The sequence below is a fragment of the Anomaloglossus baeobatrachus genome, chromosome 5 (genome assembly GCF_048569485.1).
Source record: "Anomaloglossus baeobatrachus isolate aAnoBae1 chromosome 5, aAnoBae1.hap1, whole genome shotgun sequence".
Classification (NCBI taxonomy): Eukaryota; Metazoa; Chordata; class Amphibia; order Anura; family Aromobatidae; genus Anomaloglossus; species Anomaloglossus baeobatrachus.
In genome coordinates, this window is record NC_134357.1 from 570,277,189 (window position 1) to 570,349,277 (window position 72,089).

A 72,089-nucleotide genomic window follows, 5' to 3' on the forward strand; every position below is an offset into this window, starting at 1 on the left:
AATGTGGTTCCTTAAAAGAAACATGAGTAGAGCATATTTAGGATTATTGTACATATGTGTGGTCATAAGTGTACAGTATAGAACAACGGTACCTTGGAGCAGTCTAGATTATTAACCACCACTTGTTGCAGGGAGTAATTGGCCAACCGAAGCTTGCTATAATCTAAGAGAAGTAGTATGAGTCAGGATTGAAAGCAAGTACCAGGTCATATAGTAGAGCTGCTCAGCATAGTGTGCGTTACCTGTGTTATCCTTATATGAGAGGTATATATAGGAGAGTGTTTGGTGTCCCTCTATGAGATAAATGGGTAAAATTAGTAGATTGTACAAAAGATGTTCCCAGGTGGAGGGGTGTAAGATCGCATCATACCTTTTGGACGCCGTCTTCCCAGACTGTGGCTGCTGCAATGAGGAACTGCGTTCACCGGCTATTTACCTCCGAAAACCGGAAGTCACGTCAGACGCCGGCGCATGCGCAGTAGCGCTATGCGTTCGTATTAGTGTGAATAAGGTACCGTTAGGTATGTAATAGAGGCACCGGCGCCTGCGCAGTTAGTGAATTTCAATACTTAGTAGAATAACCGTACTGGGAAGACGCTTTCCTAGTATGTAGATGTTTGTATCAGTAAAAGAGGAGGATAGATGATAAAGGCTGAGAATAGGGAATCAGTAATTACGCAGAATAGTATGTAAGTATCACACTGTAGATGGCATATATACAGTATATAGTAGGGCGACATGAATATATATATAAAGATTATGAACAGGGACATAATTTAACCCTATTATAGCATGAGTAGTGTATCACAATGTTTTAATGCCACATATACGTAATTCGTATGACCTGAAGAGGAAAAGTTATTAATGCATATAATATAAGGGTCCCAATATACTACAAAGTGCGTAAACAGTACAGTGTACATAATACTATGTGGTGGTGCCAATATATACTTTACCATCTAACAGTGGGTGCGTAGTGGAAGCAGAAATGGTGGTAGAGGTTTTTCTTAATTTTTCTGTAAAGAATTACAAGAGGATTAGTACTTAGATATCCTACAACTTAAAGGAATAGATAAACACTCGAAAAGCTATTTTTATAATATTTAAGTAGGCCAATCAATTTCTCTGTTAAGTCCTTTAGGTGTTAGGGTTTGGAGTTTATATATCCAAAAGCTTTCCCGTTTTTTCAGGAGTTCTATGTGGTTACCACCACGTCGAGGTCTGTGTACTCTGTCTATCACTTGAAACCGCAATTGTGCCACACTATGTCTGGCTTCATGGAAATGGTGAGGAATAGGAAGCCATAGTTTCCCACATCTAATGGTCGATTAGTGACTAGCAATTCTGTCACCCACATGTTGGATCGTTTCCCCTACATACAGTAAACCGCAAGGACACTTAATTATATATACCACGAAATTGCTTTCGCAGGTAAAATGTTCCTTAATATGAAAACTTTTTCCAGACCTGGGGTGCACAAAATGGTCACCCTTTATCACATTCGAGCAGGAAGCGCAACTGAGGCATGGAAAGGTGCCAGTTCGTTTAGGCGCTAGCAATGTTTGAGCACTGGATTTATCACTTCCCACATCGGCCTTGACCAGGGAATCTTTTATATTTTGTGGTCTCCTTTTACACATTATTGGGGGAAGAGTAAATGATCCTACATCTGGGTAAGCTTTTTGGAGAAGTGGCCAGTGACGATGAATAATATTGTATATTTTGGGCATAGAGGGGTGGTGTGTATGCACAAACGGAATTCTGTCATATTTGATAGTCTCATTTTCCGTAGGGATAGAAAGAAGCGCCCTTTCCTTTTCTGCTCTTAGTAAAGTCTCAGGGTAGTTCCGTACGAGGAACCTCTCAGTCATCTCCTCCAGTCTCTGTTTCCTGACGGTGTCATCTGAAACTATACGAGTAATCCTTTTAAACTGTGACCTTGGTAGGCTGTTCTTAGTGGATTTTGGGTGACAGCTGTTGTATAAAAGCATGCAATTGCGGTCGGTAGGTTTGCGGTAGAGATCAGATGATAAAAGGCCAGTTACATCCTTTTTAATACACGTATCAAGGAAATTGATTTCCCTTGAGTGATGGTTGAGTGTAAATTTCAACTCTGGCCATATACTATTAATGTGATTATCAAAGGTAAAAAGACTTGTAATATCACCCTGCCATATGCAAAAAATATCATCGATGTAACGGACCCATACCAGGGCCAGTTCATCAAATGATGGGTAGGAGTAGATATACCGATTCTCAAAAAAATCCATGAAAAGGTTTGCATACGCGGGGGCTACATTTGATCCCATTGCGGTCCCGTGGCACTGGATATAGAAGTCATCTTTAAATAGGAAGTAGTTCTCATTGAGGACTATTTCTAGAAGAGCCATGATAAAATCAATTGAGTCTTGTTCCAAATTAGTGTCATCTAGTGCTAGTTTAGTGGCTTTGATACCTTTTGTATGTGAAATAGAGGTATACAGGCTGGATACGTCCCATGTACAAAGGAGATTGTTGGGGGATACTGAACCTATACTTTTAATTTTTTGGAGAAAACTATTGGTATCTAATATATAGGACCTGGTCTTTTTGGTAAGGGGGGTAAGGATCTTCTCGAGGTAGATGGATAGGGGTGAGAGAATGGACTCGGTAGAAGCTACAATAGGTCGACCGGGGGGGTTTGTGAGTGATTTATGTATTTTGGGTAGTATATAGAAAACGGGAATTATAGGGTGTGTTTTCGTTAGAAAGGAGCGGGTAGAGGAATCAATAGTACCTTTGTCTTGATAAGTGGTCAATAGATTCTGGATTTTTTGTTGGATTCTGAATACTGGATCAAATGATATTTTTTGGTAAGTGGTAGTATCGTCGAGTTGGCGTCTTATTTCTTTTATGTAGTCATGTGTGTTCAGAATCACGATTGCCCCTCCTTTATCTGCCGGCTTGAGAGTTATCGTTTTATTGTTCCTTAATGCGGTTATAGCTAGTTTTTCAGATCTGCTAATATTACTATGTGTCGGGTAGAACACACCCGACACGGATAAGAAAAGACAGAAATTTCAGAGAGATACTGACGACTATCTACAAAATAGAGTCTACAGATGGAAAGATTGGCAAACAAACAACACACGTCAATGGAGAAGACCACCGAACTATCATTCAGCCTCATCTGGAAGCGAATCCAGTGGCAGCCACACAAGTGCAGCACCTTTTTTAGGACTTGGAAAAAGAAAACCAAACCAACGAGGAGGTCGAGGAGGGGGAGGAGGAGATTGGGCGATGACCTTGAGATCACAGGTAAGGGTCCCAATTTAGTTATTAATATATCCGATTACACCCTGGCACCAGACGAATTAGCGGTATTGAACAAAGGGCTCACCTTCTGCCCTACACCTAAGTGGGATTCTTTTACTTTGGAAAGTGATATCCAGAGGTTCTATAGATCCGTTAGGTTAAAAACTCACTTTGGCACTAATCCCCCACAGGTTAGGGACCCACAGACACCCCCCAATGAAACTAATATTAAGACACTCGGCTTATACAACCCTAGTTCTTTTATGCCGCCCAAAACCTACCATGCAGTAGAAACTTTTATATCACTGGTTGACCGTGACATCAAGGATAATATCCACGAACATAAATTGGGGTTCTACCCGACACATAGTAATATTAGCAGATCTGAAAAACTAGCTATAACCGCATTAAGGAACAATAAAACGATAACTCTCAAGCCGGCAGATAAAGGAGGGGCAATCGTGATTCTGAACACACATGACTACATAAAAGAAATAAGACGCCAACTCGACGATACTACCACTTACCAAAAAATATCATTTGATCCAGTATTCAGAATCCAACAAAAAATCCAGAATCTATTGACCACTTATCAAAACAAAGGTACTATTGATTCCTCTACCCGCTCCTTTCTAACGAAAACACACCCTATAACTCCCGTTTTCTATATACTACCCAAAATACATAAATCACTCACAAACCCCCCGGTCGACCTATTGTAGCTTCTACCGAGTCCATTCTCTCACCCCTATCCATCTACCTCGAGAAGATCCTTACCCCCCTTACCAAAAAGACCAGGTCCTATATATTAGATACCAATAGTTTTCTCCAAAAAATTAAAAGTATAGGTTCAGTATCCCCCAACAATCTCCTTTGTACATGGGACGTATCCAGCCTGTATACCTCTATTTCACATACAAAAGGTATCAAAGCCACTAAACTAGCACTAGACGACACTAATTTGGAACAAGACTCAATTGATTTTATCATGGCTCTTCTAGAAATAGTCCTCAATGAGAACTACTTCCTATTTAAAGATGACTTCTATATCCAGTGCCACGGGACCGCAATGGGATCAAATGTAGCCCCCGCGTATGCAAACCTTTTCATGGATTTTTTTGAGAATCGGTATATCTACTCCTACCCATCATTTGATGAACTGGCCCTGGTATGGGTCCGTTACATCGATGATATTTTTTGCATATGGCAGGGTGATATTACAAGTCTTTTTACCTTTGATAATCACATTAATAGTATATGGCCAGAGTTGAAATTTACACTCAACCATCACTCAAGGGAAATCAATTTCCTTGATACGTGTATTAAAAAGGATGTAACTGGCCTTTTATCATCTGATCTCTACCGCAAACCTACCGACCGCAATTGCATGCTTTTATACAACAGCTGTCACCCAAAATCCACTAAGAACAGCCTACCAAGGTCACAGTTTAAAAGGATTACTCGTATAGTTTCAGATGACACCGTCAGGAAACAGAGACTGGAGGAGATGACTGAGAGGTTCCTCGTACGGAACTACCCTGAGACTTTACTAAGAGCAGAAAAGGAAAGGGCGCTTCTTTCTATCCCTACGGAAAATGAGACTATCAAATATGACAGAATTCCGTTTGTGCATACACACCACCCCTCTATGCCCAAAATATACAATATTATTCATCGTCACTGGCCACTTCTCCAAAAAGCTTACCCAGATGTAGGATCATTTACTCTTCCCCCAATAATGTGTAAAAGGAGACCACAAAATATAAAAGATTCCCTGGTCAAGGCCGATGTGGGAAGTGATAAATCCAGTGCTCAAACATTGCTAGCGCCTAAACGAACTGGCACCTTTCCATGCCTCAGTTGCGCCTCCTGCTCGAATGTGATAAAGGGTGACCATTTTGTGCACCCCAGGTCTGGAAAAAGTTTTCATATTAAGGAACATTTTACCTGCGAAAGCAATTTCGTGGTATATATAATTAAGTGTCCTTGCGGTTTACTGTATGTAGGGGAAACGATCCAACATGTGGGTGACAGAATTGCTAGTCACAAATCGACCATTAGATGTGGGAAACTATGGCTTCCTATTCCTCACCATTTCCATGAAGCCAGACATAGTGTGGCACAATTGCGGTTTCAAGTGATAGACAGAGTACACAGACCTCGACGTGGTGGTAACCACATAGAACTCCTGAAAAAACGGGAAAGCTTTTGGATATATAAACTCCAAACCCTAACACCTAAAGGACTTAACAGAGAAATTGATTGGCCTACTTAAATATTATAAAAATAGCTTTTCGAGTGTTTATCTATTCCTTTAAGTTGTAGGATATCTAAGTACTAATCCTCTTGTAATTCTTTACAGAAAAATTAAGAAAAACCTCTACCACCATTTCTGCTTCCACTACGCACCCACTGTTAGATGGTAAAGTATATATTGGCACCACCACATAGTATTATGTACACTGTACTGTTTACGCACTTTGTAGTATATTGGGACCCTTATATTATATGCATTAATAACTTTTCCTCTTCAGGTCATACGAATTACGTATATGTGGCATTAAAACATTGTGATACACTACTCATGCTATAATAGGGTTAAATTATGTCCCTGTTCATAATCTTTATATATATATTCATGTCGCCCTACTATATACTGTATATATGCCATCTACAGTGTGATACTTACATACTATTCTGCGTAATTACTGATTCCCTATTCTCAGCCTTTATCATCTATCCTCCTCTTTTACTGATACAAACATCTACATACTAGGAAAGCGTCTTCCCAGTACGGTTATTCTACTAAGTATTGAAATTCACTAACTGCGCAGGCGCCGGTGCCTCTATTACATACCTAACGGTACCTTATTCACACTAATACGAACGCATAGCGCTACTGCGCATGCGCCGGCGTCTGACGTGACTTCCGGTTTTCGGAGGTAAATAGCCGGTGAACGCAGTTCCTCATTGCAGCAGCCACAGTCTGGGAAGACGGCGTCCAAAAGGTATGATGCGATCTTACACCCCTCCACCTGGGAACATCTTTTGTACAATCTACTAATTTTACCCATTTATCTCATAGAGGGACACCAAACACTCTCCTATATATACCTCTCATATAAGGATAACACAGGTAACGCACACTATGCTGAGCAGCTCTACTATATGACCTGGTACTTGCTTTCAATCCTGACTCATACTACTTCTCTTAGATTATAGCAAGCTTCGGTTGGCCAATTACTCCCTGCAACAAGTGGTGGTTAATAATCTAGACTGCTCCAAGGTACCGTTGTTCTATACTGTACACTTATGACCACACATATGTACAATAATCCTAAATATGCTCTACTCATGTTTCTTTTAAGGAACCACATTTTGTAAGGATTACCACAGGACATCCAAATAACTATAACCTATATGTGGAATCTAAAAAGGTATTTCTGCTGCTACATAACTCTCACTATAGCTCCAATGATTGGCTGACCATCCACGTCTCTTGTTCTATAGGACAAACAGCGTGACATTGTAACCAAGAATATCACATCCAGAACAGGTTTCTGCATTACGCTTATTGTTATTGGAATAAAGATATACTGTACTACCAGGTAGCTGGTTTATCCACTACATATCCTATAGATACCTATTGTAAACCTTTTCTGGTCAAATCCATCACGACTCTTTATTCTATACTACAGGGACCACAATCCCAAATGTTCTACGGACACACCCATTAGACCTCTCCAGAGCAGACGCACCCTGAGATACCTTTCCCACCAGGTAATCCAATCCATATATACTCCATATATACACTTTCGCCATAGGTTCCTCTACTTTATATGTTGGTCTACCACCTATTCAACTCTTTACCTTTATTTACAGGAATTGCTTTCTGTGACCAATAGAGAAAAAACAATACCCAGAGTGTTCCCTCTTCTCTATTCCTTCTTTGCATTCACTCCTTGCACCTTTGGAAACTAGTTCCCTCACTTCTATGGAGGTAGGTGTTACATTCCTCATCCTCACTACTGACGCTTTTGATCTACGGTAACTTACTATATAATGTTGCAATTCATATGTCCAAGGATTCAATGTTGACATGGAAAAAATTCCTTCCCTGAGATAGAAAGTTTTTCCTTTTTTCTAATGATGTATAAATGTAAATATATGTAAATAATTCCTTTTATCTATGTATGTTGATTCTATCTTATTTTGCCCTCTTTACAGTGTAATACGGCGTGAAGAAGGCCGATGTTAAGGCCGAAACGTCCCACCATATGTATTATTGTTACTACTTTTTCATCTACCTATAGCATTGAAAAATCACTGAAAAAATAAAAATACAAAAAAAAAAAAAAAAAATTTTTTTGAAAAACAAGTTTGTTGGTCTTTATATATACCTCATTTCGAGTAGAGAGTGCAGTGTCTATATTGTATATGATAGTCTGGACCTTGATCCACTCACTAGCACCTCTAAATCCATTTATAGCTGAGTGCACACCATATAATTCTATGCTGGTTCTACAAAGACTGAGAGAGAATCGTCTGTACGCCAAGTACGAGAAGTGTGTCTTTGAGCAGTCTTCTCTCCCCTTCCTGGGTTACATCATCTCCGATACCGGACTGCAGATGGATCCAAAGAAGGTCTCCTCCATTCTCAACTGGCCTCCTCCTTCTGGACTGAAGGCAATCCAACGCTTTCTGGGATTCGCCAACTACTACCGCCAGTTCATCCCTCACTTCTCTGCTCTGACCGCTCCTCTCTCCGCCTTGACCAAGAAGGAGGCTAATCCAAAGGACTGGTCACCTGCGGCCGACGCCGCGTTTGGCTCTCTGAAGCGGGCATTTGCCTCCTCTCCTGTGCTCCATCGTCCGGAGTTAAACCGCCAGTTCACCTTGGAGGTGGATGCCTCCTCCTCGGGAGCCGGAGCAGTGCTCATGCAGAAGTCCTCCTCCGGGAAGATGGTGACTTGCGGTTTCTTCTCCAAGAGCTTCTCAGCGCCTGAACGCAACTACACCATCGGTGACCGAGAGCTATTGGCAGTAAAACTGGCTCTGGAGGAATGGCGCTACCTTCTGGAATGAGCAGTGTACCCCGTAATCATTTACACGGACCACAAGAACCTGGAATACCTGCGGTTCGCTCAGCGACTGAACCCACGGCAAGCCAGGTGGTCCTTGTTCTTTGCCAGGTTCGATTTCCAGCTCCATTTCCGACCCGCGGACAAGAATGTACGCGCTGATGCCTTGTCCAGGTCTTTCATGCCCATGGAGCAGGAGGAGGAGACATCCCAACCCATCATTTGTCCTAGTAAAATCATTCCGGTGGCCCCTGTCACCCTGGCCCAGATACCGCCCGGGAGGACCTTTGTCTCTGAGACTGATAGGCAAAAAGTGTTACACTGGGGCCATGCCTCGAAAACAGCCGGTCATGCTGGTCAAAAGAGAACATGGAGTGCGATTGTATGTCATTACTGGTGGCCATCCCTTCGCACGCTTTTGTCTCTGCCTGCTCCTCTTGTGCCAGGAACAAGACGCCCAAACACCTGCCATATGGCCGTCTTCTGCCTCTGCCTATACCCTCAGTTCCGTGGCAACACATTGCAATGGACTTTATTACGGACTTGCCATTGTCCTCCGGACACACAGTCATATGGGTCGTGGTGGACCGGTTCTCTAAAATGGCTCATTTCGTCCCTATGGCTGGACTGCCCTCTGCTCAGGAACTCGCGGACGCCTATATACATCACATCTTCCGCTTGCATGGCTTTCCATCACACATCGTGTCCGACAGAGGAACTCAGTTCACCTCCCGCTTCTGGCGGGCTCTCTGCAAACATCTGGGAGTGACTCTGGACTTTTCTTCTGCCTACCATCCTCAGTCTAATGGCCAAGTGGAAAGGGTCAATCAAATCTTGACCTCCTTCTTACGACACTACGTCAACGCCCATCACAACGACTGGTCCACGCTTCTTCCTTGGGCTGAGTTCTCCCATAACCACCACGTCAGTGAGTCCTCCTCCAGCTCTCCCTTTCATGTCGTTTACGGACTTCAGCCCTCCGTTCCATTGCCTGTATCTCCTTCTTCGGATGTCCCTGCTGCTGATGCTGTAGCCCGTGACTTTGCAACCATTTGGGACTCTGTCAAGGCGTCCCTTGGGCGTGCTACCCTGCGGATGAAGAGACATGCAGACAAGAGACGTCTGGACCCTCCGTGTTTCTCTCCTGGTGATCTAGTCTGGCTTGCTTCCAAGTACGTCCGATTGAAGATACCATCCTACAAGCTGGGTCCTCGCTACATCAGGCCGTTTAAAGTCCTCAGCAAAATCAATGAGGTCTCCTACAAGCTACAGCTCCCGGCCACGATGAGGATCCCCAACTCCTTCCACGTCTCCCTGCTCAAGCCGGTTGTCCTTGGTCCCTTCTCCGCTGCTGCCAGTTCGGCTCCTCCTCCTATAGCCGATGACGACATCTATGCGGTAAGGGATATCGTGGCCATGAAGACCGTACGGGGTCGACAGTTCTTCCTGGTGGACTGGGCAGGGTATGGTCCTGAGGATAGGTCCTGGGAGCCCCGGGAGAATGTGGGTACTCCGCTGATCCGTGCCTTCCTGTCCCGGTTGCGGGGAGGGGGGCGTGGGGGGGGGTACTGTCACGCTCCCCGGGTCCCTTGCGCTGCTCCCCGGCTCACCTGTCACGCTCCCCGGCTCCCCTGCCTCGCTCCCCGGTTCTTCTGTCCGGTCTCCACCGCTCCCCGCGCTCCAGCATCCATTGCCGGCGCTTCCCAGGCGTCCTGGTCCCCGCTCCCGGCGCCCGTCGGCGTCTCAGCCCCAGCCCGGCTCTGCTGCTTCCTCCTCTCAGCTTCCTGCTCTGGCTTCTGGCACCCGGGCCGCGCGCATGCGCATTAGGGCGCGCGCGCGGTCATTGACCCTTTCTTAAAGGGCCAGCGTCCATTGACAGGAAATGAAGCACACAGGTACAGGGTATAAAGGGGTTTATTGTCCAAGTGGGCGGGGCCTGATCTTCGTGTTTCCCAAGCTAGGAGTCAGGTCTCCTTGTGTCTCTCTGCCATACTTACGTATCTCTCTTCTAGAGCCGATCCTGCCTCGCCATCCGGTCCTGCCGCATCCCGCACCCCGAACGCTGCTTATCTGCCATCCTGACAGTCCGTACCATCTCGGATCCCTGTGGTGACCCGTCATCTCGCTCCAACGGTGCCGGACTCCGCCTGACATCATCTCGGCTTCTGAACCTGAGCTCCGTCACCCGGACTGCCATCAGTGACTCCGTGGTCCCAGGGACTTCTCCATTCTACTCTTGTGCACGGACTGTCCTGCTACCTGTAGTGCTCCAGCTACCGGACCCCTTACCATCATCAAGGAGTTCGGCCCAGTGGATCCACCTCCTGGGTCTGCCCGTCCACCTGGCCCTAACAAATATATATGCAACCCCCACCAAATCAAGGACAATAGTTACTGCTGAAGCCTGATTGCAATATGATACAGGCTGGGGGGGTATAATGTTACAACCAAGGAGAGACAGACTATTAAAACATGAGGACAGGCAGAGGAGGGACACGCTGTTACAATCCCTTCCCCTCTCAATTTGTGTACGGACTAGTGACCTCAACAGGTCGCTTGTCAAGTACACGTAAACATGGCGGACCTGACTCAGGGCTCCTCTTGCCTGGACAATCCGTCTGCATTTTGGTGTTGGCTGCCCCTTCTATATTGTATTGTAAAGTTATAGGGTTGAAGAGCCAGGCTCCATCATAGTAAGCGTCCATTGTCCCCAGAGACTCTGTTCAGCCAGGTGAGGGGATTGTGATCAGTAACCACGGTGAATTCTCGTCCATACAGATACGGCCTTAGTTTCCTAAGGGCCCATACTACAGTCAGGCATTCCTTCTCAACAGTTGCATAGGCCACTTCTCGGTCCAGCAGCTTCCTGCTGAGGTAGGCAATGGGGTGCTCCTCCCCGGCTGCATTCACCTGGCTGAGTACAGCTCCCAGTCCATAAGAGGAGGCATCTGTCTGCACAATAAATCTCCGCTTGTAGTCTGGAGCAGCCAGAACAGGGTCGCAGACCAAGGCGTCCTTCAGCCGGTTAAAAGCCTCATCACATGGGCATCATGGGCACTCCATAGGACGCACGGTCCAGCTTCCCAGCACCTCTGATACCCGCCGGTAGTCGCCCGGACTCCCTTCACCTCCCTGGATCCTCTCTTATGCCTAAACCACTGGAGCCATAGGCTACTACCTGGGTCAGGTCCTGCCTTGTTCTACATACCCCTTGACCACATTTGTTCTCCAGCTCCTGCTCTAGAACTATCACTGGAGCTACAGCCGCCTTGGAATAACAGGATTCCTGAGCACCTAAGAGTATTGACAGTATACATAGAACATGGAAGCATAATTATCTTTGTACATTAAAGCGTGCTGGAAGCTTGCCTCAACACAGGTCTCTGGTCATGTTTGACTAAGCTTGGTGACCCCCTACATTTATTTTCTGGTAGTCACACTATGGCCACCAGAGGAACACTATATTCATTTTTTCCCTACTGACAAGAGAGTGACCCACTACTCTCATTAGAACTACATAGATTTTCCTGTGTATAACAGCGTTCACCCCGCTGTTCAAAGATACAGTCTAGTATATCTACATCTACTTTCACTTCTACTGCTTCATCTCCTGCTGCTCTCCAGTTTTGTCCGACCTGAGGAAGGCCTATTGGCCGAAACGTCGGCGGACTTATGTACAGCACTTTCTTCACTATCTCACAAGCAAAATAAAAGAAAAAAGATTTTTTCAATTTACTATGTCTCCTTGATTCTTATGGGAAATTAGTAGTGTGCCGGAGTTACCCCATTTTTTACTGACTGATTTTCTCCAGAGCACCTACACGAGGAGAGGCGAGGTCTTTTTTCTTACAAAAGCCTCATCACAGGCTGGAGTCCAGATCACCAGCCGGGGCATCGTCTTCTTCATGAGGTCTGTAAGGAGCTTGGCCACAGAGCTGAAATGAGAAACAAATTTTCAGTAATAACTGGCAGTTCCCAAAAAAGCCATCACTTGTTTCTTGGTTTGGGGTACAGGCCAGTCTCTAATAGCCTGGATTTTGGCAGGTTCAGGACGTAACTTCCCTCCTCCTACTCGATGCCCTGGGTATTGGACTTCACCCATTCCCAATTTTACATTTATCAGGTCGAATAGTTAGGCCTGCTGCGAGAATCCGGTCAAGAACAACAGCTACTTGATTCAGATGTTCCTCCCATGTGTGGCTGAAGATGGCGATATCATCCAGGTAGGCACAAGCGAAGTCGCCACATCCCCGGAGGATCTGGTCCACCATTCTCTGAAAGGTTGCAGGGGCGTTTTTCATTCCGAAAGGCATGTTTAGAAATTCATACAGACCAAAGGGGGTTATAAAAGCCGACTTTTCTCTACCTTCCTCCGTCAGGGGAATTTGCCAGTATCCCTTACTGAGATCCAAGGTGGTGACGTATCGTGCCCCAGCTAGTCGGTCTAGAAGTTCATCAATGCGGGGCATTGGGTAAGCATCACTGATGGTATGGTCATTTAGTCGTCTGTAGTCCACACAAAATCGAGTACTCCCATCTTTCTTGGGTACTAACACAACAGGAGAGGCTCAAGGACTATGGGAGGCCTGAATCACCCCCAGCTGTAACATCACCTCCAGCGCATGCTGCATGGTGTTTCTAACTGATTCTGGTACCCGGTAGGGAGCCTGTTGTATGGGACAGAAGCCCTGAGTGTCCACGTGATGTTGGGTTACTGTGGTTCGACCTGGTCGGGATGAGAAAGCAGCCTGTCTCTGATGGAGCACTCCCTGCATTTGTTTTTTCTGTAAGGAATCTAAGTGATCTCTCAGAGGAACCTGTTCCACAGTGGATGGGGCTCTGGCTGCTTCAACAAGATCAGGTAATGGGTCCTCATCCTCCTGACCATCTTCTGAAGCCAGCCGACAGCTTGCTATCATAGGTAATGTCCGGTCATGGTATTCCTTAATCATATTCACATGGACAGTCCTTTGTCTTAGACCCTGATCATCTAGAGCAAGAAGGTAATTAGTGTCGTTTAGTTTTCTGAGAACCCGGAAGGGACCCTCACATGTTGTTTGGAGTTTTTTTTGCCAATGGGGAACAATGATTAAGACTTGTTGTCCCTCTACAAATTCTCGATAGCGTGCTTTGCGGTCATACCATGTCTTCTGTCTGGTTTGAGCCATCCGCACATGATTCTGAGCCAAACTAGCAAGTTGAGCCAGGGTTTCCCGAAGCTTGAGCACATATGGAACAACAGGGTTCCTGTATCTTCAACTTGCCCCTCCCAATATTCCTTTAGCAGAGTTAAGGGTCCTCTGACCTTTCTTCCATAGAGTAGTTCAAAGGGGGAAAACCCAGTGGACTCCTGGGGAACTTTCCGATAGGCAAACAGGAGATGGGGTAGGTACTTCTCCCAGTTGGAATCCCTGTCAGTGAAGGCCCTTAGCATATTTTTCAGTGTTTGATTAAACCGTTCACAAAGTCCATTGGTTTGAGGATGGTATGCTGTAGTTCGAATTGCTCGTACACCACAGGTGCGCCACAGACACTGCACCAACTCTGACATGAACTGGGAGCCTTGGTCCGATAAGATCTCACTTGGGAATCCTACTCGGGTGAAAATGGCAACAAAGGCCTCGGCCACCTTGGCTGCAGAAATACTTGACAAGGCCACGGCTTCTGCATATCGGGTGGCGTAGTCCACAACAGTGAGAATGTACTGCTTTCCAGACTTACTTGGTTTAGCCAGAGGTCCAATGATATCGACAGCTACTCTTTGAAAGGGTTCTTCTATTATAGGGAGTGGTTGCAAGGGTGCCTTTGGGTGATCTCCAGGTCGCCCTCTACGCTGACATATGTCGCAGGTTTGGCAGAAATGTGCCACTGCTTGAGAAATTCCAGGCCAATAGAAAGTTTGAGTCAATAGTCTCTCGATGCGGGTTTTCCCTTGATGGCCAGCAGTAGGAATGTCATGAGCAAGGTGTAATAGGGAAACTCTGTATTTCTGAGGAACAATCAGCTGTTTGCTATAAGTCCAGGGTTTATCTAAGGAGTCAGCATTGGTAACCCGATATAGAAGTCCATTTTCTCTGATAATTTTTTCCCCATTTTCTCCTAACTGCCCTACTTCAGCCCGAGCTCTAAGGCTATGTGCGCACTAGAGATGTGAAGTTTCTCAATAAACTTTCTCGAGAAACTTCTGGGAGTGAAAGATTTCCGGACCTCCGGAAAAAATCCGCGGCAAATCCGCATGCGGATTTGACGCGGATTTGCAGCGGATTAGCCGCGGAATTGCCGCGGAATTGCCGCGATTTTCCCGCGGGTGGTTCCCTGCGGATTTTTGCAGGCTGTACTGCAGAAATCCACAGGGTACCCGTGGAAATAATGGACATGTTCATTTTCTCGAGAAAGTTTCTCGAGAAAATCCGCATGCGGAATTTTCTCGAGAAAAATCCGCACCAGTGCGCACAGCTTTTTTTTTTTGCCATAGAAATTGCTGGGAAATGTCTGCACAAAGATTGCAGACATTTCTCAAGAAATTTCCGCGGCAAATCCGAGGGCAAATCCGCAGGTAAAAAGCTCTAGTGCAGTACAGCCTGCAAAAATCCGCAGGGAACCACCCGCGGGAAAATCGCGGCAATTCCGCGGCTAATCCGCGGCAAATCCGCGGCAAATCCGCATGCGGATTTGACGCGGATTTTTTCCGGAGGTCCGTAAATCTTTCACTCCCAGAAGTTTCTCGAGAAAGTTTCTTGAGAAACTTCACATCTCTAGTGTGCACATAGCCTTAAGCTAGCCAGGGTGGGGTCAATCTCTACCTCTTGTCTAAACTGAACTTTATCCCAAGTGACATTCATATGAGACCCACAAGAAGAATCACTCACCGGCTGTGACGGTAGTTCGGGTGGCCTCATTTCCATTGATGGGTTGAACACGTCCACATCTGATGCTCTCTTGTCTTGACTTCTGGTTATCTCACCGACAAAGTGGCATTGAAGATTCCCCACATCATTCCCTAGAAGAATGTCTGCAGGAAGGCCGCTCATCACACCAATCAAGCATTGTTTTGCCCCAAAGCCATAATCCAGGGTTACACTCACTCTTGGAATGTATCTTTGAGTACCTGCAGCCAATTCAATGGCAATTCCTGGTCCCTTTTGCATTACTTCTGGTTGAATTGCTCGGGGATCCGCTATGGTGAGAAAAGCCCCAGTGTCACGAAAGCCAACAACTTTTTGGCCATCCAGCACGACTTCCTGTAGATGTTTATGCTGAAGATCAGAAGGGGCGGCTGTGGCTCTCACCCCATAGACTCCTGGTAGGGAAGTCAACATATCAGAATCACTTGGCAAATCATCAGGGAATGAATCCAGCTCTTCTCCTGTTGAGGGTGTCTGTAGATAATGGACAGGCAAAGGGGGTCTGTAACTGTTTTGCCTTCGAACACCTGGACAGTGAGCTTGCAGATGACCAGGCTGCCCACATCCATAACATCTGCGTTCTGTGATTCTTTCTCCACGTCGTACTCCCAAAGAGGAGGCAGGACTAATAGGAGGCACATTCACACGGGGTCCGCCATGTGTTGGTAGTCTATTGGGACGGTGAACATTGGAGGCAAAAGGACAAGGGACCATTGGTGTTGGGGGGCTGGTAGTTTTTTTCTCACTGATTAGTAGCCTTTTCCATTGAGGCTTGATGGTGAGAAGCTCATCAGCTAGAGCAGCAGCTTGTTCTACTGTCTCTGGTCTCCTCTCACGCACCCATTCCCGGATCTCAGTAGGGCACCTGGCATAGAACTGCTCTTTCAGGATGACCTGGAGGAAGGTCTCCCAAGTTAAGGCCCCCTCTCCCTCCAGCCAGCGATGGCATACTTGTTTCAGTCTGTGGGCATACATCTTGAAAGACACTTCTCCATCACAGGCTAACGAACGGAACTGAGTCCTATAAGTATCTGGGGTCATGGCATAATGTTCTAGAATTGTCTGTTTTATCTCACCATACTCACAATTCCACTCAGGGTCCATAGCTCTATAGGCGTCGGCAGCTCCACCCTCCAAGAGGCCCACCAGGTGTCTGACTCGCTCTCTTTCTGGGACTTCCATTAATCGGCACTGATGCTCAAAGTCCTGGAAGAAGCCCTCAATGTCGCCTGCAGCTTCATTAAATGGCTTAAAGTCCTTGCGGGACACTCTGGAGAATTCCCTCATAGTGGGTGCTGTGGATACAGTTTGTCTGGAGCCTCTAGCTGTTTCCACAGCAAATCTCCTCTCCAGCAATGCCCTCTCTTGAGCTCTGCGAATGGCATCCATCTTATATTCAATGGTGACCTCATCTCCAAGCAATGCCATCTCCTCCTCATACCACACAACCCATTGACTTTTTTTGGGTATTTACCTCCAGCTCCCGTCTTTGCTCCCCTTGCTGTGGAAATTGTTCCTCGGTGCCATCTTGCAAGCAAGTGTTTTGCAAAGCCTCAATTAGTTGCTCCTTAGAGAGTCCTTTGTAGCTGACTCCTAATTCACGGGCCTTTGTTTGTAGGCTCACCACAGTCCAGTTCCTGTATCCTGAGGTTCTGGTTTCAGACGTTGATTGGCCGTTGTCCTCCATTTCTTCTGCTCTGATTCCGCTGCTGCCACCAGTTTGTGATGGGGTATGCGACAGAGCAGTAAGGGACACCAGACCGATGAACAATCCAAGAAGATTTAATGAGGCAGGGAGCATAAAACATCCAATAATAAAATGGTTCTTTAGAGTCCACACAAAGGAAATAGGTCCGGGGGCGCCACCCGGCAATCCGACGCCAAGGAGAATGCAAAGGTCCTCAGATGAGTTCCCTAAATCCAGCAGCGTGGCAGCTGATCCTCAATGTCCAATCGTCCATGTACAAGCAACAGGAGCTGGCCTCAGCACAGGTCCTCGCTCTTCACCCAACAAAGCATAACTAAAACTAAAAACATGTGGCTGAATCTCCCACCTCTCCTTAGATCCACCCCCTTAACATTTCTACTTGTAGCTCCTAGTTATAAAGATGTTCCTAGACAGTCTCCAGAGATTGTGTACTAGGGAAGCCCCCTGCAGAGGAGAACAATATATATGCAACTCCCACCAAATCAAGGACAATAGTTACTGCTGAAGCCTGATTGCAATATGATACAGGCTGGGGGGATATAATGTTACAACCAAGGCGAGACAGACTATTAAAACATGAGCACAGGCGGAGGAGGGACACGCTGTTACAATCATGTGTTAATAAAAATTGTATGGATAGGAACAAAAACTCAATCTTATTATACACACTGGGCTCTACTCCGCACACATTGTAAACACACGGCTCAACTCTGTACATGTCGTACACACACGGCTCCGCTCTGTACACCTCTTACAGACAAGGTTTCTGTACATTTGTATACACAACTCTGCTCCGTACACCTCGTACACACACGGCTCCGCTCCGTACACCTCATACACATACAGCTCCGCTCCGTACACCTCGTACACACACGGCTCTGGTGCTCCGTACACCTCGTACACACACGGCTCTGCTCCGTACACCTCGTACACACACGGCTCCGCTCCGTACACCTCATACACACGTGGCTCCGCTCCGTACACCTCGTACACACGCGGCTCAGCTCCGTACACACACGGCTCCGCTCCGTACACCTCGTACACACGCGGCTCCGCTCCGTACACCTCGTACACACACGGCTCCGCTCCGTACACCTCGTACACACACGGCTACGCTCTGTAAATCTCGTACACACACGGCTCTGCTCCGTACACCTCGTACACACACGGCTCTGATCCGTACACCTCGTACACACGCGGCTCTGCTACATCCGCACTGTAAACCCCTCCTGACCGCACACATAACCTTCCCCTCATCCAGCCCCATGACAACCAGCACAGCAGAGTCCTGCATACACTGAGGAGCTGATCATGTGACCCCTGACTCCTCCCCTCCATGTGACATCATCACAGGTCCTGGAAGCACAGAGCAGCCATATATCTAGTGTGCGGCTCTGCAGGAGGAGGTAGGTGCAGGGTATTATATATCTAGTGTGCGGCTCTGCAGGTGGAGGTAGGTGCAGGGTATTATATATCTAGTGTGCGGCTCTGCAGGTGGAGGTAGGTGCAGGGTATTATATATCTAGTGTGCGGCTCTGCAGGTGGAGGTAGGTGCAGGGTATTATATATCTAGTGTGCGGCTCTGCAGGTGGAGGTAGGTGCAGGGTATTATATATCTAGTGTGCGGCTCTGCAGGTGGAGGTAGGTGCAGGGTATTATATATCTAGTGTGCGGCTCTGCAGGTGGAGGTAGGTGCAGGGTATTATATATCTAGTGTGCGGCTCTGCAGGTGGAGGTAGGTGCAGGGTATTATATATCTAGTGTGCGGCTCTGCAGGTGGAGGTAGGTGCAGGGTATTATATATCTAGTGTGCGGCTCTGCAGGAGGAGGTAGGTGCAGGGTATTATATATCTAGTGTGCGGCTCTGCAGGAGGAGGTAGGTGCAGGGTATTATATATCTAGTGTGCGGCTCTGCAGGTGGAGGTAGGTGCAGGGTATTATATATCTAGTGTGCGGCTCTGCAGGTGGAGGTAGGTGCAGGGTATTATATATCTAGTGTGCGGCTCTGCAGGTGGAGGTAGGTGCAGGGTATTATATATCTAGTGTGCGGCTCTGCAGGTGGAGGTAGGTGCAGGGTATTATATATCTAGTGTGCGGCTCTGCAGGTGGAGGTAGGTGCAGGGTATTATATATCTAGTGTGCGGCTCTGCAGGTGGAGGTAGGGGCAGGGTATTATATATCTAGTGTGCGGCTCTGCAGGAGGAGGTAGGTGCAGGGTATTATATATCTAGTGTGCGGCTCTGCAGGTGGAGGTAGGTGCAGGGTATTATATCTAGTGTGTGGCTCTGCAGGTGGAGGTAGGTGCAGGGTATTATATATCTAGTGTGCGGCTCTGCAGGTGGAGGTAGGTGCAGGGTATTATATATCTAGTGTGCGGCTCTGCAGGAGGAGGTAGGTGCAGGGTATTATATATCTAGTGTGCGGCTCTGCAGGAGGAGGTAGGTGCAGGGTATTATATATCTAGTGTGCGGCTCTGCAGGTGGAGGTAGGGGCAGGGTATTATATATCTAGTGTGCGGCTCTGCAGGAGGAGGTAGGTGCAGGGTATTATATATCTAGTGTGCGGCTCTGCAGGAGGAGGTAGGTGCAGGGTATTATATATCTAGTGTGCGGCTCTGCAGGTGGAGGTAGGTGCAGGGTATTATATATCTAGTGTGCGGCTCTGCAGGAGGAGGTAGGTGCAGGGTATTATATATCTAGTGTGCGGCTCTGCAGGTGGAGGTAGGTGCAGGGTATTATATATCTAGTGTGCGGCTCTGCAGGTGGAGGTAGGTGCAGGGTATTATATATCTAGTGTGCGGCTCTGCAGGTGGAGGTAGGTGCAGGTTATTATATATCTAGTGTGCGGCTCTGCAGGTGGAGGTAGGTGCAGGGTATTATATATCTAGTGTGCGGCTCTGCAGGTGGAGGTAGGTGCAGGGTATTATATATCTAGTGTGCGGCTCTGCAGGTGGAGGTAGGTGCAGGGTATTATATATCTAGTGTGCGGCTCTGCAGGTGGAGGTAGGTGCAGGGTATTATATATCTAGTGTGCGGCTCTGCAGGAGGAGGTAGGTGCAGGGTATTATATATCTAGTGTGCGGCTCTGCAGGTGGAGGTAGGTGCAGGGTATTATATATCTAGTGTGCGTCTCTGCAGGTGGAGGTAGGTGCAGGGTATTATATATCTAGTGTGCGGCTCTGCAGGTGGAGGTAGGTGCAGGGTATTATATATCTAGTGTGCGGCTCTGCAGGTGGAGGTAGGTGCAGGGTCTCTATTATTATCTGTCAGATTAGGCATTATTCACATGCGTGTCCATTTTGGCTTAGCAAAAAATTTTGATCCCTCATCATTTAATTATTGTTTTTCATATATTTTTTGTATGTTTAATCTCAAGAGTCACTTGCAAAAATCTCCCCGCTCTCTCAAAATGAATCTCCCCGCTCTCTCCCCTGAATCCCCCTCTGCTCTCTACCCTGAATCCCCCTGCTCTCTCCCTTGAATCCCCCCTGCTCTCTCCCTTGAATCCCCCCTGCTCTCTCCCCTGAATCGCCCCCCTGCTGTCTCCCCTGAATCGCCCCCCTGCTGTCTCCCCTGAATCCCCCCCCTGCTCTCTCCCCTGAATCCCCCCCCTGCTCTCTCCCTTGAATCCCCCCCTGCTCTCTCCCTTGAATCCCCCCTCCCCTGCTCTATCCCTTGAATCCCCCCCCTGCTCTCTCCCCTGAATCCCCCCCTGCTCTCTCCCTTGAATCCCCCCTGCTCTCTCCCTTGAATCCCCCCCCTGCTCTCTCCCCTGAATCCCCTCGCTCTCCCCCCTGAATCACCCCGCACTCTCCCTCCTCTTCTGGCCGCTGGTTCTGGCCTCTGCCATCGTGTCCTGCATGTATAGGAGGTTTGGGCTTGGCCTCTGCTCCCTCATTATCTATGGGAGCACAGAAAATAGCCGAGCGCTGCCGGACTCTCTTGGGCCAGATGATTAAAGAGAAACAAGCAACAGAATTTTCCTATATAACTTAAAGCCGGTGTCACTAGGATAATGAATCCAATCATACCTTTAGTTTACGGATTGCATGCTTGATTGCTGAGAAATCTTTAATCCAAGTCCCAGAAATGCACTGCTCATTTGATTGGCATGTGCATCGGGGCGGAGCTATATTGGTCGAGCATTGCGTTCTTCATCCACCCCTGTATGCTGGCCTGGCCTTTTTTTCCCTGCCCCCTACCCGTCAATGCCATTTCAGTTGAGTCACGTGCGCTGTGGCAACTATAAGTAATTTTTGAACTCTTTACTAAGATGGTGTCAGAGTCAGCGCATGCGCATAGCGATATCTTTGGCGTCATCTTAGTAAAGAGTTCAGGAAATACTTCTAGTTGCTACAGTGCACGCACCGGACATAAATGACATGGCGGTGACAGGAGAGGTCAAGAAAGGCCTGTCCACAACTCCAAAGTCTTCTAAATCTTCCTGAAGGTCTCTTGCAGTCAACTATAGGTTGTTGTTTGCCTCTCTAGCAATTCAAAGAGCAGCTCTCACAGAAATATTGTTGTAAAAAAGCTAAAGTTGAAAATACAATTGCTTCTACAAATTGGTAATGATCTTATACACACACGTCAAAATCCACAATAGACAATCTCAAAAGGCGCAAGGTTTAACAAAGGCACTCACAGTCCCCTGATCTGAACATCATTGACAATCTGTGGCTAGACCTCAAATGAGCAGAGCATGCAAGACAACCCAGGAATCTCACAAAACTGGAAGACGTCCCCAAGGAAGAGCAGTGCATGCAAAACGACCCAGGAATCTCACAAAACTGGAAGACGTCTCCAAGGAAGAGCAGTGCTTGCAAGACGATTCAGGAATCTCACAGAACTGGAAGATGTCTCAAAGGAAGAGCAGTGCATGCAAGACGAGCCATGAATCTCACAGAACTGGAAGACGTTTCCAAGGAACAATGGATAAAAATCCCTCAAAAGAGCACTGAAAGACTCTTGGCTGGCTACAAATAGCATTTCTCTGGGGGTTGAGGTGATTTAGGAAAACCTGCACTAGCACAGGGTTGGACCTAACTCTACCATTCTACTTTGTCATTGAACCTTTTGTTTGCCAATCTCGCCATGTACTTCAGGTCACTATCCTGCTAGAACACTATTTTGTCCTTTTGCATACCCATTTTAGTTGAGTGTACGAAGTAACTTGTCTTGTAGGATACTCACATGTAGGTCAGCATTGAGACCACTATCTATTCTGGTCAAGTATCCAACACTAGAGATGAGTGAACCCGAGGTTCAGTGTTCATACCAAACACAGACTCTACACAAAAAACAGAGTTTGGGTGCTTTATGTATGGACACTCATGTGAGTATTGCTGCGCTCTCTTGCACTCAGTCCTTAGCCCAGTGTGAGCCGCTTACAGTGTTTGAACGGCTCTCACTGGGAGTAACAACAGCATGATCAGATATAGTGTGCACAAAAAAAGGAAAAACCCTACCAGTCTGCCTCCGGAAGTGATCTATTTATGGCTGACTTTTAGAGTTGAGCGAGTACCTAACTATTTTTACTCGCTATTCTCATAATGAGTACTGTCTAATACTCGCGTATTCATTCCAAATAGCATGTGCAATGCAAGTCAATAGGGAATACTCGCAAAGTAACGAGTAACCTGAATGCTTTACTATTCGTGCAAGTAGCGAATATTGCAGATTTCGGGTTACTCATTACATTGCGAGTATTCCCCATTGACTTGCATTACACACGCTATTCGGAATGAATACGCGAGTAGTAAACCATACTCGTGAGAATAACGAGTACGAATATTTAGGTACTCTCAACTCTATTGACTTCCCTATTAGTGTCTTTCATTGGGGTTCAAATCAAGTTTGGGTCCCAAACCGATCTGAACCGAACCCTGCTGAACTGAAATTTCACATTTTCGCTCATCTTTAGCCAACAATTTTGGCTATGAAATAACCCAATATCTTCAGGCTTCTTTCACCGAAACTGACACTTCCTTTGACCCATTAGCCCCTTTTCCCCTTGTTTCTTTCAGACCCATTTGAGCCTAGTCTACTGTCTTTCGTGCCATTGCTCCAAATCACCTGTTTCCAATCTTCTAATGTCTACTTTTGTAGTTGTTTGCAAACTTGAGCTGATGCTTCTTTTGACGATATTGAAGTCAAGGCGTCTTCACCTTTTTTCGGGCCACCATTACAGACTTGTGTAACTTGCGTCACCCGATGCTTGCATGGACGTCAGTGATCTCACTATTACGAAGAATACGAGCCGCTTCCACTGCCGTGTTTTTCGCCCCAAAACTGATAGACCTTGTGATGAGCCAACTTTTTGATTCAGATATTTTACCTGAATGTCCACTTCTTGGCTTTTGACTACATGAATAGCTATTGGCCAAGAGACCACCAATGATGTTTCTCTTTTCTTGGGAAATCTTCTTCATGGCTGCTCCTCATTGAATTAGTGACCTTTTTCGCTTGGTAATCAACCCGATAACACACTGAGCTATTAGAGAATGTGAGAACAGGTTGTAATTTGTAGTATAAAGGAAGAAACAGATTTTTCAAACACCAGTAGCAAAACAGTAACAATGCAGTGACTGACAATAATCTACATAACTAATGATATGCTAAATACCTGCAAGTCAGATTTATGTATGAGATAGCCAAGATTATTGCCTATAAAATGAAGGTCATCTCAAGCTCAAAGCTGTAGTGGATGGTGAGATATGGAGCCTGAAATTCAAAAGTTCAAAACATTGTTACCCTTTTGCCAGTGTATTATGTAGATTATGGGTTGCGTTGAAACTCTGCTCACAGCCCAGACACTCAGGGAGCCTCAATCCTGCCTTGGTGGTGCCGAGTCAACTTCCAACTTCGGAAGTTGACATGACATCACCTGACATGAGAGGTTACAGCAGCCCGGATCACATGATGGGGATGAGTGGATAGCCATAGCGCTGCTCACAGGCTGACTTAGAAAAAAAAGGTATTTAGAAAAAGTCTTCTTTCCCTGCTTTAAATCAGTGTGGCCACAATGCTTTGTAGTGGACCACCTCTTTAAGCTGAATAATTGCTGGGATTAGCTGGATCTCACTGCTTTGAGGACACAAAGCAACGAGCTTAGCGGTGCACAAATTTGCAGAAGGACGAAAATGGCAGAACTCAAGACTGTACCATTCCAAAAAATGAAGAAACAAAAGTCACCCAGAAACACTTAGGAGCAACAAAAATTAATGTTCCCAGAAAATAAGAGTGGTAGTTATGGGAGACTCACTACTAAGAGGCACGAAGACAGCTGTCTGCAGGCTGGACATATCCGCACTAGAAGTATGGTGGTTCCCAGCAGCAAAAATCAGTGATGTGACTCACAGTCTAGCAAAGCTCTTCAATTCCAAGGACGACACCGCAAAAAATTAATTACCAACTATTTGCAATGACTTCGAAAATCTGAGGCAGAAAGGAACTGGATGTTCAGGTAGTTTTCTAATCAATTCTTCCAGTTGATAGTCATGGCATCAAGAGATGGAATAAGCGTAACGTCTGTATCTAAACTATATTCACTGGAGTCCCTGATTGCCTGCACTTATGCCCCTGTGTTCTCCACTACCTCTGGTTAGCAGGGACATCTATGCTATTACCTCATCAGCTGCCTGCTTGTCTCTGCAGAAATGCTCATATTGCGAGGCCCCCTGCTCTCCTGCACGGCCATTCATCTGTCGCATGGTCCTATGCTCACCTGCATGGCCACCCTTTGTTTGCGTGGTCCCCTGCTCTCCTGCAGGGCCATCTTTATGCTGCTTGGCCCTCTGCTCTGTTGCATAGCTGCCCATGGGTTGCGTGATCCTCTACAGTCCTGTGTTGTCGCCCACATGTAGTGCAGACCTTGGTTCTTTTCCACGGCTGTCTATGTGTATATCATAACCCGACTTCTGCCGTGGTTCCTAGTCCCTATGCTTTGTCCATGCAATGCAGGGTTTGCTAGTCTGCAGCCTCCCACCTCTTAAAGGGGCAGTGCACACCTTGAAAAGGTGTCCCCAACTTATTGCTGGGAGGTTTCAGCCACAACTCCATGTGTGTCTGGGTAGTGATGGACACCCCCCAATGTTCGGGATCAGGAGCCTCGCCCGAACATTTTGTAAAGTTCAGAGTCTGAGATAACGCGAACTTGCGTCCAAACCCCGAGCTTTGACTTTACAGTTATGTGATGGGGCAGGCGGGGCTGTAAAATAAAGAATATAGTTAATAATAAACATTGTCATTATACTTACAGGTCCCACGATGCGTCCTGCAGACTATCTCCCAACCGCTTCTGCTTCCGGGTCTGATCATTAACTTCCGGGGGTATTCACTGCACTGCTCTTCACTCAGCAGGCTTCGGCTGTATTTGTCCGTGTTCACGGTGACGTCAGGGTTCATCCGAGTCCATAGACTCGATTGAACTTTGACTATCACTGTCAGTGTCAGCCTGCTTCTCAGTTGTGCACTCGGGTGAAGGCTCTGACAGCTCTCAGCTGAGTTTGTGTGAGCAGACCTGTGTTTGTCTCCTTGCACAGATGTAGCAAAGCTGACGATGCTCGGTCGCCTTTGGACTACGTCGGAGGGTTTTTTTGGGTAATAGAGACAAAGTCCTAAAGGTCTTCTGTTTTATTTCTAATAAAATATTTTTTTCTCTGTGTTGTTTTATTTTACTATTAAAATAACAGACAATCACAGACGCTGTCACAGAGTGGGTGTCTGTGATTAGATGCTGGAGTAAAGTGAAACCATCACATACATTCTAGCATCTAGAATGTATGGACAGATTCCAGGTTACTCAAACAGCCGATCACACATGCCCATTCTGCGTGACAGTGTCTGAGATTGACTGTTGGGTCCCTCACACATATACGGGCTACAGGCTGCCACCCCCATCTGCCTGACTTGGCTGGCAATTAAAATACAGGGAAGCCCATTGATTTTTATTTTTTTGTTTTAATTATTTAAAAATATTTAAAGAAAAAAAATGTGTGGGCTCCCGCCGTATTTTGATCGCCAGTCAGGTGAAATCAGGCCGCTGGGGGCTGTGATTCTCAGTGTGGTAAGGCCAAGCATTCTGGGCCCCCATGCTAAAAAACGCAGCCGCACCTGTAAATGGTGCATTGTTTCTTATCGCCATCTCCAGGCGCTTTACACGGCTTATTCAGCGGCCCTGATGGTGGTGGTACGCTGGGTAATAAAGGGGATAATACCAGCTTTGTATTCTCAGCTGGTACCAAGCCAGAAATTCATGGTGTCATGACAAATTAGACATGACCACCATGAATTTTTAGTAAACAGTAAAAAAAAAACACAACAAAGAAAATTGTTTTTTTATTAGAAATAAAATAAAAAACATTTAGAGACTCCATCATTATTATACAAAAGTTCTTAGTGCGACGTAGTCCACAGGGAGAGCAATGTCAGCTTTGCTTCATCACTCTGTACAGACAAGCGTCTATACAGAGCGAGAAGCAGGCTGACACTGAGGGTATGATTCCACTTGCGTATGACTCCTGCGAGTCTCGCATCGGTATCACCCGGCACGGCGCACATGGAAATACATGCAGCTGACCCGCTCCTGTCAGAAGAGTGTGCGCCGTGCCAGGTGATACCGAAGCGAGACTCGCACAGTGACAGTCAAAGTTCAATGAAGGCCATGGCTCATGGACTCCGGCGAACCCTGACGTCACCACAAACACGGCCGAAAACAGCCGTAGACGTTCGAGTGACAAGCAGTGCAGTGAATAATACCGGAGGTTAATGATCGGACGCAGAAGCAGAAGCGTCTGGGAGAAGGGAGCCTGCGGGACCTGTAAGTATAATCATAATGTGCTTTTTTTTTTTACAGCCCCTGGACCTGAACTGTAACAGGACTTTTCAAGGAAAACTCATGTTCGGGACTGTGTGCACGAACACTGTATTCGGTATGGACCCCGAACTTTACAGTTCGGGTTCGCCCATCACTATGTCTCGGTCCTCTGCTCTCCTGCATTGCCACCCACATGTAGTGCAGACCCCGGTTCACCTCCACAACCATCCATGTGTATTTTGGTTTCTGGCTCCTGCCATGCTCCCCAGGCCCTACCCATGATGTGCAGTTTTTTGCTCTCCAGCTTAGGATGCGCACGTTTGCCACCTCTTAAAGAGGTTGTATGCGCACCTTGAAAAGGTGTCCTGAGCCTATTGCTGGGAAGCACTAGATATTTAAGACTCTCTCCCCTGTTGGGAGGGGCCTGAGCAACTAATTAGGTTTCTAGCCTAGTCTTGTTATGTTGGTCTAACCCAGTCATGGAGAACCTTTTACAGGCCGAGTGCCCAAACTGTAGCCGTAAACCCAATTTTTTTTCCGAAGTGCCAACCAATCCTATTATGTAAATAATTGTTTTTAACCTCACATTTGCAGTCTTCTCTTCAGCAGGGGACATCACTCTCATGCATGCTTACCATACATTGAAGCTGAGCCCCTGACCTTTCTAGACACAGCAGTTGGATTGATCTTTCTGGAAAAAATTGCAGCATACTAGACAGAGATTTTAGCATGGAACCCAGGGACCTGTTTATCTTGAGTTCCATGTTTCCAGCCTTGTCTGTGTTCCAGTGTTTGCCTGTACCTGATGGCCTTTCCAGAACAACAATGCCAGTAAGGCCTAAGCCACACGGCATGAAAATCGGTGCCAGTGGAGTGTGATAAAAAAATCGCATTCCACTCGGACCAATATTAGCCTATGTGCCAGCACCCATGAGCGATTATTTTCTCAGCCCTAATCGGACCGATAAAACAATCGCAGCATGCTCCGATTGTAATGCAATCCTTGTTTCTCTTGCACCCATGCAAGTCTATCGGGCGAGAAAAAAATTGCACTGCATTCGCGGTACACCGGTGTACCGCGAGTGCAGGGCAAGAATGGCAATAGCTGGCTACGGAGGAGAGAGAGGGAGATAAATCCCTCCCTCCCCTAAGAGCCGGCCCTCCCCTGCTGAGTGCTGGCCCGCAACCCGCAGCTGAGGTCCGCTCGCACAATCGAACCTCAGTCGCAGGGACACTCGCATGACACTCGGCTCTGCTGTACTGCCAGCGTGAGCCGAGTGTCATGCAAGCTGATCGTAGTAATCCCCGTGTGGCCCCAGCCTAACTGCCAGTATCTCATGTCCTGTGCCTGTACATGATGTCCTGCGCCTGATGACTTGTGCCAATACCTGATGACCATGTCTACCATTCTGCCAGTTCCTGAAGACCTGTGCGAGTACCTGATGAACGTGCCAATGCCTGCTGCCAATTCCTGATGTCCGGTGCCAGTACTTGAAGTCCTGTGCCAGATGACCTATGTCAGTACCTGCCATCCTGTAGTGCCTGCCATTTTGCGCCTTGTATGCATCATGAGTACCTGTTCTAGTTCTGTCTAGTTCCTGTGTCAGCCCTATCTGACTCCTAGTACCTGTCCAGTTTGTGGCTACACTATTGTCCTGTCTTACGCAGGAACTCTGTCACAATGAGAGCAAAGAATGCGAGGGCCCTTGCCTAGAGCATATGACTGTCCATGCAGCAAGACAGTCATAACAAAGATGGAGCTCACTCCGATGCGCAGGCGCCGACTCCGATGCCATCTTAGTAAAAACGTTCTGCAATAGTTAGAATTGGTAATGCGTAGGCACCGGAATTAACGTGCATTACGCCGACAGGGGGAGGAACGCCAGGCAGGCAGGGGCGGGAATTGATAGCAAAACCTGACCCACATATTCATGCCTTTGTTGCACCTGTCAATCAAATAACAGTGCATTGCTGCAACTTTAGTTGCACATACTTCAAATAAAACATCCAATCTCAAAACAAAAGGTATGCTTACATTCAGCATCCCAGCGCCAGTACAGCACTGGCTTTCCTAAATATATGAAAACCCTTATGGTTGGTTCTGTTTAATATTTGGTAAAGAGGCCTTTGTTTGCAGTTACAGAGGTTAGATGTTTCCTGTAGTTCTTGACCAGGTTTGCACACACTGCAGCAGGGATTTTGGCCCACTCTTCCATAAAGATCTTCTCCAGATCTTTCAGGTTCCAGAGCTATCGCTGGACAACAATGAGCTTCAGCTCCCTCCAAAGATTTTCTATTGGGTTCAGGTCTAAAGACTGACTAGGCCACTCCAGTACCATGAATTGCTTCTTATGGAGCGACTCCTTAGTTGTCCTGGCTGTGTGTTTTTGTTCATTGTCATGCTGAAAGACCCAGCCACAACCCATCCTCAATGCTCTTGCTGAGAGAAGGAGGTTGTTGTCCAAAATCTAGCGATTACATGACCCCATCTATCCTCCCTTCAATACGGTGCAGTCATCCTGTCCCCTTTACAGAAAAGCACCCCCAAAGAATGATGTTTCCACTTTTTCACGGTTGGGACAGTATTCTTGAGGTGTACTCATCCTTAAGGCCCCGTTACACGCTATAATTTATCTGACGACATGTCGTCGGGGTCACGGTTTTCGTGACGCATGCCCGTCGTCGTCAGTGACGTTGTTGCGTGTGACACCTACAAGCAACTGCTAACGATCCCAAAAATGGCAAAAATCGTTGATTGTTGACACGTCGTTCCTTTCCCAAATATCGTTGCTCGTTTTGGACGCAGGTTGTTCGTCGTTCCTGAGGCAGCACACATCGCTACGTGTGACACACAGGAACGACGAACAACATCATTCCTGCGTCCTTCGGCAACGAGGTGGGAGTGACGTTAATGTGGGTGCTTTCTGCCCCTCTGTTTCTATTGGTGGCCCGCTGTGTAACGTCGCTGTGACGCCGCACGAACCTCCCCCTTAAACAAAAGTTTGTTAGTCGGCCACAGCGACGTCGTTAGTAAGGTATGTGCGTGTGACGCGTACTAGCGATATTGTTCGCCACGGGCAGCAATTTGCTAGCGATGTCGCTGCATGTAAAGCAGCCTTTAGTCCTCCTCCAAAAACAGCGAGTGGAATTGATACCAAAAAGTTCTATTTTGGTCTCATCTGACCACATGACCTTCTCCCATGCCTCCTCTAGATCATCCAGATGGTCATTTGCAAACTTCAAATGGGTCATGACATGTGCTGACATGAGCAGGGGGACCTTACATGCCCTGCGTGATTTTAATCCATGATGGCGTAGTTTGTTACTAACTGTAATCTTTGAGATTGTTGTCCCAGCTCTGTTCAGGTCATTCACCAGGTCCTCCTGTGTAGTTCTGGTCTGATTCCTGACCTTTCTCAGAATCATCTTTACCTCACGAGGCAAAATCTTGAATGGAGCTCCAGTTCGAGTAGGATTGACAGTCATCTTATGTTTCTTCCATTTTTTAATAATTGCGCCAACAGTTGTTGCCTTCTCACCAAGCTGCTTGCCTGTAGCTATCCCAGCCTTCTGCAGGTTTACAATTTTGTGCCTAATGTCCTTAAAAAGTCCTTGGTCTTGGCCATGGAGGAGAGGTTGGAGTGTGATTGACTAAGGCGTGCTTTACACGCTGCGATATCGCTAGCAATTGATAGCACCCGCCCCACCCCGTCATACATGTGATATCTGGTGCTTGCTGCCGTAGCGAACATTATCACTACGACAGCTTCACATTCACATACCTGGTCAACGACGTCGCTGTGACCGCCGAACAATCCCTCCTTTAAGGGGGAGGTGCGTTCAACGTCACAGCGACGTCACCGCGACGTGACTAAGCGGAGGGGCTGAGATGAGCGGGACATAACATCCCGCCCACCTCCTTCCTTCCGCACAGCCAGTGGACACAGGTAAGGAGATGTTTGTCGTTCCTGCGGTTTCACACACAGCGATGTGTGATGCTGCAGGAACGACAAACAACATCGTATCTGCAGCAGTAACGACATTATGGAAATGAACGACGTGACACAGATCAGCGTTTTTTTTTTTTTTACGCTTTTGCGCTCGTTCATCGTCGCACCTAGGATTTACACATTGTGATGTCGCTACCGGCGCCGGATGTGCGTCACTAACAACGTGACCCCGACGATATATCGGTAGCGATGTCGCAACGTGTAAAGCCCGCCTAAGTGGGTGTACAGGTATCCTTTATACAGGTAACGATTTCAAACAGGTGCAATTAATACAGGTAATGAGTGCAGAGTAGGAGCTTGCTTCTGTGGATTTTGCCGCGGAAAACCTGTGGATTTTTCTGGATTTTCCAGATAAATCCGCAGGTTTCAGCATGTACAGACACTCCCCATGTTATCCTATGGGACATGGGGAGTGTCTGTGTCCACGCTGCGGAATGTGCGGCTGAGGAATATGCTGCGGATGTCCCGCAGCCGCACGTAACTGCATGTCAATTATTCCTGCAGATTTACCTGTGGAAATCCCGGCCCTCCACTATGGAGATAGAGGCCGGGACGTCCGCAGGTAAATCGCATGAAAGTCCGCAGGTTTACCGCAGCTATTCCACTGTACTACCGCAGCTAAACATATCTGCGGATGCCGGTGGGCAGCTGCGGTAAACCTGCGGCCGTACCTGCGGATACATCCGCAGGTATGAGCTCCCGTGGGCACATAGCCTTATACAGAAAAAACAACAGGTCTACGAGAGCAGAATTCTTCCTGGTTGGTAGGTGATCAAATACTTATTTCATGTAATAAAATGCAAATTAATTATTTAACAATCACACAATGTGATTTCCTAGATTATTTTTTTTTGGGGGGGGGGGGGTGTCTGACACAGTTGAAGTGTACCTATGGTAAAAAGTACAGACCCCTCCATTCTTTGTAGGTGGGGAAACTTACAAAATCGTCAGTGTATCAAATACTTATTTTCCTCCCTGTATGTTTTTTTTTTTCTTTTCTTTTAACCCCTTCACCCCCGGCCACTAAAACACCCTAATGACCGGGCCATTTTTTGCAATTCTGACCAGTGTCACTTTGACAGGTTATAACTCTGGAACGCTTCAACGGATCCTGGCGATTCTGAGATTGTTTTTTCGTGACATATTGTACTTCATGTCAGTGGTGAATTTAAACCGATAATTTTTGCGTTTATTTGTGAAAATTTAGGAAATTTTGCAAAAATTTTGAAAATTTCGCAATTTTCAAACTTTGAAAATTTATGCCCATAAATCTGAGAGATATGTCACACATAATAGTTACTAAATAACATTTCCCACTTGTCTACTTTACATCAGCGCAATTTTCGAAACAAACATTTTTTTCGTTAGGAAGTTAGAAGGGGTCAAAGGTCATCAGCGACTTCTCATTTTTCCAACAAAATTTAGAAAATAATTTTTTTAGGGACCACATCACATTTGAAGTGACTTTCAGAGGCCGAGGTGACAGAAAATACCCAAAAGTGACCCCATTCTAAAAACTGCACCCCTCACTCTGCTCAAAACTACAGCCAAAAAGTTTATTAACCCTTTAGGTGCTTCACAGGAACCAAAGCAATGTGGAAGGAAAAAATGAAAATTTTACTTTTTAACACAAAAATGTTACTTTAGCCATAAAATTTTCATTTTCACAAGGGAGAAAAGAGAAAGTACACCCTACAATTTATTGTGCATTTTCTCCTGAGTACGCTGATACCCCATATGTGGTAAAAATCAATTGTTTGGGCGCACAGCGGAGCTTGTAAGGGAAGGCGCGCCATTTGAATTTTTGAACGCAAAATTAGCTGCACTCATTAGCGGACGCCATGTCGGGTTTGAAGACCCCCTGAGGTGCCTATACTATAGAGCTCCCCCACAAGTGACCCCATTTTGGAAACTAGAGCCCTCAAATATTTTTTCTAGATGTTTGGTGAGCACTTTGAACACCTGGGGGCTTCACAGAAGTTTATAACGTTGAGCTGTGAAAAGAAAATTATTTTTTTTTACCACAAAACGGTTGCTTCAACTAGGTAGCTTTTTTTTCCACAAGGCTATCAGGAAAAAATGCACCATAAAACGTATTGTGCATTTTCTCCTGAGTACGCAGATACCTCATATGTGGTGGAAATCAAATGTTTGGACACACGGCAGTGCTCGGAAGGCAAGGAGCGCCATTTGAATTTTTGAGTGCAAAATTAGCTGCACTCATTAGCGGACGCCATGTCGGGTTTGAAGACCCCCTGAGGTGCCTAAACAATGGAGCTCCCCCACAAGTGACCCCATTTTGGAAACTAGAGCCCTCAAATATTTTTTCTAGATATTTGGTGAGCACTTTGAACACCTGGGGGCTTCACAGAAGTTTAGAACATTGAGCTGTGAAAAGAAAACAATTTTTCTTTACCACAAAAGTGTTGCTTCAACTAGGTAGCTTTTTTTTTCACAAGGGTATCAGCAAAAAAATCACCATAAAATTTATAGTGCATTTTTTCCTGAGTACGCAGATACCTCATATGTGGTGGAAAGTAATTGTTTGGGCGCATGGCGGGGCTCAGAAGAGAAGGAGCGCCATTTGACAGCAAAATTGGTTGGAATCATTAGCGGACGCCATGTCACGTTTTGGAGACCCCCTATGGTGCCTAAACAGTGGAGCTCCCTCACAAGTGACCCCATTTTGGAAACTAGACCCCTCAAGGAGTTTATCTAGATGTTTAGCGAGCCCCAAGGGGCACCACAGAAGTTGATAATGTTGAGCCATGAATACAATTTTTTTTTTTTTCATTACAAAACTGTTACTTGAACCAGGTAGCTTTTTTTTCACAAGGGTATCAGGAAAAAATGTACCATAAAACGTATTGTGCAATTTCTCCTGAGTACGCAGATACCTCATATATGTGGTGGAAAGTAATTGTTTGGGCGCATGGCGGGGCTCAGAAGAGAAGGAGCGCCATTTGACAGCAAAATTGGTTGGAATCATTAGCGGACGCCATGTCACGTTTGGAGACCCCCTATGGTGCCTAAACAGTGGAGCTCCCCCACAAATTACCCCATTTCGGAACTAGGCCCCTCAAGGAATTTATCTAGATGTTTGGTGAGCCCCTTGTACCCTCAGGGGCTCCACAGAAGTTGATAACGTTGAACCGTGAAAATTATTATTTTTTTTTAACCACAAAATTTTTGTATCAACCAGGTAGCTTTTTTTTTTTACAACGGTATCAGGAAAAACTGCACCACAAACGTATTGTGCAATTTTTCCTGAGTACGCAGATACCTCATATGTGGTGGAAAGTAATTGTTTGGGCGCACGGCGGGACTCAGAAGAGAAGGAACGCCATTTAACTTTTCAAACGCACAGACGCGGTGCACTGATCGGCCGCTGCAGGACGCACGGTCGGATGAGATACAAAAAGCGTTGGGGATACGGAAAAAAAAAAAGGTCACGCCAAAAATTGAGCAGGGATGCCGATGCGTTATCTGCATCCCTGATCAGCGCTCAGCGGGACGCACGGACGGATGCGATACAAAAAGCGTCGTGAATACGGAAAAAAGTCACGCCAAAAACTGACCACGGATGCAGATCCATTATCTGCATCCCTGATCAGCGCTCGGCGGGACGCACGGACGGATGCGATACAAAAAGCATCGCGAATACGGAAAAAAGTCACGGCAAAAATTGAGCAAGGATGCCGATCCGTTATCTGCATCCCTGATCAGCGCTCGGCGGGACGCACGGACGGACGCGATACAAAAAGCGTCGCGAATACGGAAAAAAGTCACGCCAAAAATCGAGCAGGGATGCCGATCCGTTATGTGCATCCCTGATCAGCGCTCGGCGGACGCACAGACGGATGCCATACAAAAAGCGTCGCGAATACGGAAAAAAGTCACGCCAAAAACTGACCACGGATGCAGATCCATTATCTGCATCCCTGATCAGCGCTCGGCGGGACGCACGGACGGATGCGATACAAAAAGCATCGCGAATACGGAAAAAAGTCACGGCAAAAATTGAGCAAGGATGCCGATCCGTTATCTGCATCCCTGATCAGCGCTCGGCTGGACGCACGGACAGACGCGATACAAAAAGCGTCGCAAATACGGAAAAAAGTCACGCCAAAAATTGAGCAGGGATGCCGATCCGTTATCTGCATCCCTGATCAGCGCTCGGCTGGACGCACGGACGGACGCGATACAAAAAGCGTCGCAAATACGGAAAAAAGTCACGCCAAAAATTGAGCAGGGATGCCGATCCGTTATGTGCATCCCTGATCAGCGCTCGGCGGGACGCACGGACGGATGAGGTGTAAAAATGGACAGGATACAAGAAAAAAAAAAAAAGTTATACTCACAGTACCAAGAGGATCACTGACCAGAAGAGCTGCAGAGGAACAAGAAGGCAGTGAGATGGAGAGCTTTACAGGAGCAGCGGGCAGGACGTTGGACAGATCAGCAGAAGGACCCAGCGATGGAGGCAGATGTGATCGGGCCAATGAAGACCTCGGACGACCAGTGAAGGCAGGTAAGAGGACGTCGGGGGGGTCAGTGGGGGATGGGGAGAGGGGGGGGCAGATGGGGGGGGCAGAGGAAGAGCAGAGGGGGTGGAGAAGCAAAGGCAGAAGGAAGGAACCTTGGAAGCAGAATAGAGATGACAGAGGAGGCAGGCAGATCGCGTGGGGAGCAGATCGGGATGCCGGGGGGCAGATCGGGGCGTAGGGGGGCAGATCGGGGCGTAGGGGGGCAGATCGGGGGGGGCACGGGCAGGGGCCTTCACAGGAGCGCGCAGGGGCCTTCACGGGAGCGCGCATGGGGCCATCGCCGGAGCGCAATACTTACCATTGGAGCAGGCGCGGTGACAGCAGAGGCGGCGTCTGCGGCGGCAGCAGCGGTGGCGTGGTACCAAAAGTACCAGCCACTCCACGCTGCAGACATGTTGGGGGAGGGTCCCCAGACCAGTACAGGCCTGGGGAGGGCGGCCACCCGCAGATCAGACCGCCCCTCTGCACACTGATTGGAGTGATTGCGCGTCATAGCACGATCGCTCCAATCAGTGCTGCAGGGGCTGGGGGCGACATGTTTGAGATCCACCTATGATCTGCTGTAGCTGCTACGGCATCTCATAGCTGGATCTCACAGTCTCGCACTAATTCGGGCATTATTTTTGCCGAAATTAGTGCGAACGATGTGGTTGGCGGTTCAGATTTGAACAGCCAAAGGCGATGCCACCCCCCTGGGGTCAAGCAAAGGTCCCCTGCTGTAAGAAACAGCAGGGGACATCATTTGAAAGCCGTTGCTATGGCCACGGCAATCAAATGAAGTTTAGGCCGTAAAATTACGTCCCTGGTCGTTAAGTCACGTTAAAATAGGACGTAATTTTACTGCCCGCGGTCGTGAAGGGGTTAAACCGTCTTTATTGGAAAATAACAAGGTACACCGACATATCCAAGATAAAATAAAAGGAAACAAAAGCAAGTACAGTTCGTGAGTAGTACAACAAAAAAAAGGGGAGATTAGATGGCATATTTTAAGTATAAACAACAAATTGGGAGAACTTCCCAGAACCCCAAATAAATTGACGGAAGACCATCATTAGAAACCGGTCGTCGGCTTTAGATAGCTAAACTGGCAATGTTTGTAAGGGAAAAAGAAGTTTAGGGAAATAAATAATTTTAATAAGATAGGCCTTACCTGCAAAGGACAGTTTAAGGGATTTCTAGGATTGAATTTCCTGAACAACTGGAGAGATAAGAGGACGAACATTCCATATATTAATATTTATTAATATTATGGGGGTTTGAAGGCAGATGGACTCCAAGATAAGGCAGAGAATCTCCACTGGAAGGGAAAGGGGAACGGCCACCGTTTCTGAGCAGTTTTAAAAATTGCCAAAGTGTGAGATTTAGTGAAGTTTATGCAAAACCCCGAGACTGCTCCAAACTCGCTGAAGGCATCCATTATAGAAGGAATGGATTCCTTAGGGTTGGCTATCATGAGTAAGATATCATCAACAAATGCTAATGTTTTAAGTGTGTGGTGGCCGGCCCCAACACCTCCAAAGGAAGAGATCATCTCTAGGTATCTCAGCAAGGGATCCAGGGCAATATTACACAGTGACGGTGATAGAGGACAGCCTTGTCTTGTACCCCTCAGAATAGGGAAAGGAGACGATTTTACACCATTAAGCCAAATTGAGGTTTGAGGATTAGTATAAATTCTCCACACAAAGTTGAAAAAAATAAAGCCAAACAATCTATACTTAAGGGTTCGTATAAGATGAGACCATAATACTCGATCGAAGGCTTTATCAGCATAAAGGCTGAGCACTATATTTTGCTTGGCCTTCGTTTGACAACCATGTGTGATGGCAGCCGGTACTGTCCTGATATTAAAGGTAATAGACCAGCCATGAACAAAACCTGTTTGAGATGGAGTAAGAATATCAGGAAGCATGGACTTCAGCCTATTAGCCATGATTTTAGTAAGCAGTTCAAAATCAACATTTAAAAAGCAGATTGGGTGATATGAGGCAGGGAGAAGTGGGTCTTTGCCCGGCTTCAACAACAAGGACAAACAAGCCTCGTTAAATCGGTCAGGCAGAGAACCAAAATTAACAATATGATTAAAAAGAGAGGTAAGGTTAGGTGTAAGTAAGGGTTGTAGTAGTTTATAAAATTCGAGAGGTAAGGTTAGGTGTAAGTAAGGGTTGTAGTAGTTTATAAAATTCGACCGAAAACCCTTCTCGGCCAGGTGCCTTTTGCAACCTAGAGGACTTGATAACTGATCCCACCTCCCCAGGGGAAATCGGCTGGTTAAGAGTCTCCCGTTGAGAATCAGTAAGCCTCAGCGGATTGACTTTACGTAGAAATTGGTAGCCGTCCTTCTGAGAATCCAGGGAGGGGCCTTAAAGATCTGCGTAGAAATCACGGAAAACCATGCAGATTTGGGTCGGGTTGCGGGAGATAGAACCATTGGGCATTGTAATATTAGGGACTTTAGTAGCCATCCTAAATGGCTTTGTTAAAGATGCAAGAAGTCGACCTGGTCTATTACCCCAGCGAAAATATTCGTTGCGTTGTTGGCCAGTTGATTATGCGCCTGTTCATGTAATAGGGTATTTAAGTCCTGCTTAGCTGCAAGGTATGCCTCTCTAGAAGAGGAAGTATTACATACTTTGAAGTCCCTATATGATTGAGTGAGCCGGTCCAGAGAGGCCGCAGGGAGGACAACAGTTTATTTTTCTTCTGGGAAACATAAAAAATAATGTATCCCCTGATCACCGTCTTGGCAGTGACCCAAAACAAATTAATATCATCCAGATGTTCTAGGTTGTCCTCCATGAAGGTCTCCCACCAACCGGATAGGTAGCGCTTGAAATCATCAGAGGTCTAAAGATAAGAGGGAAAGTGCCAACGAAAAGATAAACTTTTACACGTAAGATGTTCTAAAGTAAGCAAACCCGGTGAGTGATCTGAGATGACAGAAGGGACAATATCGACTTTTAAGGAAGAAAGGACAGAAGCAGAGGTCAACCAGTAATCAATACAAGTATGGACATCATGCACTCTAGAATAAAATGTGTACTCCCTCTCTGTGGGGTGGCAACATCTCCAAGCATCAACTAGGTCGAGCCTATCCAGTAGTGTAGGAATCGCTCCAGTGGAGGGATGAGATGCAGGCATAGGTGTGGATCTATTAAGAAATGAGTCATGAAGAGCATTCAAGTCTCTACCTAGCAGTATATTAGTGGAATGACAATCATGAACCACTTCCAGAAGTTTGGAAAAAAGGAGGAATTAGCAGTATTAGGAGGGAGCATAGACATTAATAGGGCAATATATCCACTGTTCAATAAGGGGCCTGACTAGTAAGTACCATTCCGCCCGATCTCTCACCACCTCCTGTATAGAGTAGTCTAGGGACTTATGAAACAAAATGGCAACCCCATGTTTTTTCTGTATAAAGGAAGCCTCAATACACATTGAATAATGTCTATTACGGAGTGCTAAGTGACCTTTGCGAAGCCAATGAGTTTCCTGCAGAAATACAATATCAGGGTGCAAGCAAGTAATATGGTCTAACACTTTCCTATGCTTCACCGGAGAGTTAAGGCCAGCAACATTCCAGGATAATAGTTTAAGGGAGTCTACATTAATGTGAGAAACTGCTATGGGTGGCAGCCAAGGAGCAGAAATAGGAAAAACAAACTATATGGGTGAGGACCTGTCCCAGCGAGCAAACCCCACCACCCAAGAGGACCAAGTATGCATTGTGCCCAAGGAAGAGGAACCCACCCCCCACCCCCGATCCCCTAAAGTGCAAGAAAACAGCATAGAAACATAAATGCAAAACATAAAAACAATGTCCTGACCAGTAGTACCCCCTATAGAGGAGAAATTAACAGGATAAAAACAAAAAGAGGCATAAGTAGTAACCAATCACAGATACAAAATAGTGCCCTTGTAGTAAGATTCCACTGGAATTCAGGTCCGACTACATAAAGGCACACATATGTATGAATATAAGCCATAGTCAAGTAACAGGAGAAGATGCCTGGGAAGACCGCTCTATAACTTCCAAGGCCTTGTTGGGATCTTCAAAGAACACCGGTTTTCCATGGAGCACCACCCGAAGACGAGCAAGGTACAGGAGGGCAAAACTAATATGCTTGTCATGTAGCAGCTTGCAGACAGATGAAAATGCACGCCGCTTGGTTGCCACTGAAGCAAAGAATTCCTGGAACAGGAGCAGAGAATGACCTTCGTACTGTAGTGAGGATACAGCATGGAACACCTAGAGCAACTGCATTTTGTCCTGGTAGTTGAGCAGCTTAAAGATAAACAGGAGGTGGGCGAGCTGCTGATCCGGAACGTTTGGGCCCAACTCTATGAGTGCTTTACACTAACATGGAACCAGGAGGCCCAGGTAGATTGAGTGCCTGCGGTAGCCAAGAAGAGATGAGGTAATGAAGGTCCTTCACCGTCTCAGGGACGCCAATGATCCGAAGATTATTGCGACGACTTCGATTTTACAAGTCATCGATTTTTCCAAGAAGCTGCTCCACCTTTTGGGAATTATCCTCCAATTGAGCAGAAAAGGACTGCAGTGTGTCCTCCAAGTAAGAGGTCCGCAGGTCAGCAGACGAAATTTTATTGGTGTGGTCGGTCAGTTGAGACGGGATTAGCTCTAAGGAAGATTGAAATGTCTGAAGTCTAGTATCAATCGCCAGCATGAGCATCGTCGTAATAGAAGTGGCAATGGATTGCAGAGATGCCTCTGACATGACCATGTTAGAGTCTGTTGCTTTAGGAGGAGAAATGGAAACTTGAGCCCCAGTTTTGATAGGTTTGGAGCTGGCAGGGTTCCGGTATTTATCCATGAAGGTAAAGAACAGCAGCCGTACAATTATATAATCACCAGGTATGCACGTATAAAGGGAGTTACCACGGCCGGGACTCAGTGAGGAAGGCCTACATAGCCAGGATAGAGAGTTGAGGCATCAGGAACGGCCGAGTGAAATTTGATATAGAATACAAAATATATGAGAGACGGAGTTGACAGTAGAGGTAAAGTCCAGGCAACAGATCAGTAGAGAAATGTCCCAAATTGCGCTGAAGTGAACAGCAATACTTAGGGCGAGCCCAGATCGAGTGGGGATTTATCCGTTATATATCCAAGCAAGTACGTTTAGGTGCCACTATAAAAAGCAGTAATGACTTCCTAGCGTTGACTTCCGGAGGTAGCACAAATGAAAAGTTCACATTAATAGCAGGTTAGGTGCTAGCAAACAGCATTCAAAGCAAAGTCATTAGAGGACTGCAGAGTGCTATGTTCAATATAAGAATATGGCAAGCCAGAGTCCAGTTACGGCTGTGAATAGAAGAAAGAGGGGGTCCACACAAAACAGAGGCAGCCCCCAAAGAAAGCTTACCCCCTGGAGCAGGAGTCAGATGGAGCTCTGATGTCTAGCAGCAACCCAGCAGGCAGAGGTGGAGTGTAGCACCCAGAGAAGGGGGTACTCGGTCCCGGGCAATAACAAATGGGAATGTCACTCTGGTGGCCGTTGCACGGTCCCGTGCCCTGGGCCCTGGGCCCCTTTTTGTTAATGGGGGGTATTCACAAGGGAGCCAAGAGTTTTTGTCATGTGACGCCACCTGCGGGTTGCGGTTAGGGATGGAGAACCGCTGCTGCTGTATGTGAGTATTCCCAGAGCTGATGGTAGTGGCAGCTGTGATGGTAGACCCTCCACAGGTAGGGCTGTGATTGGGAGATGTAGTGGGGCAATAATGGAGACCACACCAGGTTGTCTTTAACAGTCTCTACTCACTGTGGACCCAGGGGTTGCTGCTTCAGATCCCTTGAAGGACCAGTGCCGATGTAGTGACCCAGGTTGCTCTGTCCCCGGAACTCTCTGTAGATTGAGTCCCCGTAGCATGGAGTGTTTGGGGACCACGACTGTCCCTTTTGGGGTACAGTCTCCTTCTCTGTACGGCAGGCAGTGCGGACCCTGCGGGGAGGTAAGTATCTGAACCCTAATCTTAGTTTACTGCTGATGCCCCGGATTATTTGGTTTGGTGAAGTCCATGAAGGTGTCCTCATCAGGCAGGTATTTGCCAAACAGTTCAAAACTTGCACTTGACCTAAGGCCCTGTGCCCCGTGTGTGCTCCGGTCCCAGCGGTATCTCGGTAGCCGTCCTGGCGACCTGTCTCCTGTGCTCCGTCGTCACACGTACGCACACCTCTTCTGTGTGCTCCCGACTCTCTGACTACTCTCTGACTGACTGCTGACCCCTCCCACCAGGATGGCTATACCCAGAGACTCGTTCCCATGGCGACCATCCCTTATGTGGTTAACCTTCTATGCCCAGTATGGAGAGGAGAACTAGGATTTAGATTGTGTTTTTGTGGAATTGGCACTGGTACTCCAGGTCCCAGGTGGCAGGTCGTGCATGCCCAAGAGGATGCAGTTCCCTGTAGTGCCCTGAGGGTCTCAGGGGCGTTACAGGAGCACAGCTTTGGATGCAGGCACAGGAAAGGCCCCGGCTTCAGATGGTGCAAGTAGGCCGCATTGATAAAGAGCATAGAGGGGGTACAAAAACCCCTCCACAGATAGCTGAGAGGTGCCCCACACAGAATTTGAGGGTTATAGTTACCAACAGGCAAACTAGCCCCAGAAAAAAAACAATAAAGTATCTGTTACTGGCAAGAGCTCAGCAATGTGCTTCCTGCCCTGGCTGCTGCCAAACTCCACCCCCCTGTATGCTTCTTTTAATGCATCCCATTATTATATTTTATACAGTAATTTTGTGACTATTTAAAGAAATTGCCGTTTTAGGAATCAGAAGAAAAGGTCTGGAAACCTCAAACCTGTGCACAACGGCAAACATTTAAAAAGAAACCGGTGAATATTTCTAAAATAGTCACGTCCATTACTTGTTAACATAATTTCTACAGCCAGTGATCGGATATAAAGTCTCCAGTAATTATACTATTGCACCTGATTTTTTATGATGTTACATCGTCATCTTCTCCCTATTCAGGTCCGTACAATATCGGATCCTCTCAGTGGAGATCTTCTATATAAGAGAATTCTCCCGACTGCCCCGTGAAGGATGGATATGGACAGGGACAAGATGGCGGAGAGGATATTACACCTCACCCTAGAGATCCTCTTCCGGCTTACTGGAGAGGTGAGAGATTCTGATGACGTCACATTACATCATTCTTATCTATGGGAATAACAGATGGACAGAACTGGAGAGGTGAGGACTCTGGAAATGTCTGTAGTGAGATTTATTACTGTGTCTCTCCATAACCAGGATTACACAGTAGCGAAGAAGACCTCTAGTGAGCGCTGTCAGGCCCCTGTGTCTGAGGGATGGGGAAGACCCCTGAGCCCAATCATGGGGCCTCCACCTCACCCCCCGATACATGAGGACATCAATGACCAGAAGATCCTAGAACTCACCTACAAGATGATTGAGCTGCTGACTGGAGAGGTGACACTGCTGGCAATGCTGGGACATTATACAGTAACGCTATGAAGGGATCAGGGGGTGACGGTATCATTGTATGTGTCAGGTTCCTATAAGGTGTCAGGACGTCACCGTCTATTTCTCCATGGAGGAGTGGGAGTATTTAGAAGGACACAAAGATCTGTACACGGACGTCATGATGGAGGATCCCCAGCCCCTCACATCACCAGGTAATAGACAGGACTAAATACACACGGCCTATAATTATTTGTATGTAAGGAATTAATTCAGTCCCTGTATGTGTCTCCTCCAGGTCTATCCAGTAAGAGGACAACACCAGAGAGACATCCCGGTCCTCTTCTCCCACAGGACTGTGAACAAGAAGATCCCAATGTTCCTCAGGATCATCAGGTAGATGGAGAGAAGGTGCCATGAAATCTCCCTATGATGTGTAGACGGCTGTGAAGGTCTTGTGCTCAGTCTTGTTTTATCCTCCAGTATTATATGTTTTATACTTGTGTAATGAGAGTGGTGGAGATGGCAGGATTAGAGCTGATCATAGATGTGACTTCTCCATCTGGCTGTGACTTTTACAATATTTGTTTCAGGGGGAAGATCTGACCCATATTAATATTACAGAGACATATATGAGGACCGAAGAGCAGAGTAAAGAGGAGATTCCTACAGATGACAGCGCAGGTGAGCAGTGGCCTCTATACACCGATGAGCAAAAGGGTAACAATGTTTTGTACTTTTGACTTTCAGGCTCCATATCTCACAATCCACTTCAGCTTTGAGCATGAGACGACCTTCATTTTATAAGCAATAATCTTGGCTATCTCATACATAAATTTGACTTGCAAATATTTAGTATATGATTAGTTATGCAGATTCTTGTGTTACCATTTTGCTCCTAGAAATCTAAGTTTAATTTTTTATTCTTTTGTTAGTATTTTGTAAATCCACCTTTGGCATTCAACACTGCCTGAATCCTTCTGGGCATGATTTCGATCAGATTCAAGCATGTGTCTCGACCAAAATTTAATTTCCGGTCTCTTCTTCTTGTTCCCAATGTTGATTTATACTGGTCGACTCACTTGGGTATGTATACAGCTTTTTCTTCAACTGTACCCAAAAGTGTTGGATTGGGTCTGTTGAGACAAGCCAGCACCTGTACTTCATTGTCATTGAGGCAATTCTTTGTCGAAGTCAGTGTAAGCTTCAGGTCGTTGCCCTAATGGACACCATGTCGTCCTTTTCATATCCATAGTACTCTAATGTGCGAAGTAACTCGTTTTGTAGGATACTGACATATAGCTAAGTATTTAGGCCATGATCGATTCTGGTCAAAGTATCCAACGCCTTTGGCTGTGAAACATCCCCATATCAGGCTTCCTCCACTGAACTTGACAGTTCCTTCCATTTCTCAATCCGTTAGCCCCTTTTTTTCTTGTTTCTTTATGACCCATTTTCACCCATCAGAGCCTCTCATCGCTCCAAATCACCCATTTCCAATCTTCTACTGTCCACTTTTTGTACTTTTTTTGCAAACTTGAGCCGATATTTTGATGATATTGCAGTTGATGCTTCTTATGATAATATTGACGTTGATGCTTCTCCACCTTTTTATGGGCCACCATTCCAGACTTGTGCAACGTGCGTCACTCGGTGCTTGCACAGACATCTGGGATCTCAATATTATGAAGCATACGAGCCGCCTCCACTGCCATGTTTGTCACTCCAGAATTGATAGACCTTGTGATGAGCCGACTTGTTCAGTCTGATATTTTGCCTGGACGTCTCCTCTTGGCTTTTGAATGGATGGAAGGACTTAATTTCATATTCTTCCAACTGTAATGGCAATCACACCGTGCAGTTTGCTAATTTTCTTGGCCGAAAGCCAGCTATCGATGAGCCGGATAATGGTGTTTCTATTTTCTTGGGAAATTTTCTTCATGTCGTCTCCTCAATTAAAAACCGTGACCTTTCACCGGGAATCAACCTAATAGCACACTGAGCTATTAGGAAATGTGAGAGCAGGTTGTAATTTGTAGTATACAGGAAGAAAAAGATTTTTCAAACACCAGGAGCAAAACAATAACAGTGCAGTGACATTAAGGTTGTCTCACATTCAAAGCAGCAGTGGATGGTAAGAAACGGAGCTTGAAAGTCAAAAGTTCAAAACATTGTTACCCTTTTGCTTGTCAGTGTATTTACAGTACTTATTCACTGGATAGTACAATTTTGTGTTTGATTTTGTAGGCCTCTATTGAACCCGTATTCTGTTTTGTGCCCCTGTCTCACAAGCTACACGCTTCTCAGTACTCTTAAGCAGTTGGTGAAAATCTCAAGACCTGGACAGCCACTGATCTGCAGGCAATTAAAGAGGACCTTCATAATATTTTTTAAACTATATATCACTATAAAGGGGCTGATTACCAGTTTTGCTGTCTCTACTGTATTGCAAAGATATGGGCTACTGAATTTTAGGGTGCCCAATATGCAAATTGCCCCTTCTACCAAAAGAGAAAAGATGCAGTATGGAGAGCGTGGAGCAGTGAAGATCATCATGTGAGCAGCATTTGTCACATACAGAGCTCTGGACATACTACAGGTATCGGGGCATACCATCAATCTCTATTATCCGAAACCTGTAGCAGGACCAGAGCGATATATGTGACAACCACTGCTTCCACAATGATCTTTACTGCTTTGCAGCTACTTCTTGTGAGAATTTTACATGTTTTTTTCCCCAGTCTAAGGTTATTTTCTTGCCTTAAAGAAGCAGAATAAAATACATAATTTTAGTGGTGAAAAATTAGGAGGCAGTTGTTAGGCATCTTTTCTAGGTAAAGAATGGGCCGTGAAGAAGCAATGGCCATGAAGAAGCAATGGCTCTTTTTAACTGTCCAAAAATGATCCATTGTTGGGCGTTTTATTTAGATTTGCCCCGTACAGGTCAGGATTCTTTCTCAGGTATAGCCTAGTATGGAATCTAATAGACAGGCAAAAGATTTCTGGCTGTTTAGGAGCATTAGCAGCAGTACAGTGTAATATATAATAGACTGGCAGGAGATGTCTGGGGGTGTAGGGGCTTTAGCACTGGTGGCTTCATCAGTACAATTTGGATCATAATGTAAAGGCAGGCAGTGGCATCAATGAGCTGTTGATAAATATCCAGTCCTCACTGTTTCCCACTGCTAGATCTAATCATTGAAGTTAACTGTTTTATTCATCTGTCCTGCCCAGGCTCTTCTACCTTCCCTATGGCTTTCACCCTTTTCTGTGTTCCACATTTGGTTTTACAAGTTGCCCGATGCATCTCTGTGACATCAACTCCCTTAGGCCCCTTTCACACTGCGTTTTTACTTATCAGTGGTCCCATCGGGGCATCCGTCTGGACCACCCCTCCCCCACCCCGCAAAGCGTGTTTCGGATGCATGCGCCGACAGGGCCATTGACTATAATGGAGCATACTCCGTTAGCGTGTGCTCTGTCTTGCACGATTTTTGCACATATATGTTTTCTGCAGGCAGGCACCTGGTTTTAGTACTGAGCCTTCAGAGTTCTGTTGTGCGGCGTACTCTACCATTATTTCACATTGTGCAGTCATCCTGCAATGCTGTGATTCCTGCTTACCCTCAGTCCTGTTCAGTAACCCATCTGGTATTGAGTTTTTGGATTATTCCATCGATAGTAGTAAGCATAACAAACTGTTATTTGACTGTTCAGATTGTAAAGTCATCTTCCAATTCTTCTGGGACTTCTGCGTCCTCGATGAAAGAAGTGTCAATGCTGTACCAGATCATAAACAAACAGCCAAGCAATGGTGTAAATAATAATGTGGTGACAATTAAAATATAACTTTTAATAATAATTCGTTAAAGAAGTTACCACACAACAAGGTTGTAAAACCAACCTAGAATCAATAAGCGAGCAAGTATAGTGTATAGCTCTCACTATCACAACACGGACAATTTGACAGTAAGAGATTCCCCTACCGTACATAAGGATAGACAAGGTGGCTAGAAAAAAGTAATTGCCACACTATGTGTACACCAAAATTAACAGTCGCATACCCTACAGTGTAAAATCACCAGATTCACTGGTTAATAACCACTGTTGCAGAAAGATAAATACTGTTCCAATAGGGGAGGGGGCAAAAACAGCCTCACAATACTCCCCAAACGGCAACAATGTGACCTTAAATGTTGTATGCTGTGATTCCTGCTTACCCTCAGTCCTGTTCAGTAACCCATCTGGTATTGAGTTTTTGGATTAATCCATCGATTGTAGTAAACATAACAAACTGTTATTTGACTGTTCAGATTGTAAACTCATCTTCCAATTCTTCTGGGACTTTTGCGTCCTCTCAGTCCAGTCAGGTGCCTCTGGTCTGTCCTCCTGGTCCTATAATCCACCATGTGCACTCCAGCTGACTATGCCAAAGTCCTGGTTCTGTGTGCCCATCCTGATCTGTGGCTTTGTTAATCTACTTGCAAACTCTAGAAAATCAATCAGGTGTGTTTATCTTGAGTTCGGAAATAGCTCAGTAATAAGGGATACTTCCTAAGGTTGAATTTGTTTGCGACTTCATGCTCCAACAGAGTTATTACATGAAACTTGATCCACCATAGTTTGTTGACCAGAGGTGCACATCATTTGTTGGTCCAAGGGCCACACTGCCAAACTGAACCAATCCAAAGAGCTGTAAAAAATGTAAAGGTGTACCAGCATTAGCATATCACGAAAACCACCATCAGTACAATACATCAGCAGAATCATGTTTTAACTATTTTAAGAGGATGTGGTGAGTTTCTGTTCTTAAAAAAAAATCAGTGTGAACATATACCAATTTAGACTGAATTTTTGGATTAGAAACTCACCAAATCCGCCTCAGATAAATACTCAAAACGTAGAGATTTAAGATTATATTTTAACATATCCATGAAGCACTTTATAGATTGGTATATGTGTAGAACAGCAGAACCATCATTTCATAAGTGCCAGAAATGCCATCAGTATATGAGTGTGGCACCAGAACCACCTTAAGTACTAGTGTGGCACCAGAACTACAGTCAGTACATGAGTGCAGCATGAGATCCACCTTTAGTACATGAATGCAGTATCAAAACCACCATCAGTACATGAATACTGAGCCAGAACCGTCAGTACAGTGTAAGAACAACTGTCAGTACATTTATATAGCAACTATAATCACCTGCGACTACAATCGCTGTGCAGGGAGTGATAGTGTTAAACAGGGCATTTTAACCCCCCCCTTTGTAACCATTTAAATGCTGCTGTTGCAATTAACAGTGTCATCCGAGGGATTAATTGGCTCCAATCATTTCAAAAACTGCTTGGGCCCGATGCCAAAGGGTGTTAGGTGTCACGTCATACACAGCTGTCACTTGAGGGATTTTCTCCTGCTGGGGGTACTTTAAACGTAATTCTAAGTGTCGATTTTTCACGATGCTGAAGATAAAAACCCCCTAACGGCCACTGTGAAAATTAAAAAGAAGTATTGGCGGTCGTTAAGGGGTTAATATCATCTCCTAGTCCATGCATTGATGTCTGCAGTTTGTACCACTGTCGTCCTCCGCTAGTAATTTGTATTAAAATTAATTGGTTTCAAAATGCAGCACTACTAAAAAAATTATATATATTTTTATTCTTGGCAGATGACTGTGAGGGATATCTGACATTTACGAATATTGAAGCAGCTGATAATGATATCACACCATATATATATGAAGATTATGATATAATTTCGGATATACCATCATACATTCACAACAAAAATCTATCATCTTTTCCTTATCAACAGGACCTATCTTCTGATTTATTACAGACTGTTAAGCAGAATGAAACTAACAAACGGGATGCTGAACATCTAAACTCTCATTCAGGAGAAAAACCATTTTCATGTTTAGAATGTGGAAAATGTTTTAACCATAAATCGAGTCTCACTGTACATCATAGAATTCACACAGGGGAGAAGCCATTTTCATGTTCGGAATGTGAGAAATGTTTTAATAACAAAGGAGATCTTGTTAAACATAAAAGCACTCACACAGGGGAGAAACCATTTTCATGCTCAGAATGTGGAAAATCTTTTAGCATTAAATCACAACTTATTAAACATCAGTCAATCCACACGGGGGAGAAGCCTTTTTCTTGTTCATTTTGTGGAAAATGTTTTAACAGGAAAGGAACACTTACAGCACATCATAAAATTCACACAGGAGAGAAACCATTTTCATGTCCAGAATGTGGGAAAAATTTTACCTACAAAACAGGTCTTGTTGCACATAAAAAAATTCACACTGGGGAGAGGCCATTCTCTTGTTCAGAATGTGGGAAATGTTTTAACAAGAAAGAAAGTTTTACTACACATCAAAGAATTCACACAGGGGAGAAGCCATTTTCCTGTCCAGAATGTGGAAAATGTTTTAACAGTAAACAAAGTCTTGCTGTACATAAAAAAGTTCACACAGGCGAGAAGCCATATTTTTGTTCAGAATGTGGGAAATATTTTACCAACAAATCAAATCTTACTGTGCATCAGAGAATTCACACAGGGGAGAAGCCATTTTCATGTCACGAATGTGGAAAATGTTTTACTAATAGAGGAGAGCTCATTAAACATAAAAGCATTCACACAGGGGTGAAGCCATTTTCATGTTTAAAATGTGGAAGATCTTATAGCATTAAATCACAACTTGTTAAACATCAGATAATCCACACAGGGGAAAAGCCTTTTTCTTGTTCTATATGTGGGAAATGTTTTAACAGAAAAGAAACTCTTACTACACATCATAAAATTCACACAGGGGAGAAACCATTTTCATGTCCAGAATGTGGGAAAAATTTTACCTACAAAACAGCTCTTGTTGCACATCAGATAATTCACACAGGGGAGAAGCCATTCTCTTGTTCAGAATGTGGGAAATGTTTTAACAAGAAAGCAAGTTTTAATGTACATCAGAGAATTCACACAGGGGAAAAACCATATTCATGTTCCGAATGTGGTAAATGTTTTAATAAGAAATCAAATCTTAACGCACATATGAGAATACACACAGGGGAGAAGCCATTTTCATGTTCAGAATGTGGGAAAGGTTTTTCCAAGAAATTATATTTTGAGGCACATCTGAGAACTCATGCAGGGTATAATCCATTTTCATGTCCAGAATGTGGGAATTGTTGTTCCTGTAAATCAACTCTTGATCTGAATCAAAGAATACACACAGAGGAGAAGCCATTTTCACATTGAGAATGGGAAAATGTTTAACAAAGAAATTAATATTTTCTTAAACATCAGAAAAATGACACAGAAATTACTGTGATTTTGAGATTGATTTTTTTTGTCACAGTATACTTCATGTTAGTAGTAAATTTTAGTTGAAATGATTTACATTTATTTATGAAAATATATGGAAATTTTGACAAAATATGAACATTTTGTATTTGTTTAACTTGTTTTCTTTCTGTACTAGAAAAACTGATGATACTCTGACCACACTGGTCAAACTGATCAATGTCTGGTCCAACATGAGCAGATATTTTATGTATTTGTAATGGTGTCCTAACAAAATTTTAAGATTTACTTTTGTGTTCACCTTTTTGCAAAAATGGCTGGTATCCAGTCTCAAATTTTCCGAAGTGTCAGTTTTACCGATGTGCCTAATTTGGGCCAGATTGATCTAGTCATTTGGCCATGCATAAGAAACAGATAACAGAATAAATGTTATATATAATGTATGTATTAATCATCTTACACCACTGAGCCAGGTTCAGGGGCACCTGTACATTCATCTATTCTAGTATAAATTCTCACATATCAATATACCAGTATGATGTAGCCACTGCTCATCAAGAAAACCCAAGGAGTAACTAGGACTGGCGTTCGGACCATCTCACACAGGTCCATCATTTCACTCCAAAAGGTACAAACACTGGAACGGGAACATATTAGATGTAAAGAATTTGATCTCCTGTTATTTATTACATTGTGATGACTTTGCGAGGTAGTAATGGCCACTCCTGTAGAGTATTTATTCCACAAGGTCCTGGGAGTTGGAGAGTGCTGCGAGGATAAGAGCTGTCAGACCTGCTAACCCACGCTGTGGGATTTCAGTGTGGGTATAAGAAGGAGTCAGGTACAGCGCAACACAGACATTTCCTTTGAAGAAGAAACCCGCCAGGTTTTGAAACGTGTAAGGATTAGTACAAGCCTTCTTGGTCTCTGTACTCTGCCTGTGTGACGTCACACGCCGTTCTGACAATGGCGCCGCTCTGCTTTACTGCTGGGATAGCCACCGGCCGGGGTATCCACAGCGGCAGCATTGCAATCCCACAACGTGGGTTAGCAAGTCTGAGGGCTCTTATCCTCACAGCACTCTCCAGCTCTCTGGAACTTGGGAATAAATACTCTACAGGAGCGACGTAGTATTTATTTGCACCCACCTTTTATTTTTGGACATTTATTTAAATAAATTGACTTATCGCAAACTTTAGTTGTGATGTTAATGTTTCTGTTAATACCAGTGTGAGTGCAGACACAAGGCAACCTGGAACTCACAGAGCAATTACTGTTCCAGTAAATAAAAGCTGATATACTATCTGGACAGCACTGGATCTGCCAGATGACAACAAGCCCTTCACAGGAAATTCTTACCCAACTCAATGGGTTTATACAATGAATCCTTACTGTCACGTCTGTTGGCTCAAAAATACTACCACCAACTCCAAAGGAATCCCGGCTTTGGCCCTTTAACCCTTGTACAGGGATCTGGTGTTACAGCAAAGTGTACTGCATTGCTTCCATAGAAGAACTGCTGGCTGGAGGAGCGAACCAGAGGCAAGAGAAGTCAAGGTAGCTGGGTCAGAACTAGGAGGTCAGTCAAGGCTCAAAATCAGAAGACAAGCAATGATCAGGAAGCAGCAATTCAAAAAGAAAGCAGGAGCAGATAGCACAATATAGTGCTAGAAAAGAAAAACTAACTGGCAGTGAGAGTCAGAGTTTTTAAAATATAAATAGATGACAGCCCCAACCAGGGATCACAGCAATGAGCTAGGACTAAGGCCAGAGTCACATTTGCGAGTGACTCATGCATCACATCACTCAGCATGGCCTGTTGCTATATAGCCAGAAGCATCCCCGCTGCATAGAAATACATACAGTTGACCTGCCCCTGTCCGGAGTGCGGCAGGCCGTGCCGGGTAATGTGATGTAAGTCACTTGCACATGTGACTCTGGCCTAAGAAGCACAATCAGACCCAGCAATTAAACAAGACCGCTGCTCCGCATCACTTGCAGCAAAGGCAAAGCGCCTCCCAGCGACCAGGGTGGAAGCAGAGGGGACTGGCACTGATCTGAATTTTACAATTAGGTCCATTAGTTCACCAGGGACAACAGCACAGTGGTAATTATCAAGGTATACGATTGATCACCTGAAGATATTTTTGAGCTATTTGTATCAAGGGTTAGGGTCCACTAAGGGATCACTTTAATCCACGTTGGGTTCATATGGTGGGGTGACTGGGTTTATACTATATGTCTAAGGCCTGTTTCACATGTCAGTGAAAAACACAGACCTGTTTCACTGATTCCATGATTCACGGCACACATGGGTTATCCATGTGCTATCCGTGATCCATCATCCGTGATAGCACATGGAGATAAACTCACCTGCCCCTGCTCCTGCTGTCGTGGTGCTGAACTCTTTGGTTCTGCTGTGTTTCCGGCCGCCGCTGACCCCCGCTGCAGCTACTTCCGAGTTGTGGTGCCGTGCATAAATGAATATGCATGAAAGTAATTAGCCAGCCTGGAAGCTGCAGAGAGCAGCAGTCGGAGATAAACCGCACTGGAGGGGAGTATAAAAATAATTTTATTTTCAATGTACTTGTTTTTCTTGTACGTGTTTCACGGATCACACCACAGTGTGGTCCGTGGGACATCAGTGATGCCAGATAAAAACTGACATATCTCCGTGTGGCAATCACGGACATGCGTGTATGCCGCACAGAGACACGGTCAGTGAAAAATTACTGATCTGTGAGCAGACCCATTGATTGTAATGTGTCTATGTATGTCCATGATTCTGGTACGTATAAAAACTGTCACATACGTACCAGAATCACTGACATGTGAAACAGGCCTAACAAACTGAAATCAGTCATTATCTAGATGAGGTATTAGAAAGCTGTTACATCTGACATCTGATTGATCCATGTAAATAAATTACTATAGGTAGAATTCTATATATCAGGGAATCAACTTGCAATAGTGACATGAATGGTTATGCTGTTGATATGTCATAGTTAAAGGTTACTTTAATCTTTACTATATCTAATTACTGTATAATCTGTAACAAAACATCTATTGATAGTAATATATTTATATAAGCACTTGCACCTTATATTTTTTGTTATATGTATATATTTTGAAATATAGAGTGAATAGAATACTATAGTAACCTACAGAAATAGTTATCTGTCTATTTTTATAGAGATAACAGCCTTCCCTGATATCCAACATCAAAGACGAGGGTTACCATAAAGTAATATGTAATTGTTATAGTGGTATATCTTTTGGTGGTCATGTATTATATGAAACTGATTAGTCGTGTATCATAGATATTAGTACAATTTAGTACTGCTGTGTCCCCTGATCCCATGTAATAGTACTCCCTTCCTCCTGATGTTTTTATTTGCTAAAATGGAATAATAAAGATTTTTTTTAATTGAATCAATATTGTTTTGTGGTCTCCTCTTTAGGGTGTACCAGTAAATGGCACCCGCAATCAGGTGAGAGCCATGCAGGCAAATTACGCATGCTAATATGATTCCCTCTCATCTCAATAAGGGAGAATGGAACGCACATGCGTTCCATATAGACGAAGCTGATGCATCTAATAACAAAATGCCAGCGGAAACCTGTTCTGGATCACCAATGTTCCCTATAAAAAAGGGTGAATAGTGTATCAGTAGCAAAAAACATTTTTTCAGGATTAGGAAAGTATGTTGGGTATCATCCCAGCACATCCGTTGAGCGAGCAAACACCTTTATTATGACCAGGGAGGTATGTTATATAGGAACCAGATAGATGGGCATCTTTTATACCAATTAATACATATATATATATATATATATATATATAAAAACTAGAAGTCTATGCTATCTCACAGAATCATAGAATGGTAGGGTTGGAAGGGACCTCAAGGGCCATGGTGTCCAACCCCCTGCGAGTGCAGGCTTTCCTAAATCATCCCAGCTAAGTTCATCCAGTTTTTGCTTGAAGATTTCTATTAATGGAGAGCTCACCACCTCCCGTGGTCGCCTGTTCCACTCCCTGACTGCCCTCCCTGTCAGAAAGTTTTTGCTAATGTCTAATCTGAATCTCCTTCCTTTAAGTTTCATCCCATTGCTTCTTGTACTTCCTTGTGCTATTGAAAATAGGGTAGTTCCCTCTGCACTGTGTCTACCTTTCAGATATTTGTAGACCGCTATTAAGTCTCCTCTCAGCTTTCTCTTTTTCAAACTAAACATCCCTAGTTCTTTTAGCCGCTCTTCATATGACATGGTTTGCAGACCTTCTACCATTTTGGTGGCTCTTCTCTGGACTTGCTCCAATATATCAATGTCTTTCTTGAATGGGAGTGCCCAGAACTGTACACAGTATTCCATGTGGGATCTGGATACGCATACATTAAGAAGATATCTATATCATAATGTCTCAATTAAAGTAAAAGCCTGCCAAACGAAATAACAAATGTATAATCATATTCACCAAAATTATTTATAGGCAAAATATCTATCTGGTTGAAATGCATAAAAATAGCAATATGCACCATAAATGCAGAAAAAATGTGGTAGGTGAAAAAAATATATATATAACAAAAGTGACTATAGGGATTTTTTTAACCAATAATTTTTATTGTTTTACATAATACAACATGGCAGAATAAAAGAAAAGAAAAAAAGAGGAAGACAACGGGGCGCCAAATCTAAGTACAGATGTATGTAAACACAGTTTGCAATGATCGTACGAATTTTACACTCACCGTGCAGATTTCCTCTGTTTTCGCTTGTGTGATCCGTGTAGTGCAGACCTGGGCAAGGTGCGGCCCGCGGGCCGCTTCCGGCCCGCCTACTGTCTGTGACCGGCCCGCCCGTCTTAGCTCAGAGTTGGGGGTACAGCCTGATCTACACTGTTGAGAGCAGACGCAGATACCGTCCAGAAATACCTTTGTCAGATAGGCTGCTATTACAGAGACCGACATCGCGTCATAAGTTGTCCTGCGGGCGGGCTGGCCTAAGGCTGGAGACTCAGCAGGTGTTTCGGGCTGCCCAACCGACTCTTGATTTTGACCGCGCACTGTTGATTTAAACTTGCAAAAGTGCTGGCCGGCTGCATCCGAGTACAGCAGACACGCCCACACTGTACTTGGTGGTCGGCAGAGTCTGCTGTACTCACCTCACCCAGCGTGCCTGCGGCAGGAGAGGAGACTGTGTGCAGGAGGAGGTCAGCACAGGGTCGGGCAGGCAGGAGGTCTCTGATGTTCCACAGTGACGAGGTGAAAGGACCCGGCTCTCCCGGCATGTTTACAGCAGCTGTCTGCAGTGCAGTCGCTCTATTCAGGTGAACTTTGACACAGATCTCGTCGGCTGTCAGTGGGAGCCCTCGGCTCCAGCCTCACAATAATGGCTCCAGCAATAACACAGTGAGAGTATAGAGACTTGCAGGCAGGAGCACATAACATCCTGCACGGTCTGATCCTCAGCCTGGCTCCAGGACATCATACAGTATAAAGTATATGGACCCAGATATTACAGCGTGTGAGGTTCTGGTGCATGTATTGAATCAGCCACTGTGCAAATCATTGTATATCTGTGCCCAGTATAAGGCTATGTGCGCACGTGTGCGTAATTCATGCAGTTACGCTGCGCTTTGTAGCGCAGCGTAACTGCATGCGTCCTGCGTCCCCTGCATAATCTATGGAGATTGTGCAGGGGCCGTGCGCACGTGGCGTCTTAGAGCGCAGCGCTTCAGCTGCTGCCCGAAGCGTTGCGTTCTAAGAAGTGACATGTCACTTCTTCCGTGCGCTTTGCCGGCAGCTCCTGCTCTGTCTATGGGAGAGGCAGCATGCAGAGCGCACGTTCTCTGCCGGCACCATGCGCTTCAGAATGGAGCTTTTCAGCTGCGCTCTGAAGCGCACCTTTTAAGGTGCAGTGCAGAGCGCACACGTGCACACATAGCCCAATACATCCAGTGTACACATTGTTATATACATTCTGATGTCTGCAGCCATGTATAGTATATACTAATCTGAATACTGGCTGTGCTGTCCTGTACACCCTTCACCATCTGATGTGTGTGCATGGTCCAAAATTTGATGCAGGGCCCCCACCAGCATGTTAGTCAAATGTATAGGCCCTATCCTATAATAAGGTCCCCCATCTGTAACAATGTCCCCTTCCTGTAATATGTCCCTTTACTGTATTCTCCATATGTAATAATGTCTGTCCTGTAATAACGTCCTTAAATAATGATGTAACTAGATCCTCCATATTATCATTGAACCTTTGTATTGTTTAACTTACTGTTTGTTTATGAAGGGATAGTATATATACTGTATACAGTATTGGGTAAAACTGAGTTAATTATATTAGTCCGGCCCTTTAAAACCATCCCAATTTCTCAAGCGGCCCCTTGGGAAAATTAATTGCCCACGCCTGGTGTAGTGGATCAACTCTTTTATTAATCCTCCAGTATGCAGCACAAATCCTCAGGAAAAACAATGGGAGTCCTGAAAAGGTGTTCCCACATGGGTAATGGAGTGAATAAAATAAAATAAATCCCTTTCGGCGCTTCCGGAGGATAAATGGGATATCAGTGCAAGTTTGCAAAAACTTCAAGAACAAAGGTTTATTATTAGGTTCAATTCAAAAACTGGCAATTACGGACAACACGTTTCAGCTAACAAAAGCCTTCATCAGGTATAGTCTACAGTAGAGTATACCTGATAAAGACTTTTGTTAGCTGAAACGCATTGTCCATAATTGTCCGTTTTGTAATCGAACCTAATAATAAAGTTTTGTTCTTGAAGTTTTTGCAAACTTGCACTGATATCCCATTTATCCTCCGGAAGCGCCAAAAGGGATTTATTTTATTTACTCCATAATACAACATGGGTAAGAGATAAACAGTGCTCACGACAAGATCATATCACCATTGAATTCTCCTTTGTACTGCCTCCCTCCAAACTGCATAACAAATTCTTGAACTTCCCTAACCCACTCCCCAACTCGCGCAGACTGGTCTCTCTCTCACCACAGAAGCAGTCCACTGATCCTTCAAGATTACCAACCCCGATTCTTATTACCTGTCTTCCTGCTAGGGATCCCCCACCCTCTAATTGTCCCTGGGTACTTTCAACTTTCCCAGAGTGCCACTTATGTCCTCCAGTAAATGCCATGTCATTGATCTGAGCGGTGTCATGTACGTAGGTGATTATTTCTACCTAGGTGTGGTAATGCAACAAGAATGTCTTCCACTTTATTATGAATGGTTTAATTCCTTGCTCCTTGTTACGTTCTGCCTCCCGCCAGTCTAGGTTAAGTAGGGCTTTAAGCTGCCCATTGATCTCGCCAATCCCTGGAAGTAAGTCATTTAGCCAGTGCTTTAGTATGGTTCATTTAACTATTAGACATACAGTGTGTCCACCCATATCCTGTCCACCGCCATTAACTTGAGAACGGCGGCAGCTATAGGCATAGAAGTGGTGCCTAGGTATAGTAAAGTAGCCATGCGCTACGCAATGAAACCACCTATAGCGCCACCTGGTGGAAAACAACGGAGTTAGCATTTTTATCTCGAAAACGGAACAAGATAGACAAAAAAAAGTTAATTAAAAAATTGTAGGGCATCAACAATTGAATAAGAATCGACACCTTGCATACAGAAATGCTATGGTATGAAACCCATGACCCCCCCCCAAAACATTTAATGCTGGTGACGCATATGGCACTCATTTAACTTTTATGCTCAAAGTGGCCACCGTCAACTGCAATGCACATCTGGACTCTGGACAGCATACTGTATCTTGCTGAACGTTGTGCAATATGGTAGGTGACACGTTTGCACAAGCATCTGTGATACGGCGTCTTAGGTCCTGCAATGTAGGTGGAGGGGTCGCAATCACCTACTGTTTGATGTGACCTCACAGAAAGAAGTCCAATGGGGTCAGGTCAGGTGAGCGTGGAGGCCACTCCACGAAGCCACCATACCCAATGACTTGTAGGAAGGTCTCCATGAGGTATCGCTTCACGTCCGCAGCCTTGTTAGTTTTATACGTTCTAATCATAGCATTTCTGTATGCAAGGTGTCAATTTGTATTGAATTGATGATGCCCTACAATTTTGTAATTCACTTTTTGTCTTCTTCCGTTTTTGAGATAAAAATGCTAACTCCGTTGTTTTCCACCAGGTGGCGCTACAGGTGGTTTCATTGTGTAGCGCATGGCTACTTTACTATTCCATTCCTAGACACCACTTCTATGCCTATAGCTGCCGCCATTCTCAAGTTCATGGCGGTGGACAGGATAAGGGTGGATACACTGTATAGAGTGGAACAAAATCGGATAGACCGACCACCTGTCACGCTCCCCGGGTCCCCTGCCTTGCTTCCCGGCTCCCCTGCCTTGCTTCCCGGCTCCCCTGCCTCGCTCCCCGGCTCACCTGCCACGCTCCCCGGCTTCCCTGCCTCGCTCCCCGGCTCCTCTATCAGGCGTCCCCCGCTCCACAGCCTCCAGCCCCCATCACCTGCGCTCCCCAGGCGGCTCGGTCCCCGCTCCCGGCGCCCGTCGGCAGCTCTGCTCCAGGCCGGCTCCCCTGCCTCCTGTTCACCGCTCCCTGCCCTGGCTTCTGGCACCCGGGCCTCGCGCATGCGCATTAGGGCGCGCGCGCGGTCATTGACCCTTTCTTAAAGGGCCAGTGTCCTCCAACAGGATATTGAAGGATCAGGTACTGGGTATATAGGGGGATCCTTTCCAAGTGGGCGGGGCCTGTTCTTCGTGTTTTCTAAGCTAGGAGTCAGGTCTCCTTGTGTCTGTGATATACTCACCTATCTCTCTCGTAGAGCCGATCCTGCCTCGCCAACCGGTCCTGACGATACCCGAACCCCGAACGGTGACGGCCTGCCATCCCGTCAGCTCCTGCCATCTCCGATCCCTGTGGTGACCCGTCTTCTCGCTCCATTGGTTCCGGACTCTGCCTGACGACATCTCGGCCTCCGAACCTGAGCTCCGTCACCCGGACTACCATCAGAGACCCCGTGGTCCCAGGGACTTCTTTACTCCACTCCTCTAAACGGACTGTCCTGCTAGTGCCCCGGCTACCGGGCACCTTGCCCTCGGTGAGGTGTTCAGCCCAGTGGATCCACCTCCTGGGTCTGCCCGTCCACCTGGCCCTAACAGTAAGAACAGGCCATGGATCCCGCCGAAGCACTAGCGGCCTTGCAGCAGGAACTCACACGCCAGCGCGAGACCCAGACCCGCATGCTGAACTTCATGTCTTCTGTGGATACCCGCCTGAACACGCTACAAGCGACGGCCACATCCTTGGCATCTCAGGTGTCCACGGTACAATCCACGGCCACAGCTCCCGTGGCAGCCTCCTTGGATGCTTCCAGACTTCGTTTGGCTTCACCACCCCGGTATGCCGGAGATCCCAAGACCTGCAGGGGATTCCTAAACCAGTGCTCCCTTCATTTCAAGCTGCTTCCGCACTTGTTTGCCTCCGACCAAGCCAAGGTGGCGTTTGTGATGTCACATCTAGAGGGTGAGGCACTGGCCTGTTATGAACCCCTTGTGGGAAAAAGAGGACCCTGTGACTACCAACATCCAGGACTTCCTGCAGGCATTCAGAAACACCTTTGACGAACCTGGACGTGCCGCTGCATCCGCCTCATCACTCCTCAGGCTACGTCAGGGGACTACGACGGTAGGGCAGTATGCCATCCGCTTCCGCACTTTGGCCTCAGAATTGGGGTGGAACAATGAAGCCCTCACCGCCGCCTTCTGGGAAGGACTCTCCAGCCGTATTAAGGACGAGCTGGCAGGCCGCGATGTTCCTTCCACCCTGGATGCGCTGATCGCACTAGCCGCCCGCGTGGACCTCAGATTCCAGGAACGATCCAAAGAGGTGTCCCGTGAGAGACGTCCGATACGGCATTCCTCTCCTCCGCAGAAGCCCGCCGTACTTCAGTCAGCGTCGTCTGGTGTCTCTGTCCACGAGCCCATGCAGATTGACCGTTTGCGGCAGTCCGAACAACGCCGAGCAGAACGGCTCGCCAAGGGCCTCTGCTTCTACTGCGGAGAGGGCCCACACCTTCTACGCTCCTGTCCAGAGAGGCCGGGAAACTCCAGAGCCTAGGGTTGGTAGGAGAGGCCACCCTAGGTGCTGGGACTCTCTCAGACCCGGTTACGTGGACTGTTCAAGTGACAACGGGAGAGACGCGGTTCACGGCCGAGGCGTACCTCGATTCCGGGGCAGCAGGCAATTTCATCCAGCAGGCCACGGTGGACAAGTACCAGGTGCCGGTTACTCCACTCGACAAACCCCTCGTGATTGCCTCTGTAGATGGGAGACCCCTCTCTGACACCATCTCGTGGATCACCAAGCCGGTGGAACTACGTATCGGTGCCCTGCACACCGAGAACATCGCTCTCTACGTCCTCCCACACATGTCCCATCAAATCCTGCTGGGACTCCCCTGGTTACGGACACACGAACCGTCAGTCAGCTGGGGTACTGGTGAAATCATCCGATGGGGCTCCTCTTGCCACGAGAATTGTCTGAAGACTATACAGCCCATCCGACGACCTCCGGTTCCGGAGTCCCTACCGGGACTGCCCTCGGCCTATTGGTCCTTCGCGGACGTCTTTGATAAAAAGGAATCAGAGGTACTTCCGCCACATCGTCCTTATGACTGTGCCATCAACCTACTCCCGGGAACTACACCACCTCGAGGACGGATATATCCGCTGTCTCCTGCTGAAACTAGGGCCATGTCTGCCTACATCACGGAGAACCTAGCAAGGGGATTCATTCGGAGGTCCTCCTCTCCTGCTGGAGCAGGCTTCTTCTTCGTTAAGAAGAAAGAGGGCGATCTACGCCCATGCATTGACTACCGGGGATTGAACCAAATCACCGTGAAAAATAAATACCCCCTGCCGCTCATCCCCGAATTGTTTGATCGGCTTAGAGGAGCTCGTGTGTTTACCAAGTTGGATCTTCGGGGTGCCTACAACCTGGTCCGCATCCGCTCTGGGGACGAATGGAAGACCGCATTCAATACTCGCGATGGGCACTATGAATACTGTGTGATGCCCTTCGGCCTCTGTAACGCACCAGCAGTGTTTCAGGAATTGGTGAACGACGTGTTCCGGGACCTTCTCTACGTCTGTGTGGTGGTGTATCTTGACGATATCCTGGTCTTCTCTCCGGACCTCCAGACCCACAGAGAGAACGTGCAGCTGGTACTGCAAAGACTGAGAGAGAATCGCCTGTACGCCAAGTACGAGAAGTGTGTATTCGAGCAGTCTTCTCTTCCCTTCTTGGGTTACGTAATCTCCGATACCGGTCTGCAGATGGACCCGGAGAAGGTCTCTTCCATTCTCAACTGGCCCCCTCCTTCCGGACTGAAAGCAATCCAATGCTTTCTGGGATTCGCAAACTATTATCGTCAGTTCATCCCTCACTTCTCTGCTCTGACTGCACCTCTCTCCGCCTTGACCAAGAAGGGGCTAATCCAAAGGACTGGTCACCTGCGGCCGATGCCGCGTTTGGCTCCCTGAAACAGGCATTTGCTTCTTCCCCTGTGCTCCACCGTCCTGAGTTAAACCGACAGTTTACCTTGGAGATGGATGCCTCCTCCTCGGGAGCCGGAGCAGTGCTCATGCAGAAGTCCTCCTCCGGGAAGATGGTTACTTGCGGTTTCTTCTCCAAGAGCTTCTCAGCGCCTGAACGCAACTACACCATCGGTGACCGAGAGCTATTGGCAGTCAAACTGGCTCTGGAGGAATGGCGCCACCTTCTGGAGGGAGCAGTGTACCCCGTGATCATTTACACGGACCACAAGAACCTGGAATACCTGCGGTCCGCTCAGCGACTGAACCCACGGCAGGCCAGGTGGTCCTTGTTCTTTGCCAGGTTCGATTTTCAGCTCCATTTTCGACCCGCGGACAAGAATGTAAGAGCAGATGCCTTGTCCAGGTCATTCATGCCTATGGAGCAGGAGGAGGAGACATCCCAGCCCATCATCTGTCCTAGTAAGATCATTCCGGTGGCTCCTGTCACCCTGGCCCAGATACCACCTGGGAAGACCTATGTCTCTGAGACTGACAGGAAAAAAGTGTTGCACTGGGGCCATGCCTCGAAAATAGCCGGCCATGCTGGTCAGAAGAAAACATGGAGTACAATTGTACGTCACTACTGGTGGCCATCCCTTCGCACGGACGTCGCTTCTTTTGTCTCAGCCTGCTCCTCTTGTGCCAGGAACAAGACGCCCAAACACCTGCCATATGGTCGTCTTCTGCCTCTGCCTATACCCTCCATTCCGTGGCAACACATTGCGATGGACTTTATTACGGACTTGCCCCTGTCCTCCGGACACACAGTCATATGGGTCGTGGTGGATCGGTTCTCCAAAATGGCTCATTTCGTCCCTATGGCTGGACTGCCCTCTGCCCAGGAACTCGCTGATGCTTACATACAGCACATCTTCCGGTTGCATGGCTTTCCATCACACATTGTGTCCGACAGAGGAACTCAGTTTACCTCCCGCTTCTGGAGGGCTCTCTGCAAACATCTGGGAGTGACTCTGGACTTTTCTTCAGCCTACCATCCTCAGTCGAATGGCCAAGTGGAACGAGTCAATCAGATCTTGACCTCCTTCTTACGTCACTACGTTAACGCCCATCACGACGACTGGTCCACGCTTCTTCCTTGGGCTGAATTCTCCCATAACCACCACGTCAGTGAGTCCTCCTCCAGCTCTCCCTTCCATGTCGTTTACGGTCTTCAGCCTTCCGTCCCATTACCTGTATCCTCTTCCTCGGATGTCCCTGCTGCTGATGCTGTAGTCCGTGACTTTTCTACAATTTGGGACTCTGTCAAGACGTCCCTTGGACGTGCTTCCCTGCGGATGAAGAGACACGCAGACAAGAGGCGTCTGGATCCCCCGTGTTTCTCTCCAGGAGATCTGGTCTGGCTTGCTTCCAAGTACGTCCGATTGAAGCTACCATCATACAAGCTGGGTCCTCGCTACATCGGACCGTTTAAGGTCATCAGCAACATAAATGAGGTCTCCTACAAGCTGTAGCTCCTGGCCACGATGAGAATACCCAACTCCTTCCACGTCTCCCTGCTCAAGCCGGTTGTCCTTGGTCCCTTCTCCGCTGCTGCCAGTTCTGCTCCTCCTCCTATTGCTGATGATGACATCTATGCGGTAAGGGATATCGTGGCCATGAAAACCGTACGAGGCCGACAGTTCTTCCTGGTGGACTGGGCAGGGTATGGTCCTGAGGATAGGTCCTGGGAACCCCGGGAGAATGTGGGTACTCCTCTGATACGTGCCTTCCTGTCCCGGTTGCGGGGAGGGGGCCGTGGGGGGGGGGTACTGTCACGCTCCCCGGGTCCCCTGCCTTGCTTCCCGGCTCCCCTGCCTCGCTCCCCGGCTCACCTACCACGCTCCCCGGCTTCCCTGCCTCGCTCCCCGGCTCCTCTATCAGGCGTCCCCTGCTCCACAGCCTCCAGCCCCCATCACCTGCGCTCCCCAGGCGGCTCGGTCCCCGCTCCCGGCGCCCGTCGGCAGCTCTGCTCCAGGCCGGCTCCCCTGCCTCCTGTTCACCGCTCCCTGCCCTGGCTTCTGGCACCCGGGCCTCGCGCATGCACATTAGGGCGCGCGCGCGGTCATTGACCCTTTCTTAAAGGGCCAGTGTCCTCCAACAGGATATTGAAGGATCAGGTACTGGGTATATAGGGGAATCCTTTCCAAGTGGGCGGGGCCTGTTCTTCGTGTTTTCTAAGCTAGGAGTCAGGTCTCCTTGTGTCTGTGATATACTCACCTATCTCTCTCGTAGAGCCGATCCTGCCTCGCCAACCGGTCCTGACGATACCCGAACCCCGAACGGTGACGGCCTGCCATCCCGTCAGCTCCTGCCATCTCCGATCCCTGTGGTAACCCGTCTTCTCGCTCCATTGGTTCCGGACTCTGCCTGACGACATCTCGGCCTCCGAACCTGAGCTCCGTCACCCGGACTACCATCAGAGACCCCGTGGTCCCAGGGACTTCTTTACTCCACTCCTCTAAACGGACTGTCCTGCTAGTGCCCCGGCTACCGGGCACCTTGCCCTCGGTGAGGTGTTCAGCCCAGTGGATCCACCTCCTGGGTCTGCCCGTCCACCTGGCCCTAACACCACCCTCTGCAAGTCTCTCACCATCACCTGATATATAATGGAACAGGTATGTCAGGGGGTTGAGAGGGATATTTTTTTCCATAGTCTGTCCATCATTCGCCGTATACTTTCCCAGAGAACCCTTACTGTTGGGCAATCCCATAGGCCATGGAAAAGATCTTTAAGCTTGCATTTTGGGCAATGGGTTTTACGCTTTTGCATAGCGCCTGATATTGGAATATTAAAAGCGATAACTGCCGTATGCGTGATCCGAAACTGCGAGTCCCTCCACACCTCGTTTAGAATGTTTTTCCTTACGACCCTCCAACCACTTAGTATTTTCTCTGCTATCTACATGCCTCGTCCACCTAGCTGTCGCACCCAACCTGCAAAAATTTAGTCTGTCTCTTTTTGGATCAAAATCCTTTTAAACATTTTATATAATGTCGTTATGAAGGGGGTTTTTTCCGTAGGGAGACGAAATTTATCCATGGCATTATTACGCATCTCTTTCTCCACCTGTGTCAGTAGAGACATTACTGATCCCTTTATTTGCCTGTATTGTAGTGCCTGATGGCTCCTCAGCGCAAATTTTTCCACTATCCCTTCCTGTCTCAGCCACCTACTTTCTTCCTAATGTAATAGGTACGCCACCTTTTGTATCCCTTTTCCCCTCCATTCTTGCAACAAACTATTTTCCCCCAGAGTCGGGAAGGTGGAAAGGTTCCCCCACAGTGGCAGATGCTTGGAGATTCGCCATGATAGATTTAACTTCCTCCTAATTTCTTTCCACACAGCGATTGTATCTCAATAAATCACTGTTTGCTTGATATTAGTGGGAAGGAGGCCCTATGGCGTATGTAAGAGTGCAACTATATTCCACGGGTGGGCATATGCTTTTTCCAACTCATCATCCAAATACCAGGTGGTGTCTTTTAGCCAGTCTATTATATGCCTAGCCACGCATACTAGATTATATCCCCTTACATTTGGTAGATTAGTGCCTCCTTCCTCTTTGGCCATCATAAGGGTTTGTAGTTTTATTCGGGGGGGCGACGACCTTTCCAGATGAACTTTCTAATTGCTGTGTCTATTTTCCTTATATCAGAATGCTTTAACAGCATTGGAATTGTTTGTAGGGGATATAGTAATTTAGAGATACTCATCATCTTCAATAAGTGTATCCTCCCCAGGAGACTTAGGGGTAGGTTCTGCCATCTTTCCAGTTCCGTCACTATTTTCGCTATGACCGGAGGAAAATTCAGATTATAAACCATGTCTATTTTCCGCCCCAAGTTTATACCTAAATATTTTATACTAGTTGTGGCTAAGGGGATGTTGCATAAATTTTCACCTCTATTTTTCTGCCTATCATTCTCCCTGATATAAGGCACCTCGCATTTGGCTTTATTCACCACGAACCCTGAGAAAGCGCCAAATTCCTCAAACAGTCAAGTACCCTCGGCAGATCCCTGGCTACTTCGGCCATATAAAGTATAATGTCATCCGCAAACTAGGCAGCTTGTAAGATTTTATTTCCAATTGCTATCCCTTTAAATAGCCAAGATTGTTCCAAGTATTGTGCCAGCGGTTCCAACACCAGGTCAAAGAGTAGCGAAGATAGCGGACCCCCCTGGTGGGTTCCCTTCTACAGTGAGAAAGCACTCGACAAGTGCCCCGGTATTTGCACTCTTGCCAGTGGGTCGGTGTATATCACTTTTATATAGGTTCTGAGCTGGCCTTCCAATCCCACCTTGTCCAGTACTTGTTCCATCCAGCTCCATTGCACATTGTCGAACGCCTTCTCCGTATCCAGGGTCACCAAGGCCGGCCTTCCCCTCTCCACCACCTCCTTGCCTATTGCTTCAATCGCTAGCAGCATGCAACTGATATTTGTGACTGCGCTTCTACCTTTAACGAAACCCACCTGCGCTGGGGCCACTATTGTTGGCAGAACCTCGGACAAACTATTTGCCATAATTTTGGAAATTATTATGACATCTTGGTTGATGAGGGATATAGGCCTATACAATGCTAAGTCTTCCAGATTTTTCCCATCGTTTGGTATGAGCCTAATATGCGCTAGGTTTGTCCCTTCTATTAAAGTGTTGCCCTGCAAGAGATCGTTGTACAATTTTGTTAATGTAGGGCAGTGATGGCGAACCTGTGGCACTCCAGCTGTTGCAAAACTACAATTCCCATCATGCCTCACCATTCAAAGCAAAAGCTTTGGCTGTGAAGACATGATGGGAATTGTAGTTTTGCAACAGCTGGAGTGCCACAGGTTCGCCATCACTGATGTAGGGGCTATCTGTTGGGCCATGACTTTGTAGAAGTTTCCCGTATAGCCATCTGGACCCTGTGTTTTACCCGAAAAGATTGTATGACCACTTGAACTTCCTTTTCTGTGACAATTTTATTTAAGTCGCTCAGTTGGGTCGCTGTTAGTCTAGGAAGGTTTACTTTCTCCAAAAAGTTGTTACCGTCACCCATCCCACCCACCCCCTGCGCATAGAGTTTTGAATAATAGCCTTGTAATTCGTTAACTATCTCAACCAGGTTAGTGATGATACTCCCATCCTTTCTTTTTAGTTTTAAGATAGTGATTCTAGTCTGTCTCCCTTTGGCTAAATTTGCAAGGAGTTTCTGTTCACACCCCTATTGGTGCATAGTTCAGATGCACAAGGCCTTTGCCTATGAGCTTATATAAACTGGTTACATCCATTAAAAGCAGAATTCTTTGAGTACACCATAAGGCATGTGTGTGCTTTATTGATTTCCCCAGTGCTTGTAAAACAAATCTTATTAATTTGGAGTTCCAGAGGCATACAAGGAGCATATTTTGAGCACAAATATGTCCCTGAAGAACAAACCGATCTCATTTTTATTCAATTCTCCAATAAACTCATGGAAAGAATTGACGGTGACACCAGTATCAATTAGGGGTAGAGGGAAAAATTAAAAGGAACACTCAAATAACACATCCTAGATCTGACTGAATGAAATATTCTCATTGAATACTTTGTTCTGTACAAAGTTGAATGTGCTGAATACAAAATCATACAAAAATCATCAATGGAAATCAAATGTTTTAACCAATAGAGGCCTCCCAGACTTGGACTAAAGCATTCGCCAACTCCTGGACTGTCTGTGGTGCCAGTCCGTAGCTTCAATGCCTTCATCTTGCAGAAACTGCTGACACACTACAACAACATGAGGTATGGCATTGTCCTGCATTCGGAGGAACCCAGGGCCAACTGTACCAGCATATGATCTCACAAGGGGCTGAGGATCTCATCTCGGTACCTAATGGCAGTCAGGCTACCTCTGGCAAGCACATGGAGGGCTGTGCGGCCCTCCAAAGAAATGCCTCCCCACACCATTACTGCCCCACTGCCAAACCAGTCATGCTGAAGGATGTTGCAGGCAGAAGATCGCTCTCCACGGCGCCTCCAGACTCTGTCACGTCTGTAACATGTGCTCAGTGTGAACCTGCTTTCATCTGTGAAGAACACAGGGCCCCATAGGCAAATTTGCCAATCCTGGTGTTCTGTGGCAAATACCAAGCGTCCTGCACGGTGTTGGGCAGTGAGCAGAATTCCCATCTGTGGACGTTGGGCCCTCATGCCATCCTCATGGAGTCGGTTTCTAACCGTTTTGCAGACACATGCACATTTGTGGCCTGCTGGAGGTAATCTTGCAGGGCTCTGGCAGTGCCTCCTTGCACAAAGGCGGAGGTAGCGGTCCTGCTGCTGTGTTGTTGCCCTCCTACGGCCCCCTCAACGTCTCCTGGTGTACTGGCCTGTCTCCTGGTAGCGCCTCCAGCCTCTGGATACTACGCTTACAGACACAGCTAACCTTCTTGCCACAGCTCGCATTGATGTGCCATCCTGGATGAGCTGCACTACCTGTACCACTTGTGTGGGTTGTAGAGTCCGTCTCATGCTACAATGAGTGTGAAAGTACAACCAACATTCAAAAGTGACCAAAACATCAGCCAGAAAGCATTGGTACTGAGATGTGGTCTGTGGTCCCCACCTGCAGAAACACTCCTTTATTGAGGGTGTCTTGATAATTGCCAATAATTTCCATCTGATGTCTATTCCATTTACACAACAGCATGTGACATTGATTGTCAATTAGTGTTGCTTCCTAAAGGTCCAGTCACACTAAACAACTTACCAGCGATCCCAACAACGATAGGGATCGCTGGTAAGTTGCTAGGAGGTTGCTGGTGAGATGTCACACTGCGACGGTCCAGCGATCCCACCAGCAACCTGACCTGGCAGGGATCGCTGGAGCGTCGCTACACGAGTTGCTGGTGAGCTCACCAGCAACCAGTGACCAGCCCCCAGCGCCGCGTGGAAGATGCTGCTCTTGGTAACTAAGGTAAATATCGGGTAACCAACCCGATATTTACCTTGGTTACCAGCGCACGCAGCTACACGTGCATAGAGCAGGGAGCAGCGCACACCGGTTAGCGCTGGCTCCCTGCTCTCCTAGTTACAGCACACATCGGGTTAATTACCCGATGTGTGCTGCATCTATATGTGCACAGAGCAGGGAGCAGCGCACACCGCTTAGTGCTGGCTCCCTGCTCTCCTAGCTACAGCACACATCGGGTTAATTAACCCGATGTGTCCTGCAGCTACATGTGCACAGAGCAGGAGCCGGCACTGACAGTGAGAGCGGCGGAGGCTGGTAACGAAGGTAAATATCGGGTAACCAAGGACAGGGCTTCTTGGTTACCCGATGTTTACTGTGGTTACCAGCCTCTGCAGAAGCCGGCTCCTGCTGCCTGCACATTTAGTTGTTGCTGTCTCGCTGTCACACACAGCGATCTGTGCTTCACAGCGGGACAGCAACAACTAAAAAATGGCCCAGGACATTCAGCAACAACCAACGACCTCACAGCAGGGGCCAGGTTGTTGCTGGATGTCACACACAGCAACATCACTAGGAACATCGCTGCTACGTCACAAAAGTTGTTCGTTAGCAGCGATGTTGCTAGCGATGTTGCTTAGTGTGACGGGGCCTTAAGTGGAAGTTTGATTAACTTGGAGTTATATTCGGTTGGTTAAGTTTTTTGAGCAGTGTATGTACACCAAAAAGAAACAAACCTCTAAAAACAATAGTCATTTAATAATTAAAAAACCCAAGCAAACATCCCAGGCAAACAATTCAATTCAAAGTGGTGTGTATCTTCAACACTAGGGTACTTTAAGGACATAAAGCAGTAGGGATGACACGCAGTGGGTGGTGATCCCTGTGATTCAGGACTTAAATAATTCAACAGATTTATAGGGAAGATGGACCTTACCCTAATCCGTTTTACTGCCTGACACCGGAGGTATTACCACCCTACTTTTTCCGGCGCCCCTGTTCCTCGACGACTCTCCCTATTATTCCCTACTCTGCCACTGGATAAATACCCTTCACCAAACCTCATAAAGTGTGAGTGCAGTATCAATCATGTAACACATTCAGTAACCGGAAAAGTATACCCGTCCGATTAGAAATATGTAGACATCACAACATACTGCCACATCCAGAGGACAGATTTCTGGCATTATTGTGCAAGAACAAATAAATAGATTGGCTCATGGGGTATATTCCCTGTGAATATAATGGGGAGATAACATCTCCTTATGCCCCACGGAGATTATGAATATTGATATCCCGAGCATTTAATATAAATAGGAGAGAACCCTAACAGGTGGCCCTTTTCTATGGACCATTATAGTCCTTATAGTACTTGTACCCCTAATGAACCTAAACAAGGGTGGAAACGCGTTGGATTCTGAATAACTACCTAATCTGGGGATCTTCTTGACTCGGCAGTCAGGCTCCATGGGATCCATCGGAACTAACATCATCTGCCAAGTATCCCTAATGGGTGAATCTATTTATTTGTTATAGTTCACATCAATGCCAGAAATCTGGCCTCTGGATGTGGCAGTATGCTGTAATGTCTATATATTTGTAATCGGATGGGTATACTTTTCTGGTTACTGAATGCATTACATGATTGGTACTGCACTCGCACTTTATGAGGTTTGGTGGATGGTTTTTATCCAGTGGCAGAGTAGGGAATAATAGGGAGAGCCACTGAGGAACGGGGCTGCTGGAAAAAGTAGGGTGGTAATACATCTGTTGTCAGGCAGGAAAACTGATTAGGGTAAGGTTCATCTTCCCTCTAAATCTGTTGCATTATGTAAGTCCTGAATCACTGCTTATGTCCTTAAAGTACCCTAGTGTAGACGGTACACACCACTTTGAATTGAATTGTTATCCTGGGATGTTTGCTTGTGTTTTTAAACTAATTATTAAATGACAATTGCTTTTAGTTTGTTTCTTTTTGGTGCACAAAGAATTGATGGTCCAATTCCAAAGGACTAAGACATCATTGAAAAGGCGTCCCCAATATGTTATATACTCCACCCATTTAGATCATGGTTCCTGTAAAACTTTGGTGTCCTCCCACCAGCCCAGAAACAAATTGGCATACGATGGGGTACAGGAACTCCCCATCGCAGTGCCCCTGAGCTGGTGGTAGTACTTTTTATTAAAGATAAAAAAATTGTGGGTCAGACCATACTCCTTACTTTATAACCAATCGGTTATTTCTCTCTAATTGTGTCCATCTCGTTTTGAGAAAATACTGGACCACTCATGGTGAGGGATTGACCTTTAAAGTGCATCCATGTCGATGGAGGCAAAAATCATTGCTTCATCCACATGCCATCTATTTTATTGAGGAGATCACTTCTATAATTCAGGTATGAGGATAATGACATGACATATGGCCTAAGGACTGGGACTAAATAAACACCCATGTTCTGCGACAATTAACTGATACCAGCCACAATTGGTCTTCTCTTGGCTTGGCTTGTGTAGCCAAACGCTGCGACCTTCTACAGTTGGAAACTACAGGACTGTCTATCAAGCATGATACACCCGTGACACCTTTGGGCTGGATTATTCTTCCTTCATTACAGTTTCCTTGTGCGAAGGCAGAGCCGCTATTCATGCTCTGGACTGCATGGAAATAACTTCACGGTGAGCTGTTAGAATGGCCAAGTCAATCACCAGACCTGAACCCAATAGAAAATTTATGGCAGGAACTAAAGCTCAGAGTTGATAGAAGGAGCCGGGACCTGCAGGATGTGAGGAGTGTGTGTGTGAAAGAATGGGCTAAAATCCACCTGAGCAATGCAGGCGATTAGTGTCTCCATACAGGAGGCGTCTGGAAGCATAATCACCAATAAATGCTTTTGTACAAAGTTTTAAGCCTATAACGCGCAACCATAGAAATCTACACTTTCACATACCTGGGGCCTTTTATAGGCCTGTGTGCAAATAACATAGAGTAACTCAAATAGAAATACTTTGCAAAGTTTATTTCAGATGTGAATATATCAAAACATTAAGTTAACAAGTAATCTTGCAGAAAAAAGAAAACAAGTAACTTAGCAGGCCTGCGAGGCTTCAGGTATGCGTTCTAGGGTTAAAGCAATTTCAGTAACGTGTTCAATATTTTTTCCCTGTGTCATTATTGATTATTACACATAATTTATGGACATATATGGTTTGATTTTTTTGCCTGTATGGATTGGATGGTTTGTTACCGACATCTGGTGAGAAATTAATGTCAATAGCGCCTTTAGAAATATATACTTATAAAATTAGTGACGTGTTCAATACTTATTTCACCCGCTGTATAACATAATTATTATCGCACTCTGTTGGCTCTGATTGATCACATGACGCTGCCCTCATGAAGGCTCCTCCCGCTCATCATCACCTTCCATCTCCTGTGCGGCTG

The 72,089-nt window shown here is 46.2% G+C and overlaps 1 protein-coding gene across 1 annotated transcript; it reads left to right on the forward strand.

Annotated features, from left to right (window-relative positions):
* Positions 1–42,366: 42,366 nt before the first annotated feature.
* Positions 42,367–45,126, forward strand: LOC142310587 (oocyte zinc finger protein XlCOF29-like). The gene is made up of 3 exons (XM_075348107.1): positions 42,367–42,510; positions 42,640–42,819; positions 45,058–45,126. The coding sequence occupies exons 1-3, from the start codon at positions 42,433–42,435 to the stop codon at positions 45,124–45,126; spliced, it is 327 nt and encodes a 108-aa protein (XP_075204222.1). The 5' UTR covers positions 42,367–42,432.
* Positions 45,127–72,089: the final 26,963 nt, after the last annotated feature.

Excerpts from the sequence above, each read along its gene's own strand:
- LOC142310587 (XM_075348107.1), top strand. The coding sequence starts at position 42,433 with ATGGATATGGACAGGGACAAGATGGCGGAGAGGATATTACACCTCACC. Across the intron at positions 42,511-42,639 it reads TCTTCCGGCTTACTGGAGAG|GATTACACAGTAGCGAAGAA; the intron begins GTGAGAGATTCT and ends CTCCATAACCAG. Across the intron at positions 42,820-45,057 it reads TTGAGCTGCTGACTGGAGAG|GCCTCTATTGAACCCGTATT; the intron begins GTGACACTGCTG and ends TTGATTTTGTAG.